The sequence below is a fragment of the Lepisosteus oculatus genome, chromosome 14 (genome assembly GCF_040954835.1).
Source record: "Lepisosteus oculatus isolate fLepOcu1 chromosome 14, fLepOcu1.hap2, whole genome shotgun sequence".
NCBI lineage: Eukaryota > Metazoa > Chordata > Actinopteri > Semionotiformes > Lepisosteidae > Lepisosteus > Lepisosteus oculatus.
Window position 1 is genome coordinate 7372551 of NC_090709.1, and position 72089 is coordinate 7444639.

General features: G+C 41.5%; 1 protein-coding gene and 3 non-coding genes across 4 annotated transcripts; 3 read left to right on the top strand and 1 right to left on the bottom strand.

The window, feature by feature from the left end:
- Positions 1 to 20617: 20617 nt before the first annotated feature.
- Positions 20618 to 26698, top strand: LOC138242793 (uncharacterized). The gene is made up of 2 exons (XM_069198344.1): positions 20618 to 21143; positions 24321 to 26698. The coding sequence occupies exons 1-2, from the start codon at positions 20756 to 20758 to the stop codon at positions 25895 to 25897; spliced, it is 1965 nt and encodes a 654-aa protein (XP_069054445.1). The 5' UTR covers positions 20618 to 20755; the 3' UTR covers positions 25898 to 26698.
- Positions 26699 to 40041: 13343 nt separating this feature from the next.
- Positions 40042 to 40135, bottom strand: trnai-uau (transfer RNA isoleucine (anticodon UAU)). Its single transcript has 2 exons — positions 40098 to 40135; positions 40042 to 40077 (listed from the first exon to the last, which is right to left on the bottom strand). It is a non-coding gene; the product is annotated as a tRNA-Ile (tRNA).
- An 807-nt stretch (positions 40136 to 40942) lies between these two features.
- Positions 40943 to 41015, top strand: trnae-uuc (transfer RNA glutamic acid (anticodon UUC)). Its single transcript has one exon. It is a non-coding gene; the product is annotated as a tRNA-Glu (tRNA).
- Positions 41016 to 68929: 27914 nt separating this feature from the next.
- Positions 68930 to 69002, top strand: trnaf-gaa (transfer RNA phenylalanine (anticodon GAA)). The gene has a single exon. It is a non-coding gene; the product is annotated as a tRNA-Phe (tRNA).
- Positions 69003 to 72089: the final 3087 nt, after the last annotated feature.

A 72089-nucleotide genomic window follows, 5' to 3' on the forward strand; every position in this document is an offset into this window, starting at 1 on the left:
TATAATTATCACTAATATTAACATGAATACTAGCATTAATGCTAAAATCAGTAACACTATCATCATTAATACTCACATAGACACTACACACACTGACAGACATACCCACACATACACTTACAAATATAGAACTACACACTGATAGACACCAAACACTCACAGACACACACCATACACACACTATGACAGGCATGCATTCACAGAAACAAAGAGACACTACACATACTCACAGACACACTTGTAGACACCACACACTCAGAGACCCCACATGCTTACACACTAACAAACACCACACACTTACAGACACACATGCACAGACACCACATACACAGGTATCTACAGATACACGATAACTAACATTAACACAAATAACTCCTCATATTACAACAGTAACACTATCACTAAGACACACACTATCATTATCAATAACATTGACACAAACTACTTATAATAACAGTAAAGCTATCATTAAAACAAACACTACTACTACTGTTAATACTCTAACAGTAACACTGTTGTAAGGTATTATATTATATATAATTACATTATGGAATAGGATGGGGACAGGCCCTCAGAACTGGGCAAAAGAATTTTTGAACACTTTCGCTTACTTAACTTTACTTTACTTAACTTAACTTAAGTAAGTTACTTAACTTAGTAACTCTATAATTATAATTAATATTAACATGAATATGAACATTAAAACTAAAACTATCAGTATCGCTATCATCATTAATACTCACATAAACACTAGCATGAAAACTACCAGTTGTACTCTCTAATATTGACATGAATACACTTGTATTACACTTGTAATACAAACATTGTATTAGAATTTGTTGCTACCCGTGACGTCACATCGCTCTTTGTGACGAAGGCGAGACACCTAGACACGCACAGTGACATGCCGCCTGTCGCCGTGGTTACCATACTTATGATTTATAAACACAGGAAAAAATGCATTTAAACTGATACTTACATACATTTATCAACTTGGAATATAATTTTCTAAGCTCTAGGATACAGTAACCTAAATAATAATATGAATAATCATTGTTTAATTTCAGATTGAACATTATTAACATTAAATGCACTATGGTAACTGATTGATACAGTCTTTATTGACTGTTTTCTAGATATTTAAAACAGGGTCAAGAACGGGAAAAGAATCAGTACTCACCAATCGGTGAAGTTAATCGTTTATTCTACGGTTCTTCAGTTGAATTAATTGGTTGTCGATAGATAAGTGATCAATAACTCTCCTCCGTGTGATCCGCGCGCCTCCCGCGGTTTTGCGCACTGATTCCGGGGCTCTGGCTGGTGTCTGTGACGTCACAGCGCTCTTTCTGACAGAGCAGAGCGCGTCTCCGCTGGAGAAGACTCCTGTCCGGAGCCCGGGGGGCTTTTCTTACAGATATAACATCTCCAAAACACACCGGGCTGTGAAGAGAAGCGATTCATAACAGTTGGAGAAGGAGAGCAACAAACCTAGGAATTAAATTCATTAAACAGAAAAAATATATAGTTTACTTCACAGATTAATGCGTTATAAAGCGTACCCGTGTGGAGTAGCAGAGAGTAGTAGAGAGTAGCAGTAGAGAACGAGCACGAGTCCCTGTAATAAGCGCATTTAAGGGTTTTACACGAATCTTCAGAGTATAGAAGCCAGGAGGATCAGACTCCTGATTCTAGAGGTTAAAATGTGTATCCTGGTTTTATTTCCACCCAGCTCTCAGTTCCATAGGTGGTCTGATAATTTAAATTAACTGTTACAAGTTAAAAATGCCAGTGATTTTTTCTCCTTTTAACGAAAAGTGCAGAAAAACAACAGCAGTGCATTTCCGTCGGCTTGATTTTGCTTAATACAAGTATTCACTCCCTTTTCTGGAAATTACAGCCTGCGAAAGATGAAATCAAGTTCTTGGTTTTTCTTGGTCAGTGCAGAAGAAATACTGCCAACTGGCAGGAAAATGGCAGTATTTTATTTCCTTTTGCTACAAAGATGTGAAATGTGAAACGCAAAGGGAATGTGTCCCTGTGCAGCTGTTAAGCAAAGGGCTGGTGGTTGAAACCCACTCAGGGATACGCTTCAGATTGTTCTGATGTAAACAATCTCTGCTAGAAACTGACTTGAAGGGATTTCTTAGCAAACTCTCTTGACTTTTGCAGGAAATCTTCGTGGTTTACTCGTGTGGAACTACAAGTAAACAATTAAGTACCTAAGTCAATGTCCAAGAAAACTATTTTCACGTCTGGAATTTTATCTTCAACTGGCTGTCGGGAGAATTCATTTATACACCCGTTGTATCCTTAGCAAAAATATTTCAAAATTAGAACACAGATTTGTTGGATAACTTGACAATCGTTGACAATCATTATTAAATGAGCATTATACAAATGTGCGTTGATATTTTCTTATATGTGCCTTAACTGTAATATATACTGTATAAACATAATTGCTCCGATATTAATGTTCATTTGAAGGATTTGAGGAAACTATCAAGGATCTCAGAACAAGATACACTTGGGCATCTGCTATTGGTAAAGATTAAAGAATACCCTAAGTTTGAAGCTTGCACACACGAGAGAAAAAATAGTTTCAAAGCACTTCATTAAAGTGACAGTGCGCTTATCAATCGTGCGTAAACCGTGTATAGCAGAGGATGGTTTCGATCCATCGACCTCTGGGTTATGGGCCCAGCACGCTTCCGCTGCGCCACTCTGCTACAGGAAGCTATTCAACACAACTACTTTTACACCTGAGATGAAAAGTTTCAACGGTAAACGCAGACGTCACTTTGAGCACTTGGTGTTTTGTAGTACGAATCTTCACACGCTGCTCTACATGGGTGCGTCTTCAAGATCGTTGAGAACCAAACCTTCTGCTTTCCGAGGCAACTGATTCTTTCGTCGTTAATTCTCAAATCTTCAATGAGAATCAGTGAAACGAAAACCAAACACATCTACACACTCGCGTCCTAACGTGAAAGAAAAATGATGGAAGCAATTGGGAAATAACAAGAGTAGTCTGAACAGGTTCAGCCTATCAACTGCTCTACAAAGTGATCGCTACCTCCACACCCAGTTTATAACGCTAAAAATGATGCAGGAAGCACAGTAAAGTTCTAAAACCAGCGGTTGAAAAGCGTCTAGATACATAAGATGACAAATTCTCATAAGTAAAATCTTTTGCTTTAAAATATTGTCATCCATATATTTTCGTTTTTCTCTTTTTTATATAACACGATTTCGAGAAATAGACTGTGATGTAATGAAGGCTGCATTAGAAAATGTTTATCTAAATTAAAATCGGGTTTATGACTTTTGAGTTATTCAGCTTTCTAAGCGCTTGGGTCTCGATTCAGATATTGCAATGAAAGCAACAGGGGAGTAAGTTTTCCTTTTCTAAATCAAAGGTGATCTGTTCACAAAGAAGTATAAAAACTTCAGGGTTTACTTTTTGAAGACCGCAAATTGTCGAAACACTGTTGCTTCATAAGCTAATAAGTAACGTTTCTGAGCACGCATTGTATTACTAATGCTGTTATTAATTAAAAAAAAAAACTTAATTTCATATAATGGAACTTGGACGGCTCAAAGTAGTCTATTCCTTGTACAACTTTACTTGCCCGCTGAGTAGAGTTTAAAGCAACGGCAGCAGAAGTAGCAGTAATAGCAACAGCGTGGTTAGAGTGTCACAATACACTCTATGAAAGAATTGCGGCTTCAGATCGTTTTGTTCTGTTGAAGCTACCTACAGGCTCTGAACTGTTGACATTGGCTGTGATCTTTTTTCAGGTTTCATGAAATTCTTCACATATTTGAAATATTTCATTCGGGTTCGCCCAATACACGGTGCAAACCGTACCTGCAGCAGAATGCTGTGGCACATGAAGTCGTTTTGTTTATCTTGTAAGGATTGCGGAGCGTACCACAAATCGAGCAAGCGAAAAGAAAATTAAACAGGAGTCACTTTTTGGATTGCTAATCCATTGTGCTCTGCTCGTCTAGGTTCAAATCCCGTTCTTGGCATGGTAAAGGCGTAAGACGAACATGGTATCACAGGCTGACAGCAGGAACACGTGGCCACAAGCTGCAGTACATTGGTTTGGGGGCAGCAATAACTTTCCTGTGGAGACAGGTGCGTCGGTATTAATACAGCTCTTTCGAGTGGAAAGAGTTACAAGAACTGACTTAAACTTACCAGTTATGTTCAATAGCTAAAACACAAAACCAACCTCTTCAGTGGTTGAATCTAAATTACAGAAGCCAATGCTGCCATCAAGGAAAAAATAAAATAAAATCCTGAGTTATGTAGTTTTAAGACTAAATATCTGACTTCAGTTTGAAGCGGTACAATGGATTCCAAGGCACATTGGTTCTTGATTCAGAGATATATATGAGTGTGCTACTGGTTAAGACTGTGTTTACATGAGCTACAAACGGTAACATTTTCATTGCGAGAAGAAAGTCAGTCCGTGCGCATTTCTCAGCGTGCACATTGTCAGGAACAACAAACCCACAGTGCCAGCAAACCTATCGATAGCCTGTAGGTACTGCCATTGCAAATGTAACAGGTTGTTCATACACACATATGATATCGTTGCTATCTCTTAATTAGGAGATAATTTGGTATTTCTTAATTAAGAGAACTCAGGATTTTTTTCCCTTAGTGGCAACAATGCACTTCCACAATAAATCATAGCCTCTGCTTTTAAAATAGCTACACCAGGCACTCGGACACAGATAAACCCAGGGATTTAAAATTCAGGAATATGATTGGTCAATTGTTTACAGTTGGGTTTTTTTACGTTTCGTATTTAGCGATTTGTGTATCAATCTTTTAACAATTCATTAAAATGCTAACAATATGTAAAATAAAAACAACAGCACTTCCACATTAACGTGTCCTACGCTGTTCAGACTAATTGAAATGGGCTGATTCAGAGCCTGTGCAGTTCGTGCTAATTACAACAACGCCACTAATGAACCCTCAGCACCGTACTGAGCACAAGTTCAGCTGTTCTCCAGCTTTGTTACGCATGGTTTTTCATTGCAATTTAGTTCAGAGCGGGAGCTGATCTCCAGACAGAACAGTGTTAAGTTGTCTGCAGCCTTTCGAATTTCGTCAACTTACCCAAAGTGTTTTCTATAGCTTTCAGGTGCAGCTCATTTATATAAAGGAATGTAAATGGTATAAACGCAACACGAGCCAAATAGGAGTCGAACCTATAATCCTCTGACGCGTTATTCATTACGCAACTGGCCCTGATATTGTGGTGCTCAAAAAACACGTTTTCTACAATTTTGTCTGTTTAAAAATATCTCTAAAAAAGACAAAGGGTTTGTGTGTCGCCCTAAAATTCCGCTTCATTTCAAATGCAAATAAAAACCGTTTTCTTCCAAGAAATCATAAATTTGTCCCATCCTTCATACTATACTTCTCTCTTGTATTAGTAAAGCATGTTGATTTAAACTCAACAATACATTAAAGGTTTCATCTATACACTTACACATAATAAGTATACAAATAAGTACTCGGAAGAAGCCGCAGCTCAGGTGTTAGAGAGATTTGAAATTGGAACGGTGGATTTAGAGTCCAGAGTGCAAACCGACAGCTGACACAGGTCTTTTATAGAACCGTTTTGATTTCCTCTACTTTGTCCCCGTGACGTCATTGTCCTGCTCCCAGCCGAGCCCGACACACGGAACCATCTGGTTTCTGTCGGTGGGCGCTCACCCTGCGGTCCATGTGTGTCCTCATGCCCCAGTATTATGATGGGGACACTAAACTGTAAACAGGTGCCGTCCGTCGGCTGAGAAGTAAAACCGAGGTCCTGACTCTCTGTGTTCATTCAGGAGGATGCTGTACGTTGGTTATGGTGGAGGAGATTCCCCTTACCTGTAAAGCACATTGAGTGCAGTGTCCAGAAAAGCGCTATATAAGTGTAAGCAATAATAATTATTATTATGTAAAATGCAATAAAAATTATATCAAATGTCAAATATCAAAATGTGATTCAAAATCGATTAATGTAAAAACTGATAAAGCTAATGCTTTTTCAGGGCTATATCTACTTTTTATTTTTTTTAAAGAGAAGTCTGTCGCGATTGTGAAAGTTAGAGAAGATGTACAGTACCAGCAGGTGCCTTCACATCTCCAGCTTCAGTCTCGCCTGTAGCTGCGAGAAGGTTAAAAGCACACAAGTGATCCGTCTTTAGTCAAAGTAATTGCTGGAGCAGTAGGACGCAGAGCACCATCCAGCAGCTGCAGACAGTGTTCGGCGAAGAGCTGATTCTGTTTTCAGCACAGGGAGTGAGAATGAGCTCAGTAGGTTCCCAGCAGAATCCATCCTGGTTTGGTTACTGTGCGCCTGAGGCTCTTTGGATCACAATGTGAAAAAAAAAAACAATTGCTCACATCGTGTGACTTCCACGAGAAGAAGGGAAGATATCACTTTAGAAAATCAGAACTGAATATTTGGATCCGGGGCCTCAATTTGATCAAATTATTTAAATAATAATTATTAAAATAACAGATTGTGTTTCTGCAACATTTCGTGCACAGTATGCCATTTTTATCTCAAAATAAAACAACAGTCACAACGAGAACTTTATACGCAGTCTGGGGTATAATCCCCTTTTATATTTTTGCCACTTTATATCGAACCTGTTATACTCCCAAAAGTGAACAGTAGCTTCTACTTAATAAAAATGTACAATTTACCGCTGGTATAAACAGATGTGTGCCGTGTTTGCCTTTGTAAGCATTTGTTTAAAAAATAAGTTAGCAATACGATAAAAACACAGAAAGCACAAACTTTATAATACAACGATACAAAATAAATACCAAATCATAAAGCCAATTAAGTACCTATCCTTTGAAAACAGAGAACACCTTTATATCTACCAAAAACTTGACATTTGTACTGTATGTTTTTTTTTAATTACAAAGCAAACAGAGTATTCCCTTAATTCAAAGATTAGATATTGGCCAAAACAAGACAATCAGACGTGAGCTGAATTCGGAACAGGACCCTCTGCTTCAGCGTTTATTAAGCTTTTGATCAATGTCTGAGTGAAACAGATTTGCTATTTTAACTATTTAATTAAAGAACACAAAAAGCACCTTCCTGCGAGCTGGAAGCGAACCAGAGACCTAAGGATTCCCCACTAATTTCACCACAATCCTCCACATTACCAACCGAGCTATCGAAGGGATGACAGATGATGCTCTCTGGCACGTACTGCCGAATGAAGTGAAATGTTCCGGGTAAATTAAATTCCAGTTCGACATCAAGTTTCCAATTCGTTTCCTTAGTCTTGTTTACCTTGAACTTAAGCCAAGAACCAGGATTCTACTGTATAAACTTCCAGGGATATTACAAAATGTTTGATAGGGCATCAATCATTCCAGGTGGAAATTGACTCCTTTTTTTTCTCGAGGGATCATATTAAACTTTTCATTAGGATGGAGAGGAGGATCACCATGAGACACAAAACAGTTTATTTCTGTCTTTATTAGAAAGTAGCGTTTTTGCTACATTACTAATATTTTCGTGGAAATATAGAAATGATCGATATCGAAATGTGGGTTTCAGTTAAATATTAGCGTGTTCATGTAATTAGTTTGTTTGTCATTACTATATATTTATATTGCCATGTTACAAGAATTTGTAACTGAAGTTTACTAGTTGTGTTTTTATGATGATTAGCCATTTGTTTATTACAATATTGTATATAATGTATAATTTGAACTACATATTTTTAAGGTGTGAATAATTGTATATTTTCAGAATACATTTCTAAAACAAATCATTGGCTTTATTTACTAGTTTCTACACCTATAAAATCTATCTTTGATGTATAACAGACCTTTAACGATAGTCCTCTCAATTTATCCGTATAATAGAACTCCAACCATTTATGTATAATGAACATATAATCATAGACGTCTAATTGACGTATAACGATATTCATATATTAGAATTTCATTCTAGACCAGTTACGGAGCCCATTTATACGTATAAGGTGTGCGTTTAATTGATGTATATTCTACATATTTCGCCCACTGGGATGTGCCGATTTTAATTTAGCAAACCTAGATACACATTTTCTAATGCAGCCTTATTTACAAGACAGTTTATTTCTCGAAAGCGTGTTATGTAAAAAAGAGAAAAACGAAAATATATAGATGACAATCTTTCAAAGCTGAAGATTTTGCCTTTAAAAAATAGACGTTTTAGGTATGCAGATGCATTTGCTGGTTTTAGAACTTTGCTGTGCTTCCTGAATCATTTTCAGTGATATAAACTGGGTGTAGAGGGAGCGATCACTTCTTAGAGCAGTTGATTAGCTGGAGCTGTTCAGACTGCTCTTGTTATTTCTTAAATGCTTCCATCATTTTTCTTTCAAGCTAGGACGTGAGTGTGTATATGTGTTTGGTTTTCGTTTCACTGATTCTCATTGAAGATTTGGGAAATAACGACGAAAGATTCAGTTGCCTTGGAAAGCAGAAGGTTTGGTTCTCAACGATCTTGAAGACACGCCCATGTAGAGCAGCGTGTGATGATTTGTACTATAAAAGACCAAGTGCTCAAAGTGACGTCTGCGTTTACCGTTTAAACTTTCATCTCCGGCGCACTTTTAGAAAGCAAAGATCGAGTAGTTGTGTTGAATCACTATACGACAGCTGTCAGCAGAGTGGTGCAGTGGAACCGTGCTGGGCCCATAACCCAGAGGTCAATGGATTGAAACCATCCTCTGCTATGTGTATCTTATGCACAATTGATAAGCACACCATCCGTTTAATGAAGTGCGTTAAAACTGATTTTTCTCTCGTGTGTCTGCAAGCTTCACACTTACGGTGCTCTTTAATCTTTAAGAGCAGATGCCCAAATAGCAGATGCCTAAATGTATCTTTGGTTGTTCTGCGATCCTTGATAGTTTCCTCAAATCCTTCAAGTTAACATCCATATCAAAGCAATTGTGTTTATATATATTACAATTAAGGTACATATTAAAAATATAAACGCACATTTGTATAATGCTCATTTGATAATGATTGTCAAAGATTGTCCAGTTCTCCAACAAATCTGTTTTCTAATTTTAAAATATTTTTGCTAAGGATACAACGGGTGTCCAGTATAAATGAATTCTCCCGACAGCCAGTTGAGGCTACAATTCCACACGTGAAAATGGTTTTCTTGGACATTGACTTAGGTACTTAATTGTTTACTTGTTGTAGTTCCACACGAGTAAACCACGAAGATTTCCTGCAAAATTCAAGAGAGTTTGCAAAGAAATCCCTTCAAGTCAGTTTTTAGCAGAGATTGTTTACATCAGAACAATCTGAAGCGCGTCCCTGAGTGGGTTTAAACCACCAGCCCTTTGTTTAACAGCTGCACAGGGACACATTCCCTTTGCTTTTCACATTTCACATGTTTGTAGTTAAAGGAAATAAAATACTGCCATTTTCCTGCCAGTTGGCAGTATTTTTTCTGCACTGACCAAGAAAAAACAAGAACTTTATTTCATCTTTCGCAGGCTGTAATTTCCAGAAAAGGGAGTGAATACTTATATTAAGCTAAATCAAGCCGACGGAGATGCACTGCCATTGTTTTTCTGCACTTTTCGTTAAAAGGAGAAAACATTTTCTTGCAATATTTCTTCTGTCCTGATAAGCAAGATTTGTATTTTATCTTTCAAAAGTTATATGAATTTCTTGAAGTTCAGAAACAGCTTGTTCCAGAAAGGAAATTAGCAGTTGCTTCAAAGTAAATCAAGACATATGTCTCTCTCGCTGCGTGTGCTTTTATCTGTCCATCTCTCTCTCCTCTTCTCTCACTCTGGCAGTCTGTGCAGAGTATCTGACTGGGATGTAACATCGTTTGGCAAAGAAGAAAAATTTTCAGAGGCAGAATAAAAAATCATTATTCTCTTCTCAGTCAGATTCACAGCTTAGACTCACATTCAGACAGAAGCTCAACTCCATACTTCTCTCTATCCTCACAATCCAGAACCAGAGGACATTCAGACAATCAGTGCTGCTACATGAATAATATCAGACAGAACAGCCTGGACTCAGGTCACATCTCCCCATTTTCTCCTTCCTCACAGCCTCTTAGAAACACAGAAGAGCTCCTGGTACTCCTCTCTGTGAACAGGGCTCAGGGGTCACTGACCTGGCAGCTGTGGGCTCTGCTCCAGGTCAAGAAGCTTCTATTAACCCTTTCCAGGACTTCCAGCCCTTCCAGTATTACTTTCTTTACTGTATGTCAGCTTCCAAACATGTTTTTTAAGTGCTTTATAACACAAGTGAGTGTGGAATTATCTTAGTATTTATTTTACAAACACCAGTATTGACACTTTGATCAGTATATTTATTATTAGTAGCCAATGGTCCGATGGTCGTGACCACAATAGTGACTAGTTGACCTGTCTCTAGCTCTGAACAGAGGTACTCAGATCACACAGAAGACCTGTCTGTGTGTGATTCCACACCAGACCTGGGATTCAGCTGCTCTCACAAGTGTCTCTCAGAGTCTTATAAATTTACAATTTATATTAAGTCTGGTAACAGTTATACAGTTAATTTAAATCATCAGACCACTAATGGAACTGAGAGCTGGGTGGAAATAAAACCAGGATACACATTTTAACCTCCAGAATCAGGAGTCTGATCCTCCTGGCTTCTTTACTCTGAAGATTCGTGTAAAACTCTTAAAAACGCTTATTTCAGGGACTCGTGCTCGTCCTCTACTGCTCCACATGGGTACGCTTTGTAACGCAATAATCTGCGATGTAAACTTTTTTTTTTCTGTTTAATGAATTTTATTCCTAGGTTCGTCGCTCTCCTTCTCCAACTGTGATGATTCGCTTCTCTTCACAGTCCTGTGTGTTTTTTTTTTTTTTAGATGTTATATTTGTATGAAAAGCCCCCCGGTCTCCGGACAGGAGTCTCCTCCAGCGGAGACGCGCTCTGCTCTGTCAGAAAGAGCGCTCTGACGTCACAGACACCAGCCAGAGCGTCGGGATCAGAGAGCGAGACTGCGGGAGACGCGCGGAGGGAACGGAGGAGAATTATCGATCACTTATGTATCGACAACCAATTTATTCAACTGAAGGACCATAGAATAATCGATTAACTTCACTGATTGGTGAGTACTGATTCTTTTCTTGACCTTGTTTAAATATCTAGAAAACAGTCAATAAAGACTGTATCGATCAATTACCATAGTGCGTTTAGTGTTAATAATGTTCAATCCAAAATTAAACAATGATTATTCATATTATTATTTAGGTAACTCTATCCTAGAGCTAGAAAATTATATTCCAAGTTGATAAATGTATGTAAGTAACAGTTTAAATGCATTTTTTCCAGTGTTTATAAATAACAAGTATGGTAACCACGGCAACAGCCGGCAGGTCACTGTATGTGTCTAGGTGTCTCGCATTCGTCACAGAGAGCGTATGTGACGTCACGGGCAGCAACTAATACTACTACTAGTGTATTCATTTTAACATTAGTGAGAGTACAACTGGTAGTTTTAATGGTAGTGTCATGTGAGCATTAATAACAACGCGCTACTGACAGTTTCAGTTTTAATGTTCATATTAATGTTAATATTAATTATAATTATAGTGTTACTGTTAAAGTATTAAGAGTAGTAGTGTCCACTGGTGTGTCTGACAGAAGTGACCCATCAACAGGTGTTGAGGTCCAGAGCTGCTTGCTAATAAAAACACTTTCAAGAGTCCAGACCGACATCCAGAGAGCTGTGAGTCTTCTGTTTTTATCACTATTACTAGTAATGACAGCAGAAATTCCCACGTCAATCATTATTAACCAAAACAGCCATCAGAAAATATCACATTTGCAATGATGTCACTCCTCTTCTTTATGAATTTTCTTTAATGACAGGACGTTTCTGTGTCTGAGTGCCTGCTGCCAATAGTGTGACAAGCCATTTCTCTCCAATATTTTCCGGTGTGGAAATTTATCACATATAAAACATTGCTCTCATTATGAATACCTGCAAAGTCACAGTGAAACTGCTATTGTGAATTAACTTTTTATTGGTGGAAAATGTTCAGAAGGCTTAATGGCTCCAGGGGAGGCTTGAACTCACAACCTCACCTAGACTCTACCATACACAGCTAAGCAAGTACTACACACTGATCGATTGCACCACTTGACCTCTGCAAGTCAGGCTCCTACTCAGATTGTAAAACTGGCACAAACACAGGGTGAAACGGGGTTTCGGATGTGGATACATCTCCACATGGGGGAAAGGGACAGTAAAATAATAAGGAAAATACAAGAGAAGAAACTGAAATAATTGTGTTCACTGAAAAGTAGGAAGAGGAGATCGGACAAGCAAAATAGCTTTGTGGACAATGTGAAGCAATATTGTTTTGTGTCAAATGCACACATATTTCTCTTCATGTGCCTTAAGCTGTGCAATTTGTATGGTCATTGAATGAGATTGATTTCTTCACAAGCCGGTCAATTGCCAGTGGAGGGCTAGCCAGCACATGCCTTCATGAAGACTCTCGTTAAGATGATCACACCTTTCATTTTCAAGTCGCTTCCTTTGCATACAATAGGAGCACTGACACTAAGAGAAAGGATGAGAAATGGCTTTTATCAAGCGATTGCAGCGTTTGTTTGCCTGAGGATCCTTGTGTGCTGAACTGGCTCCTGCAGAAGTGCAAAGCAGTACCACAGAAGGTTTGTGTCACTCAAGACTGTAACAGAACAGAACTTTCATAATTTCTAACTACGAACATGATTTAAAATGCGACACTTATCATTCAACTAGAGCTCAAAATATCACAAGGATCCTCAAGAGCACAGCAAAGACTGTATTAAAAGATACTTGTATGAGATACATGAGAATCCAGGCTTTTTTTATCGATGCTTTCTTTTCCGTATACCAGATTTTATGGAACCACTTCAGAAGGGTGTCAGCCAGTCAGATTCCAGGAATCGGTACTTTAAAGGAAAAATACACACCGGTATTCCATTTCTCCCTAAACATTTCAAGCATCGAAATATTTAACTAGCATGTGAAATAGCGTGTGAAAAAGTGGTAGTTTTAAGCTTTTCTGCTAATATAATATGGAATCGCGTATCTAAAGAATTTAATAACGATATGATTATATTCGTGTACTGCGACAGGGCTGTGTAGGGCTGTTTCGCCTCTCTCTTCATGCGACTGTACCAGGAAGAGGATTTCTTTCTATTTGAAACGTGTATTTTAAAAGTTTAAGAAGTAAAAACCTTACAGCGTACACAGATTTCTAAACTGATCAGGATCGTTATCTTTGTCTTATGCATAATAATGTTCACCGCTCTGTCCAGCAAATTAATAATAAACTTTATTTTATATAGCGTTTTAAACGAATAAGTAATTAGATTGCTCATAAACCTAATCACTTGCTTTTTCTTTTTATACCAACCAAAAACATAGATAACGACCACAATACAAATATATCAAACCATTATACTCTCGCAAATTCCTCCAATTATCATAATCCCACCCCTTATGCAAAACCAAACCCTCCTCCCATCCCAGTTTATCCTCTTTATCATAAACAAAATCCACATCAATTTTCAAAATAAGGCAGTACTGCTTACTGGGTTTTTGAGGGGTGGGGGAGGTGTCTTTCGCTGGAAATCTTGCCTGCTTCTACTTTACGAGTACAACCCCCTCTCTGCAGGAGTGCTGGCTGTGACGAATTAAACCGGTTTCACAGGAATTTTCAAAGTAGGAAGTACAGTGTTAACTGGTAGCTGGGCTCCTCAATGAAATCGCTTCAACATGCTAATGCGTTGGTGTAACAGTCCGGGAGTGGCAAGCTTCTAATGTCAACTCGACTCGATTGGAAGACAATGAACGTATTTTAGCCCTAAATGAATTAATAGCAAACATGGTTTACATAAAATACATTTTTCCAAGAAAGTTTATAATAATGTGATCTATAGTTGAAATCTTAGCCTAAATATAAAGGAAAAGCATTTTCAGAGAGCAATCACGCTGTGTTTATGTAGAAAAAGCGATTAGGTTTATGAGCAATCTAATTACCTATTCGCCTAAAACGCTATATAAAATAAAGTTTATTTAGAGATGAATGATCAGTGTCGCAGTTTAAATAATTTTCGTAGGAGGGCTTGGACAGATTCCAAGTGCATTTTTGCAATTTACGTTGTAATACAGTTTAGAATACAGTTAGTCTAAGCTTTATCAGCTTTATTTATGGGTTGCAATTTAGAAAAAGTCAAAAACCGCACTCAAAATGCAATTTAGAGCTTTCTGGCAAGGGGAGACACCCAAATTATAATGTAACATGCCACTGTTTGTGCATGAACAAAGTTATACTGCAATTTTCCTTAGATACGTGATTAAAAAAAATAAATTTTTTGAATCCCCGGCGGAACACACTCCATAAGAATCAGCGCTTTTATACAGTATATCGCCTTTAAACACATATATTTAAATAACGCTATAAAAACGCTATAAAATAATGTGACTAGGCACAGAAAAAGTTTACAGCACAGTACAATAATAAATGCTGACCATGACTTTAGAAGCATAAATTACCTTACACTCAATTTAAACACAAGCTGTCTTTAGCCCTCTAAGCTGGTTCATACAGAAATGTAGAGATCCAGGCTCAGAACACACAGCTTCATTAGCGAATACATATGCAGGACAACTAGAGAAGACGTTTTACAGAGGATGGATTTTTAGAAACATCCCATCAGTGACATCACTGAAGTCAACTCCTATTGTAGGTAACTGTCGTGTGGATAGTTTCACAAGAATCAGACAAAGGTTTAAGCATCGCTTGTTCTAGATAAAACTGCAAAAAAAAACAACAACCCATAATACCGCTAGCAAAATAATAGTATCCGGAATTTCCGCAAGGTGGAGCTAATAAAGCTCAACCTCTCATGTTTGAGCTGTAGCCATCAAAGACTTTAACACAGATATTACTAATAGTATTAATAATGAATGACCTTGGACAAGCTGTAAACTCAAAGTATTGCCCTGGTCCACATTCCTTTTTTCATTGACCGTCTTTGTAAAAGTAACACCACAGCATTTCGAAATCTCGCATTTGTTACCAATCATGCAAAGTACAGTAATTTTTGAGAATCGATTCACCATGCCTTTCACATGCTCATAAAAGAGATTGATTTAGGAACATAAACATATTACGTATGCAAACTGTACTGTATACAGTAGGTATATGTATATTTAATGTCTTAACTGTGCCCCTTTAAGTATTGAATATCTATATGGAATTTTACCACTGAAGGGAAATCTTAGTACCTGAGCATAAAAAGAATAGGAGCATACTGTAACGCGTGTGAAGGCCATAAACGATATTAATTTTGGAACTTAAACATACAGTATATGGCTGGTCTCAGTACTTTAAAGAAAACTGAAAATCTGATCATGTTTCTCTATAACAATAATAAAAAACATTATTTTACATATCACCTTTATGTGATATCAACTTAAGGACAGCACATACAAGGGTTAATTGCACAATGGACCGCGCAAAGAAATTTAAAATAGTCTTCTTTAGGTGTGAGGGCAGGAGTGGATCGCAGAAGGCATAATCAGCAAATTAGGAAACAAAGAACAGGACAGGTGAGACGTTTATCCAGAGAGCGAGTGATCAGAAAAAGGAACAGCTGTTACGCCCAGGTTTTACGCTCTCTCTCTGCTGAATGAATAAAAGCATTTTATTAAAAACGTGTTTGCGTTTGTCTGGGTATTTACTTTGTAATCTTTGGTTTACATCTACTGTATTGCTTTGAGATGCCACTTTTAAAGGTGATATGTAAAATAAAGTTTTTTATTATTGTTATAGAGAAACATGATCAGATTTTCTCTGGTTCAGAAAAAAGATGATTAAAATCTGTAATTTTTCCACTTGTATGTCATCGGAAAATACAAGAAGTTTCTGCTTTGTGTAAGGATGGTATCAAAAAGTAATCTAAGTGGTGAGAAAGCTGTGCTCCTCAAAGCACTTTACAGGATAAAAACAATAACAACAATAGTGTTAGGCTGGGCAAACGATTTTTTAATAGAAATACAAAATGAGATATAATGATGTGTTCCGGCTACATTAACGAGTACAACCCCCCTCTCTGCGGGAGTGCTGGCTGTGATGAATTAAAACCGGTTTCACAGGCATTTTCAAAGTAGAAGGGAGCGAGATTTCCAGTGAAAGACACCTCCTCCCTCCAAAACCAAGGAAGTACAGTACTTACTAGTTAAGAAAGCTAGGCTCCTCAATGAAATCGCTTTAACGTGCTAATGCGTTGGTGTAACAGTCCGGGCGTGGCAAGCTACTAATATCAAGTCGACTCGATTGGAAGACAATGAACATATTCTAGCCCTAAATGAATTAATAGCAAACATGGTTTATGTAAAAGACATTTTTTTCCAAGAAAGTTTATAATAATACGATCTGTAGTTGAAATCTGAGCCTAAATAAAAAGAAAAGGCATTTTCAGAGAACAATTACACTGTGTTTATGTAGAAAAAGTGATTAGGTTTATGAGCAATCTAATTACTTATTCATTTAAAACGCTATATAAAATAAAGTTTATTATTAATTTGCTGGACAGAGCGGTGAACATTATTATGGATAAGACAAAGATAATGATCCTGATCAGTTTAGAAATCTGTGTACGCTTTAAGGTTTTTACTTCTTAAACTTTTAAAATACACGTTTCGAATAGAAAGAAATCATCTTCCTGGTACAGTATGTATAGCAAACCGGCACGTCTTTTTTCTCCAATCAGAGGGGTTATACGCTCGGTTAAAAGCGAAGGAGATTGTCTGTTATAGTTGACATAAAAACAAGGGTTCGCTGGCATTATATCCTAGAAGACACAGACCGGCGCCAGGCCGGGAGAATGCCGGCCAGCGTAAAAGAAAATGCCTGATGAACTAGGGATTGGACAGTTTCCAAGTGCTTGTACAATCGATGGAAATCTTCAAATAAATGTGCAAAAGAAATAAACAAAATAATAATTTATTTCTTTATCATATTGGCTAGCTAATGTCCTCTCTTTGCTAGTTAGTGGCTATGTTTCTGCGTTGGGTAGCGACGGGTGACTGTTCTCAGGCGGAAGATGTAAACAGCTTAATTTTCGTGTTAAATCATTTTTTTAAATTAAAATTCATTCTATACAGCAATCGCATATTTGGGTACCGTTTCATAAAACTTTCATACTTAAAATGTTTAGGGAGAAATGGAAGACTGGTGTGTATTTTTTCTTTAAACTACCAAGACCAGCCATACACAGTACAGTTTACGTACATACAGTAATGTTTATGTTCCTAAATGAATATCGTTTATGACCTTCAGATGCATTATGCTCCTCTTCTTTTTATGCTCAGCTACTAAAATTTCCCTTTAGTGGTAAAATTCCATATAAATATTCAAAACTAAGCGGATTAAAATGTGCACAGTAAAGACATTAAATGATTAAATCTTTTCACTACCAACCAATGCACCACGAGTGCCCCTGTCGGTCATTTTGGCCAGCCAATCACTTGTGGGTAGATTACCGTACCGCGGGTCTGTACCGCGCATTTTTAATGGATGCATCTGTACATATGAGTACAAAATTGCCTACAAACCGGGCAAAGACCACAGCAATGCAGATTTACTTAGTAGACTTCCAGTTCTACAGAAAAAGGTGAGGACGAAGAGTTACAAGGCTAAGATCTAATGTTGGACATGATGTTGGACCAGTAAACATGGCACAAATCAACGTCACACTGTCACAAGTGCATGAATACATCTAACGAGGATGGCCTCGTGTAACAGGTCCCCAACTCACACTGTACTACTCACGACGACTGGCTCTGAGTGTACATGATGCATGTATTCTGTGGGGAGCGAGAGTAGTCATCCCTCCGCAGGGACAGTCTTTTAAAAATGTTACATCAGTCGCATCCAGGGATGTCTAAGATGAAAGGCTTAGCCCGTTCTTACTTGTGGTGGCCACGGATGGATCAAGATATAGAGAGAGAAGTTAATAGATGTAGCAAATGTCAGCAAAATAGGAAAGTGCCACCGAACACACCATTACACCCCTGAGAATGGCCTGAACAGTCATGGTCTCAGATTCATGTGGACTACGCAGGATTATTCCTTGGACATATGTTTCTTGTGATCATCGATGCCCATTCAAAGTGGATGGACGTCTACCCCATGAAGACTTCCACCTCACAGGCAACGATCGAAAAGCTGAGATGAAGCTTCAGTACCCATGGATTACCGCAGATGTTGTGTCAGACAATGGCACATGTTTCACATCATTCAGAGTTTACTACATTCATGAAGCAAAATGGAATCCACCATGTAACATCTACACCCTTCCATCCTTTTTCTAATGGGTTGGCAGAACGAACTGTCCAGACCTTCAAGGAGGGGATGAGAAAAATGCAAGGAGATAGTATGGAGACAAGAGTTTCGAGGTTCTTGTTCAGTTACCGTATCACGCCTCAAGTAACAACAGGATTATCACCTGCAGAAATGCTGATGTCCAGAAGACTAAGATCTGCATTTGATTTACTCAAACCAGACCTTAAGACTAAAATAGAATGGAAGCAAATATAACAAAGATTGAATCATGACAAAACAGCTAAAAAGAGAAGTTTCTCACCAGGAGATCCTGTGTTCGTGCAAAACTTTGCTGAAATGGTTTGGGGCCAAAATGGATACCTGCTTCCATAGAGATGTGCTCAGGCCCTGTGTCATATACAATGATTCTAGGAAATGGACAGAAAATGTGGTGACATGTTGATCAAATAAGAAAATGTTATTTAGATCCCAGTCCATCACCGGATAGATCCTCAGAGCGAGATAGAGAATGCCAAGAAGAGCTGGAGCCTCTCCCAGAAGAACTCGTTGGGTCTCAGGAGAGTTCTGATACAGAATGTGGTCCTGCTGGGGCACCGCAGGAACCAGAGAAGGCATTCCCAGAGAGTGGAGACTTACCGGCTGCACTGAATGAGATGTTCTCCCACCTCCTTGAAAGACTATGTTACATTGGAGTGAGATTGTGTTCCGGAAAGGGCAAGAATGTGTTCTGATCTCACGAAGTCAGGCAGTCTACCCTGAACTTCCTAGACTATGGAATTTGCCGTTGTGTAAAAAAAAAAATCTGCTATTCCATACTCTGAACATTTATTGAGAAACAAGAGTTGTTAGCTTTAGAAGGAGGGAGTGTAGTAAAGTGATATATATATATATAAATTAATGTAAAAGTAATATTGGAATTACAAGTAATAGTTCATCAGATGGCTTTACACCATTTTCCTAAGTTGTAACCTGGCTGTTATAGTTCTGGCGCCAGTTGAAAGTTGAAGTTGAAGAGAACTAGTGTGAGAACTAGTGTGAGAGTAAGATGTCGGATCGGTAGTGTAATGTTCTCTACAACCAAACTTTACTTTAATATATAGTTCATTGTTCCACACCCACCTCTGTCATTCTTTGCTTCATGTGAAGATACAAAAATGTGAACTCTTGCTCTTCAGATGGAAAGAGATTGCATTTGGAATTGCATGTAATTAGATGGTAATAAGAATATGCTCAGTAGAAGGGGTGTAATTTTTTGTCTGTTAATCATAAAACATAATCAGCAATTATGGACCACAATTTTTATATGCCGAGGTTGTGAATATTATAATACCTCTGAAGTCACATTAAAACTTCCTGTAAAATAAAAAACACAGAAATACAAGAGGGCATTGAACTGTGTCCAGGATACTCTAAGGTAACAAATCCTGCCCCAGAAAGTGCCCCTTCTCCCTTTTGAGCTACTGCCCACCAAAAGGTCTCTGCGCGTCTCTGGGAGATATCAAGAAGCTAAGCTTGTGCTATGCTTCAGTGGCGGGTGTAGAAGACATGCTGCTGTACACAGAGAGCACATTGAGCTCCTTGGACATGAAAACTGCCAGATGGTTAAAACTTCTCTCAGTGAACAGGATATCCTGTGTCCGAAATCCTGAGGTGCCTTTCTTCCTCTCTTGTCATACAGAATTTATCATTAAGGACAATCACATATGGCTTGATTTTGTTAAATGCAAGTATTTATTTCCTTTCTGGAACAACTTGTTTTTTGAGGAATTCATACAATTTGCAAAATATGAAATACAAATCTTGCTTAACGGTGCAGAAGAAATACTGCCAGCTAGCAAGAAAAGGACTTTTTATTTTTCTTTAACCAAAAACCTGCATAGGGAGATGTAGAACAAAAATCCACTTGAGACGTTTTCTCAAAAGGAGGGGAGGAGGGTTGTGGAAGGGCAAAAAAATGAATCTGTTTCGTTACGAAAGGCGCATGTCGCAGGTGATTCACTCCTCTTCACTAGGTGGCGATAGGAGGTGCAGTGAAGTTTATATCCGGCTGAAGAAACTCCTCTTTCTCAGCTCCGCTTCTCGATTGTCTTGAAGCCGCGGCCGCGCTAACGAATGACGTCATCATACTGCGCGACACTGCGTGTATTTCACCCACGTGTGGGTGAGTGAATCATTTTCTTTAGATAATTTGTTAAATGACTTCAGGTTCTGCATACGTAACGTCTCGTCGGCTGTGTTTATGCTTGAACAGAGCACAGCTCTGACAACAGAGTCTGTGAAGAGTAAAAATAAAGAAGCTGTTCTGTTTAAACTTCGGAAGTCAGCCTTTGTTTCTGACCGACTCTGAAGAAGGATGGCGGAGTGCTTGTTAAATCTGCAAACCCAGCTTGACTCTTTCATGCAGGTTTTGCTCAAATCGATCGTGTATGAAGTTTCAGAAGTTTTCCGAAACAGGATTTCTGACTCTGAGGACGAGTTTCAAGACAAACTCCTCAGCGTCTCCCAGATCCTGGTGAGACGGGCCGTGTTTAAAATCACACAGTGTGTGGAGGACAGTGTCGGGAGTGAAATGGCGCAGCTGAAGAAGGAAAACGAGAGCCTGAAGTGGAGACTGCAGCTGTGGGAGAAGGAGACGGGAACAAGAGGAGATCAGGGACAGACAGATCGTGTTGGACACACGCTTCCCTGTGAAGTCACTGCAGAAATAAAAGAAGAAATGGACACAGAACTGCAGCTCTCAGGTCAGTGTGGTGACTTGTATGAAGTCAGAGTGTGTGTGTGTTAAAAACCAGTGTCTATAACTAACTCACTGGTGAGATTTTTTAAATAACAAACTTTATTTTAAAGAAAACATCTCACAATAGTGAACATTCTCATTATCAGTACGCATTCTAACAAAGTATCAAACTGCCATCAAATAAACTTTCCGAAAGAGGTGAGAATATAGTGGAGAGATGCAGAGTGACGTGGGAAAGACGTGTGATGTAGCAACGGGATTCTTTACTGGAAACTGAACTGTTTTGTCCGGTTACGATGCTGAAAACACCTCGTTCACATTCAACAATTGTTCCACTGAATCAATTTGTAATCCAACGTCATTAGAAAACAACATGTATAAATATTGTTTTCACGTTGTATCGGTCTAGATTTTATATGTATACTAATGATTGTGTAAATAAAAAAAAATTTGATTGGTTTAGATTTTACCGTCCTCCAGGGTCTGTGTCTGTATTAACTCCTCTGGAATATTAATTCAGTGTGTCTGTATTAACCCCTCTCTCTCTCTAAGTGCATTGTTTATGCACTGCACTGGCCAGTCAGTGTGTCTGTATTAACTCCTGTCTCTTTCAGTGCTGTGTTAATTTACTGTAGTGTCCAGTCAGTGTCTGTATTAACTCCTCTCTCTCAGTGCAGTTTTAATGTACTGTTATACCCAATCAGTGTCTGTATTTACCCCTCTGTCTTAGTGTAGTGTTAATGTACTGTAGTGTGCAAGCAGTTTGTCTGTTAACCCACCTCTCTCTCTCAGTGCATTGTTAATGTGCTGTAGTGTCCAGTCAGTGTCTGTATTAACCCCTCTCTTTCAGTATAGTGTTAATACATGGTAGTGTCCAGTCAGTCTGTCTGTATTCACCCCTCTCTCTCAGTGCAGTGTTCATGTGCTGTAGTGTTCAGTCAGCATGTCTCTATTAACCCCTCTCTCTTAGTGCAGTGTTAATTTGCTGTAGTGTCCACTCAGCCTGTCTGTATTAACCTCTCTTTCGGTGCAGTGTTAATGTACTGTAGTGTCCAGAAAGTGTCTGTATTAACCTCTCACTTAGTGCAGTGTTAATGTGCTGTAGTGTCCAGTCAGTGTGTCTGTATTAACCCCCCTCTCTCTGAGCATTGTTAATGTACTGTCATTTCAGGTTTGTCCGTGTCTGTATAAATGCCTCTTTCTCAGTGCAGTGTTAAAGTACTGTAGTGTCCAGGTAGTCTGTCTGTATTCACCCCTCTCTCTCAGTGCAGTGTTAATATTCTGGAGTGTCCAGTCAATGTGTCTGTATTAACCCGTCTCTCATTGCAGTGTTTGTGTGCTGTAGTGTCCAGGTAGTCTGTCTGTATCCACCCCTCTCTCTCAGTGCAGTGTTAATATACTGGAGTGTCCAGTCAGCATGTCTGTATTAACCCCTTTCAGTGCAGTGCTAATATGCTGCAGTGTCCAGTCAGTATGTATCTATTAACACCTCTCTCTCAGTGTAGTGTTAATGTACTGTAGTGTGCAGTCATTTTGTCTGTTAACCCACCTCTATCTCTCAGTGCATTGTTAATGTGCGTGTTCATGTGCTGTAGTGTTCAGTCAGCATGTCTCTATTAACCCCTCTTTCTTAGTGCAGTGTTAATTTGCTGTAGTGTCCACTAAGCCTGCCTGTATTAACCTCTCTTTCGGTGCAGTGTTAATGTACTGTAGTGTCCAGAAAGTGTCTGTATTAACCTCTCACTTAGTGCAGTGTTAATGTGCTGTAGTGTCCAGTCAGTGTCTGTATTAACCTCTCTCTCTCAGTATAGTGTTAATGCACTGTAGTGTCCAGTTAGTCAATTTGTCTGTATTAACCCCTTTCTCTGATTGCATTGTTAATGTTCTGTAGTGTCCAGTCAGTCTGTTTGTATTCACCCCTCTCTCTCAGTGCAGTGTTGATGTACTGTTATGTCCAGTGTCTGTATTTACCCCCCTCTGTCAATGCAGTGTTAATATGCTTTTATTTCCAGTTTGTCAGTGTCTGTATAAAGCCCTCTCTCTCTCTCAGTGCACTGTTAATGTAAATGTAATGTGATTGTGATATTATTACAGTAGACTTACTTTTTACATGGTAGTTAGGTTTCTGACAAAGCTAAATCAGAACACCCCCTTATACCCACATATTCCGCTATGTGTAAACAACCCAAATTGATTGTGAGTGTACTTGTATGCATGTGTGTAGTTTAAAGCTTTTTAGATAACATGGCCTCAGCTATCACTACTATGCTGATGATACTCAAATATACATCCATACCAAACCTGACGCTAATGTGTCTGTCTCTATTCTATTTAGTTGCATCTCCCATATAAAATCTTGGATGACTCAAAATGTCCTTCATCTTAACTATGACAAGACTGAAGTCATGCTTATTGGCACCACCCATCAACTTTGTAAAACCAATGCTGTAACTCTATCTGTAGATAATCTTATACTTGAGCTTCAGTCTATATTGAAAAACTTAGGGATGATATTTGACGTTTGACCCATATGTGCAGCAAAAATATTGCTCCACTACGCCCTATGTTATCACTAACTGTGGCTGAAAAGTGTTGTCTAATCTTGAATCGACTACTGTAATGCTCTACTCTCTCCACATTGATCAAACTTCAGTATGTCTAAAATTCGGCAGCCAGAATCCTGACCAGGTCTAGAAGAAGTGTTCACATTACTCCTATCCTGGAGTCCTTGCACTGGCTTCCTGTCAAGTTGCATGTCTCAGTACCTGTCTGGTTTATCACCCTACTCCCCACGTCACAACCTTCGCTCTTCTAATTGTGTTCTCCTATCTGTCCCCCAGTCTGTCTACAATCAATGTGTGACATGGCCTTCTCCTGTTATGCCCCCAAGCTCTGGAACTCTCTCCCCAAGGATATCACAGAGTCACCTTCTCTAAACTCCTTCAAATCCAGACTCAAAACCTTCTTCTTTAGAAGACCCTTCATTGAACTGTTCTTTACCCCTCTGCTCCTACTGTATTTAGTACCGCCATCTACTGTCTCCTCTAACTATGTGTTCTCATCGTGCTTATTTTGTGTTGGCATTCTGTAAAATGCTTTCAGAAGCCACCTTTAAAGGCACTATATAAAATAAAGTTTTTTATTATTATTATAAAGATTTTGTCTTGTTCTGTGTTTACAGGCTCAGAGGCCCGTGCTCTCTCTGAGGCTGGGGAAAGGGCTCCTCTTGAACAGAAGCACAGTGCGGAGGAGTGGGGCTCCAGTCTGATGCAGGAGACAGCGCTCACTGCTCCAGAAGGGAAAAAGACTCTCAGTGAGCAGCACACAGAGAGCAGACAGATTGTTGAGGTTCTGGACTCTGTGCCCATGATGCAGATGAAGTCTGAGAGTGAGACACCTGGACTCTTAGTATGTGATGATTTTACAGAGAAGATGAATAATCTGGACACAAACAATACTACACAAGGTTGTAATGAACTGGGCTGTATCTCTGTACAAGAGCACAAAGAAGAACTGGGTGAGTTTAATCTTACAGAGCAGGACATGGGTCCCCAGTTGATTGACCCTGCAGAGCAGCAGACTGATGTCCCTGGTGAAGAGAACAGTACTGAGATACAGCACCGAGAGGAGAGTCAGTACAGGGAGGAGCAACAGCAGCTCCTACAGGGCTTGATAATTAGGCCTTGTTCTGTTCAAGTGGAGAGACTGTCATTGCAGAGTCTCAAACAACCATATGATCCCTTAGTATCTGATGACTTTACACACAGGTTTAATAATCTGGTTACTGAGAAACTTGTTGAAAGTTTTAATGAACTGGAGAGTATGTCTGTTCTTGGGCAAAGAGAGGAACAACTGAATGAACTGGACGGTTTTAGTTTCAGAGAGCTGGAGAAGGAGCCCCAGATGATTCACACTGCTGAGCAGCACACTGAAGGTCACGGTGGAGAAAACACAGCTCAGTTTCAGCACACAGAGCAAGGCCATTCCATGGAGCATTTGCAGAATAAGAGACCCCAGCACGATCAGAGGATGAGGAAGAATCACTCAAGGCCTTGCTCAGATGGAGTGGACAAACTGCCATTATGGCACAGGGAGAAGCAGCGTTTCTGTCAGTCTAGAATTTCACAACCCTACCAGCACCTTCACACAGGAGAGAGACCGTTCAGCTGCAGTCAGTGTGGGAAGAGTTTTAGTCATTCAAGTAGCTTAATAGCCCACCAGCACATTCACACAGGAGAGAGACCATTCAGCTGCAGTCAGTGTGGGAAAAGTTTTATTCGGTCAGGTGACTTAAAAACCCACCAGCGCATTCACACAGGAGAGAGACCATTCAGCTGCAGTCAGTGTGGGAAAAGTTTTAGTTGGTCAGGTGACTTAAAAAGGCACCAGCGCATTCACACAGGAGAGAGACCATTCAGCTGCTGTCAGTGTGGGAAGAGTTTTATTCGGTCAGGTGACTTAAAAACCCACCAGCGCATTCACACAGGAGAGAGACCATTCAGCTGCAGTCAGTGTGGGAAGAGTTTTAGTTACTTGCATCTCTTAAAACGACATCAGCACATTCACACAGGAGAGAGACCATTCAGCTGCAATCAGTGTGGAAAGAGTTTTAGAGAATCACATGATTTAAAAAGGCACCAGCACATTCACAGAGGAGAGAAACCAGTCAGGTGCAGTCAGTGTGGGAGGAGATTTAGTCGGTCAGGTGACTTAAAATCCCATCAGCGCATCCACACAGGAGAGAGACCGTTCAGCTGAAGTCAGCGAGGGAATGGTTTTAGTCAGATAAGCCACTTGCAATCACACCAGCACATTCACATAGGAGAGTAACCATTCAGCTGCAGTTAGAATGTTTTTTCCAGTCAGGTGACTTAAAAACACCAATCTAGTCACCAGGTCAGTTATCAGTCAACTAAAATGTCTTTCAGTGCAAGTAGGCATGTGACATCCGAAGAAGGCTCCACAGCCGAAACGTTTATTTTCTTCTCTTTTCAGCATGGAACAAACCTTTACTTGTTCCTAAAATATCTATTAGTCACAGTCACTTTGTACTCACCCACTTTTGAGTTCGTCTGGTCAATTAAATTATGACTATACTATTATTTACGGTTGACTAAAATAGAAATAGCTCTTGTCACAGAGTTTAATTTATGTGTATAATAAAATGTTTTTAGTTTTATTCAATTTTAAAATGAATTAGGTCTAAACTGAATAAATTTCATTGTCAATTGAATTTAATTCCTTATAGTCTTGGAATGTTAATTTTAGTCTTGTTTAATTTTACAATTAAGACTGTTCTCATTGGATAGGCTTGTAATTGTGTAATAGCTTTTAACTTACCATGTTATACACAGAATGTGTATAAAACAGATTAAGATCCTTAACTGTCACTCTTAAGGAAAAAAAAAAAGTCACACATCTGATTAAATTCTACAAACAAAAGCTCAAAGTCTTTGTTGCACAATCTAAAGTGTATTTTCCCCAGAGAGGATATATATCAAATACAATAAATATTTATACAATAAAGGGTAAATAATAAAGAACAAGATATTGTATGAATCTCTTTTAATAAGAAAATTTATTTTGGCACCATTAGTAATAATTCCATAATAGTAATTCCATATTTTTATGTTCTTTTTTCAATGCAAACTATTTTTTAAACAAGACAAGCAACATATACAGTGCCTTCAGAAAGTATTCATGCCCCATTGTTTATAATGTTAAAATGAAATTAAATATAGTTCTGAAGTCATCTATTAAATAAAAATGGAAAATTACTTAATTGATAAGTATTCACTCCCTTTTTTTTAACAACCTAATTTGGGTCAATTATTTTGAGGTCAAACTAAATTATGTTAACAAGGTACACCTGTGTTCCTTTCAAATTCACTGGTGTTCACTTGCTCGATAAATTGCACAATAAATATCACTAACTGTAAGGTCTCACAACTAAAACAGCAGATCAGATCAGTCCTGCTGTCATGAGGACCAAGGAGCTGCCTGTGAAGCTTTGAGATAAAGTTGTTTGGAGGAGAAAAGCTGGAGAAGGTTATAAAAAGATTGGCAAAGCTTTGAACCTTCCTAAGAGCCCCGTGAAGTCCATTGTAACTGAAGTGGGACGTGTTTATATCTCACTTATCCAGCATCACAGTATCACCACTTAAGCACACTGTGAGAGGTGTTGATGGGGTCTGTTAATCAAGCCTCAAACAAAAGTTAAACTAAGATGCCATAAAGCTGACCTGCTTTAGCAGCCCCAGTGGCTTAATGCTACATAATAAAAGACAGGAACAACACCCACAAACAGGATAAACCAGACCAATGTCTGCTGCATATCAAAGGACAGAACCTAGAGCAAGACAGAGTAGGACAGAGTAGTACAAGAAGTAATTACAAATTAAGTAATTATCAAATAACAGGACAAGCACTCAGATTGTGAAACTTTCTTTTGATTGTATATATAAGAGCTTGGAAACCCTTGCAGTTTGTCTGTTCTGTGGAGCAGACCCAGTGTGCGTTTGTTGGACTTATTGAGCTCAATAAAACTGAATCTGTACAAGACTGTGTCCTGCTTCTCTGATGAAGAATTTCTCACAACAGTTGGCATAGTCGACAGGATTCTCCAGGTCTCCGGTAATTCCCAGACGGCACACAGGGTGAGTATATTAGGTTGCCGTAAGGGAAGGACCGGAAACGGAGAATATAAAGAATCATTTATAGGGAAAAGAGTAAGGACACGTCTCTGTGAGATTCAGGGCAAAATCCCTAAACCAAGACAAGACTCGATTCCTCTGAGCTTGATTTCGAAACCAAGACAAGACGTGGTTCCTCTGAGCTCGGGGCAGGGCTCTAAACCAGGGCGCATTCCCCCTGGGGCGAGGCAAAGTCCCTAAACAGAACAAGGTGAGCTGAGAGACGATATTGTGCCAGCAAGATTCCCTCTGAGTCCGGGTGGGCACCCCTAAGGAAGCTAAGGTTAATGATATTATTAAGATTATATTATTAATAATATGAGTATAGACCAGTTGTGCTAGCAGTTAAATCACCAGTGACTGCTGAGCTGAGTGTTAAGCGAGGAGTTGGCCCTGTATGCTAACACCAGACTCATATTCACTGACTTCTTCACAAGGGTACTTGTAAGTGTGCTGGCAGCACTGATAGATCTGGAGATGGTATCTAGTCCAGATAAAACAGGGTCGGTTCTAGACCACTTAAGGAAGACTATTATAAGGACTAAAGAAAAGATGGTAAAGGGAACATGAAAACAAAAGTTTTGTATTAAGATTGAAATAAAGCAGAATAATAATAATTGCTTACACTTTCTGGACACTCCACTCAAAGTGCTTTACAGGTAATGGGGACTCCCCTCCACCACCACCAATGTGCAACATCCACCTGGATGATGCAACAGCAGCCCTAGTGCACCAGAACACTCACCCCACACTCACTCAGCTATCTGTGGGGAGAAGAGCAAGGACACCAATTCATAGATGGGAATTATTAGGAGGCCATGATTGGTAAGGGCCAATGGGAAATTTGGCCACCCCTACTCTTTTTCAAGAAAGGCCCTGGGATTTTTAATGACCACAGAGAGTCAGGACCTCGCTTTTACATCTCATCTGAAGGACGGCGCCTGTTTACAGTATAGTGTCCCCGTCACTATCCTGGGGCATTAGGACCCACATGGACTGCAGGGTGAGCGCCCCCTGCTGGTCCCACTAACACCACTTCCAGCAGCAACCTTAGTTTTCCCCCAGGAGGTCTCCCATCCAGGTACTGGCCAGACTCACACCTGCTGAGCTTCAGTGGGTTGCCAGTTGTGAGTTGCAGGGTGACATGGCTACTGCTAAATAAATGGCAGTAGGTTATGAGAATATGGAAACGGAATTCATACCAATGTCGTTTAGCAATGCTAAGTCAAGAAAAGAAGTCAAACAACTTAATAACCTTCTGCCTTCCACCTCATAACCCTGGTGAGGCGAGAAAGAACAGTACAGCACACAATGCCACAGAACATGTGCTCAAAAGTACGATAAGTAAAAAAAATGCATTCTAACCTGATTGAAAGTAACAGACATTGCTTGTGGATAATGGAATACGCGATACTGTGTTTATTAAAAGTTACACAGCTGTTAAAATAGGTACACTTAAAAGTAAAATGCATACCGCGTTCATGTAATGGGTTGTAATGGACACTGTTATTTCGTATAGTTTTCACTGGGATGTTATTTCGTTCAATCTTTTTATCTGTTATCTACCCGTAGAGTCTACAGTTTTAACCGATAATTTTCTACTTATGTCTGTGAAACAGTGAGAGGGAGCTCCGTTGCCTTTCCTCATTCACACTAAAAGCCACTGATGAGCAAACAATGAGTGGAGTGACTGATTATTAAATCATTTCCCTCTTCAGGTAAAAAGTGTATAAAACACGATTATTTGCAGAAACATTATCAATGATTTCTTATTATGACAAAAGTATTTTCCGGTCTTAGTTGAGTGTATTTGTTAAGTTATATAGAGTTATTAGAACAAAGTTAGTAGCGCGAATCGTCGTGGTTAGCATAAAGGCCATGTATTTGGTATGTTAAATGTGAATGTTTTAGTGATTAGCAATTTAGTTCATGTTCAGTAATAGCCTTAGTTTATTTCACTGTTCCTGGTTTTCTATATTTATTAGTGTTTTTTTATATTAATAACCAAAGTGCAATCACATTTATATTGCTAGTGAACGTTACATTTTTAAAGAAATACTAACGTGGTCTCGCGATATTGATATGGACCTGATCGTACTGTCACTGTTAACTGTTAACCCAGCGCAATTAGATGAACATCCAGTAGAACATGCCAAATTAAATGCCAAATTAAACAGACAAAACAAGACATGTGGTCACAACTGAAAAACCTTGGGGAAGACATTGCACAGATCAAAGAGACTATTACAACACAGCAGTCTGGGTCAGCGCCTCAAAAATGCTGTATAGTTTAAAGTAAAGTGAAAAACATACAATTGCAGCAGCCCAGCAGCAGTCACAATATCCAGAACCTGGTTACCAGCCAATGCAGGAACAGTTGTGGAGTCCATACACAGAGAGATATGAGTAGCAAAGGGAGTATGGAACAAGAGCAGCAATCAGGGCTGCAAGGTCACATAATTGACAGAGGTTTGCATCAACAAATACAATCGTAGTCGTATTTATGCTCACCACCGTGTTCAGTACAGCTCCAGCAGTGTCCGGCACCACTGTACTTCCCGGGGAAACCACAGCAATACACAGTAGAGCAGCCATACCTGGCAAAAACTCAAATATAGCAGCGCTCAGCAACGATATACGGTGCCATCTCAGTAGTACACACCACCACCATAGTATGCAGTTCAACCATCACACTATGCTGAACCACGGAATTATTTAGCCCTGCCAAGACAGCTCCACCCAGTACGAGCAAGACAGTGCTTCCATTGTCAACAGACAAGGGCAGTGGATCCTTGTTCAAACTGTTACAGCTGCGGCAGTAGTGAACACTTTTCATCAGGTTGTAGGGTCAGAGGAACTAAACCATACAGAGGCTCCTTTAAACGAGAACAGGCTACCCCCGCGGGACAAGGAGTAACTAATGCTGTAGAAGTGTCAAACCAATATGCTAGCTGCAGTAGAGAGAAAACGACTACCAGATGTTCCAGATGTAAAGTTGTGTACTATTGCTCAAAGAATGCCAGACAGATCACTGGAAAGAGCACCGGAACAGTTGTAAAGCTCAGCTACGAACAGACTTGGGTCCTTCCAGTACAGTTGCAGTTGCTCAATGTCGAGTTAATCAGCATTCCTCTGTGACCTCACTGGTTGGCAGACTGTGCCTCGTGAAGTGCTATTTACAAGGACACGAGAGCGAAGCATTATGGGACACAGGTTCCCAAGTATGTATTATAGATGAGCAGTGGAAAAATAAATACCTGTCTGAGATTTCTTTGAGAGATGTTTCTGACATAATGGAGTCCCCTGACACACTTGACACCAACTGGTGGCTGCTAGTGGGATGAATATGCCATATCTGGGATGGGTTGAGATTTCATTCAAGTTGGCGTCACTTGGTAATAACGCAAGAGAACTAGTCATTATTCTTCTTGTTCTACAAGGTAGCCTTTTTGTCCCATCCAGTTATCGGGTTCAACGTTATTGAGCACATTATAAAGCAGACTGACAAGGGAAGATCTTACGATAGAAGTAAGGGACACCTATACAATGTAGTAAGGTTGGCATTTCCAAGCATCAAGAAAAATCAAATTCAAGCTTTCATTCATCTGGTTATTTCTGAGAATCCCTGTGAGTACTGGGTGAGGATGACAAAAGCGAGCCTGAACGTTCCGAAGCGTACCATTATGCAGATCCAGTGCCATGTACAGATTCCATCACTGAGGGAAGACTAAGAGAGGTACCCGTCCCTACATCACTATAGATGTGCAGAACAGAACTGACCATGACATCATTCTGGCAAGAAAAACCACTCTTGGGACAGTACAGCCAGTTAAGTCTGTGTTCCTGGTCACTGCACAAGAAGGCACTAGGCCAGCCTGCGTAGCACAGCTTCAAACCAGGGAAGGTAGAGAAGAAAACAACACTGATGACGCATGGGACCCTACTGTTGATGTGAGCCACCTAGACATACACCAGCAACAAATAGTCAAACAGATGCTGCAAGAAGAGTGCCATGCATTTTCGAAAACAGATGATGATATTGGGTGTATCACAAACCTGCAGCTGAGCATAACTTCAGAAGACAGTGAACCTGTTGCTCGCACTTACATCTCAGTCCCAAAACCATTGTATCAAGAAATGAAAGATTACTTGCATGATTTATTAGATCAGGGTTGGATGGAGAAGTCCACTTCTCCTTACACCTCGCCAATAGTGTGTGTCAGAAAAAAAGATGGTAGCTTGTGGCTATGCGTTGACTATTGGAACCTAAATAGAAAGACACTGCCTGACCATCAACCGAGCCCAAGAGTGCAGGACATTATGGACAGCCTGGGAGGTAATGCCTGGTTCTCATTGCTCGATCAAGGAAAGGCCAACCACCAGGGTTTTATGGCCAATGTCAGCAGGCCGCTGACAGCTTTCATAACTCCCTGGGGCTTGCATGAATGCACCTGCTGCATGGAGGAATGCCTTGAAGGGTTGCGAGACAAAGTGTATGTGCCTTACCTAGATGACATCCTTGTCTTTACAAAGACCTTTGATGAGCATGTTGACACTTTGAGAAAAGTGCTTCGGCGGCTGCAGACTCATGGAGTGAAGCTCAAACCCCACAAGTGTGAGTTGTTTAAAGCAGAAGTTTGCTATTTGGGAAAAATTTTATCTGCACTGGGAAGCCGAATGGACCCGGCAGACACGGTAGCAGTAACCGCTCTGAAAGAGAAAAGACCTGGTACAGTTGGCAAGTTAAGAAAGATTATGGGCCTACTCAGCTACTATTGGCAGTATATTAAATATTTCTCTCGTATTCCCAGTTCTCTGTATGACCTGTTGAAGCATACACCTGACAGTGAGACAAGTCAACCCAGTAGAGATCGCAGAAGGAAGACATGCAAGAACAGAGACAGTGTGCCCTTCCATCAACCCATCACCTGGACGGAGGGGCATCAACAAGTACTACAGAGGTTAATAAATTGTCTGGTTCAGCCACCTGTATTGGGATTCCCTGATTTCTCTCAGCCATTCATTCTCCACACTGACGCCTCTAACCAAGGTTTAGGAGCTGTATTATACCAAAAGCAAAATGGTAAGTTGCGAGTGATAGCCTATGGCTTGAGAACGTTGACCGCTTCAGAGAAGAATTATCATCTTCACAGTGGAAAACTGGAGTTTCTCGCCTTAAAATGGGCGATCACTGAAAAATGTAGGGATTATCTTTACTATGCTCCAACTTTTACAGTCTTCAGTGACAATAACCCCTTGACCTATGTTTTGTCATCTGCGAAGCTTAACGCCACTGGGTGCCGATGGGTTGCTGAATTGTCAGACTTCCATTTCACCATCTGCTACCGCCCAGGTAAAGAAAATGTTGATGCTGACTCCCTATCTAGGATGCCAGTGGACATAGAGACAGCCATGAGAGAGTTTAAAGAAAAGTTATCTTCCAATTCTGTGGGAGCAACAGTACAAGCCATTGAAGTACAACAGACTTCAGAAATACCTTGGTCTATGACAGTACCTGTTCAGTGTGCAGCAGGAGATTTCACTCTGGGGAACACATCCATTACACCACTGTCGAAATCAAAGATACAGCAAGCTCAGAAAGAAGACAGCAACATAAATATGGTTATTGACTACATCAGTTTCGGATCAAAGCCTTTGTTCCAAGAGTTGCAGACAGCAAGTCTCTTAACCAAGTGCCTCTTCAGAGAATGGGATAAGCTGATATTGGATGAGGATGGTATCCTTTGTAGACAAAACACTCAGAGAACACATTTGGTGTTGGCCGAGAAGTTTAAGAGCATAGTTCTGAAAGAGCTACTTGATGAAATGGGGCACCAAGGTGTTGACTGAACAGCAAACCTGATAAGAGATTGCTTTTTCTGGCCTTATATGCAGAGAGATATTGAACACCATGTGCTGAGAACTTGCAGCTGTCTTCAACAGAAGAAGCCGAGTCATGAGACAAGAGCACCACTTAAGAGCTTTGTAACAACACAGCCATTTGAACTTGTTTCAGTTGACTTCTTCCATGTAGACAAATGCAAAGGTGGATACAAATACATTCTTGTAGTTGTTGACCATTTTACAAGGTTTGCTCAGGCTTATGCTACAATCTCTAAGTCAGGAAAAACTGTCGCTGACCGTCTCTTCAATGACTTTGCTATGAAGTTTGGACTTCCATCTCGAATTCACCACAACCAAGGGGGTGAATTTGAAAACCAGCTCTTTATGCAGCTTAGGATATATAGTCGCACAGCAGGATCAAGAACCACACTCTACCACCCACAAGGGAAAGGGCAGGTGGAAAGGTTTAATTGGACATTGCTGCAAATGTTGACAACAGAAAAGCAGAAATCGAACTGGAAAGAGTCTCTCAACAAACTGATCTATGCTTACAATTGCACGAGGTGTGAAGTGACAGGATATTCTCCCTTTTATCTCGTTTAGCAGGTCTCCCAGACTGCCCATCGACATACTCTTTGCTCTTGACACTGACAAGTGCATACATTGGCTCTGCCAATCCAAGTGAATATTTGGGAAGGTGGAAATAAAGAATGCAAGAGGCTTATCTCACCACATACCTGCTGCAAACGGTTGAGAAGATTGAAAGTGTGAAGCAGCAGTGAGAAATATACTATGTGATCAAAGACTGCTGGTCACTACTAGAGGGGCCAAGACACCAGCAAATTACAGGATTTGTTTTCTTTCCCTGAAGATTCCAAATCCAGACGCTTAATCTTTCTCTCGCAGACAATAAGAAGAGGTTAGCTTTCTTTCCTCTAAATTGGGTTGACCACTCAACCTTACCTGAGGATTAGAAAGGTTCCTGTAACTCCCAATGTGGGGTTTGATCCCACCACCTTGAGATTAAGAATCACATGCTCCACCGCCTGAGCAAGGGGGACGCCTAATACTGGGGGTCACTAATCCTTGCTGACGTCAATTTGAAAAGATACTTGCTTGCTTTTAATCATGTGGTGACCGGAGTCTAGTGAAGCACACTGTGTTCTTTGTTGATTACTTAAAGTAGAACAACCGTCAGTAATCACAGCTGATGGTAATTTAAGTAGGTAGCTGCGTCAACGTGCATGGGCTACAAAGGAACAAGTAAAGGTTTATTTCATGCTGAAATGAGAAGGAAACACAACATGTGATACGGAATAAACTTTTACTTGTTTCTTTCATGTTAATTTAGACCTGATCTCCACCTAAACTCAGTTGCTTTCAGTAGGTAAAAACAGAGGCCACACTGCTCCAGGTGAGGTTCAAGCTCACAACCTTGGCATGACTCCGCTGTGCACTGCTGTATAAGTACGGCGCGCTGACCCATTGTGCCGCTGGAGCTCTGTAACCACCTCTCCTCAAACATACTGACGCTGCAGAAACACAGGGTGAAAACAGGGTTTGGGTTGTGGATCCATCTCCACAAGGGGGAAAGGAACAGTAAAAAACGAAGGAAAATACAAGAGACAAAACTGAAAGAACTGTTTTCACTGCAATATAAGAAGGAAAGAGGTGGTCGGACATGTAAAAACAGCCGGTGGATAATTTGTAACGACATTCTTTGGAGTGAATCAGCAGACAGATTTCTTTTCATGTTGTGCTCTGTAGTTTGAACGTTCGTTCTCCCCAACTGGTTGGTTATATGAGGTCAGCTGATATTAAATATTAAATAGGACTAATGAGAATCAAAACAGAGCTGTTGGACTCCCCCCTCTGGCCGTTTTCCACCAGTTGATTATTTCATCAACCAATGCCCTAATCAAGCTCCCAAGGCACTCTCTATACCCAGTAAACATAGGTCTAACCTCACCCAAGGAGAAAATCAGGCGCTCCAGTCTCTCCAAAACAGGGATGATATCGTCATCAAACCAGCGAACAAAAGAGGCGCTGTTGTGGTGTGACATAAGGATGTATATATCTTTGAAGCCTCTAGACAACTAACTGACACTTCTGCCTACCTCCCTCTCCAACAAGACCCTACCACTGACTACCAAAAGGAAGTGGTATCCACCATTCCTCTTCTTATCAGCAGTAATGAGCTCCCCCAGGAGGCGAACCGGCTCATCATGGAACATCCACAGGTATCTCAATTTTACCTCCTCCCCAAAATCCACAAACCGGACACCCCTGGACGCCCCATCGTATCAGCATGTAACTGTCCAACTACTTACATCTCAGCCTTTCTTGACAGCCTCATGAGACCGCTGGTTGAATATCTTCCCTCATACATCAAAGACACCAACCACACGATCCAACTTTTTAATGATTTCCAATTTCAGGGTACTGAATGCTACATTTTTACCATGGACATCACATCTCTGTACACCGTCATTCCCCATAATGACGGCCTTACAGCCCTCAAGCACACGCTGGACAAACGCACAGTGCTTGATCCACCCACCCACACCCTGGTACGCCTTGCAGAATTGGTTCTCACACTGAACGCATTCTCTTTCAATAATCTTTTTTGCCAACAGGTCAGTGGAGTTGCCATGGGCACCAGAATGGGACCCAGCTATGCCAATATTTTTCGCGGCTGGGAAGAAGAACGCTTCTTCGCTTCCTACACTAGCTATGTCCCTGACCTCTACAAATGATATATTGATGACTGCGTCGGTGCCACCACATGCTCCAACGATCAGCTTGAGTTCTTCCTGCACCATTTCACCAACTTCCACCCGTCCCTTAAATATACGGTTATAACATATCTTCCACTACTCTTCCGTTTCTAGACATCAACTTCTCCATCAACTACCCCCGACTGTCCACTTCAGTTTATTACAAACCCATGGATTCATACAGCTACCTCCTGTACAGCTCATTTCACCCCAACCACACTAAAAACTCTCTTCCTTTTTCACAGTTCCTTAGGCTACGACGATTATGCAGCAACGACATTGATTTCGAGAACCAAGCCCTCGAAATGTACTCCTTTTTCATCAACAGAGGATACCCCAGCAGTGTGATTGACAGGGCCCTTGCCCGAGCCAAAAACACCCCCTGGACCATCAACCCAATCAGGAACTCCCGCCGTAGCAACCGCATTCCTTTGGTGCTTCCTTACCACCCTAACACACTTCCTATCCCCAGGACCATTAACCACAACTTTTCCATCCTACAGGATGATCCCTCTGTTGGGGCCCTCTTTTCTGATCGCCCTGTCATCTCATATCGCCGACCACCTAATCTGCGTAACCTCCTTGTTCACAGCTCCCTTGATCGTCCCCAACAACCATCCACACCAGGCACTTTCCCTTGCAACAGAGCTCGCTGTATCACCTGTAAGTACACATCCACCACCACACTCATTCAAGGCCCCTCAGGACAATTCCGGATCACCCAGACAGCATCTTGTACCTCCAGCAACCTTATTTACTGTATCTCCTGCAGTGAATGCCCAGCCATCTACATTGGAGAAACAGGAAGGAGACTCGGAGACCGCTTCAGAGAACATGTCAGGGCTGTGAAAATTAAAGATCTCTCCAAGCCCGTTGTTTCTCATTTCACCTCTGATGGCCACGACCACTCTAATCTCTCCGTCTGTGTTCTCAAAGACGGTTTTCCGAACTCATACATCAGAAAGACCACCGAAACCAAAATTATTCTGCAGCTAGGATCACACATTCTCCCTTCTCTTAACGACAGACTACTGTTATTTTTAATTTTCTCGATTCATTGGAAGTTTCATTTCACACCTCTCTGCACCCATTCTGACTTCACACCTCTTGATTGGGCTCTCTTTCTGTCCCCTGCTCCCGCCTCTCACTCCTCTGTTCTCCCGCTACTTTACCTTTGCCTACTGCACTGTCTCTCTCACACCTGAAGAAGGCTCCACGGCCGAAACGTTGTGTTCTCTTTCTTCTTTTTTTCAGCATGGAATAAACCTATTACTTGTTCCTTTGCAGCCTAGGCATGCTGACGCAGCTACCCAACTGAACTAATCAGAATCAATACAATTGATCAAGTAATATGTTTATTCCATGCTGAAAAAAAGAAAAAAACACAGCGTTTTGTTCCAGATCCTGGATAGCTTGATTGGTAGCACATCAGGCTTTTAATCTGAACGTCCAGGACTCAAGTCCCTGTTTGGCAGGTTGTGCTTCTTTAAATCTATTGTGAATGTCATTATAAATCTGTACTGTGGTTATTTTAAATGTTCTTTTATTTTCTTTAGCGTTTCCTTTCACAAACCGAAAATGTTCAAGGTGATCTTTCTACTGCACTCCATGTAGATAATCTAAATGAAATCACAGTCGAGAAAAGTACACGCAGTGAGGAGCTCATGAATACGCCAAGAAGAAAGGAACACTGCACATATGCTGAACATCATGTTCGAGTTTACAATGTCATCAGAAATTGGAAGCTAAGGCGTGTTTTTATTAAAGGTTCAAGGAAACCTGAATACCTTTGGTAGTACGATGATGCACAGATCTGCAGTCTGCAATTAGAATACTGTTTGTACGTTGTGTAAAATACGCCGTTCAAAATTTTTCTAAAACAGGAGATATGTTTTAGAATGCGTCTTCCTGTAAAAATAAAATAACTATAAGGGTGCTATAAGCAGAGTCTGAAGCCTGCTCCACAGAAGAACTATATTCAGAGGGCCAAAGAAGTGAATATTTCACCAAGTGAGAGGAAGCATCTTAGAAAAAGGAGGTGCAGTCACTTCCATGTGTCATAACACCACAAAGTCAGACTACAAGTGCTAAAAAGCTGCTCTAAAGGGTAACCCGGCCAAGTGCTCTAAGGAGCTGAATTAAAGCTCTGTCTCTACGGGGCCGTAAGTTGGAATCCCACTGCTGCCAAATATCTCCTTGTTAAGAATTACGGATTTGTTGTTGTTGCCTCCGTGCGATTTAATCAGTTTCAATAGAATTCATTTGAACAACAATAATAATCATTTTTTTATTCCTCTTCTCATTGCAATGTGTACACAAACATATATATTTTTTTATATATTAAAAACGTGTTATCCTTGATGTTATCCTTATAAACTGGTGATTGAGGGTTCGAGCCCTCTCTGTGCCTGTTTTGTTTTATCATAACTTTGCTTTACCTAAGTTGTCAATTGTCTTGCAATGTAGAAATCTCTGTAATAAGAAGAAAAGAACTATCGGTAGTGGTTAATAATCCTGTTGTTCTAGTACAATCTGCCGTGCTTTTGAGTCGATAAAGCATCAGGTGCATTCAACACACCAACCTCCACTGCTCATCAGGATGGCTGAGTGCTCTAAGGTGCCACACTCATGTGGACTCAATCATGTGTAGTGACAGTTTTATGTGATTCACTACACGGATTTCCCTTCATGTTTATTAGGATGTGTCATTAGTATGTTGGTTGTATGAGAACAGTTTCTTCAAATGTCCTGTCAATTAACAGTGGAGAGGTAGCCGACGTAAGCCTTCATGAAAACTCTCTACAAGTGATTACAAGTGTCTTGAACAAATCTACGTCATATTTTTAAAATAGTTTAGCTCAAGATGCAACGGGAGTATAAATTAATTCTTCCGCCCTCCATTCCAAGATAAAACTCCGTGTGTGAATCTTATTTTCCTGGAAGTTGCTGATGTTGGTCATTATTGGAAATGCCCAGTGATATCGACTCAGGTACTCAGTTGTTACGTGCTGTAATTCGATACATGCGAAGCATTTGCATTCCCTCCAATTATCAATAAAGTCAATAATGTATTAAACATTACATGCCACTTCTTCCCTAGATGATGTTCATGTTGGATCAGTGAGAAAGGCATGCCAGGTTGTGCTTGAACCAGCAACTTACTATCATTTTAGTCCCAACCTGACCACACTAAGCGATTGTACCACAGAGACTCAAACGGGTCGGTTTTCTCCATTTACGGTTTTTGGGAAAAAATAATCTACATTTTTAAGCAAGATTGTATTTCAAATTTCACAAATTGTAAGTATTTCTGGAAAAACGGTGTTTCAGAAAGAAACTGAGTAGATGGGAATAGCCCAGTCAGTAGAATATCGAACTTTTCATCTCAGGGTCCCTATTCAGGCGGCTGATTTTCTTGCAACTACTTATTCCATGCTGAAACGAGCAGGAAACAATGTTTCAGCAGTGGAGCCTTCTTTGGGTGTGATATAGAATAAACCTTTACTTGTTTCTTTCAAATTAATTTAAACCTCATCTCCAGCACCTAAACTCGTCAGTTGCTTTCAGTAGCTAAAGACACAGGCCATACTGCTCCAGGTGAGGTTTGAACTCACAACCTCGGCATAGCTCTGCTGTGTACTGCCGTATAAGTACCACACGCTGACCAATTGCACCACTGGAGCTGTGGAACACCCACTCCTCATACAGACTGACCCTGCAGAAACACAGGGTGAAAACAGGGTTTCGGTTGTGAATCCATCTCCACATGGGGGAAAGGGACAGTACAATAGAAAAGAACATACAAGAGAAGAAACGGAAAGAATTGTGCTCACTGCAAAGTAGGAAGGAAAGAGGTGGCCGGATACATAAAACAGCTCGGTGGATAATTTGTAACAACATTCTTTGCTGACAACCAGCAGTCGGATTTCTTTTCATGTTCCGCTGTGCAGTTTGAACGTTTGTTCTCCCAGATCGGTTGGTTATATGAGATCAGCTGATATAAATGAGAACTAATCAGAATCAATACAATTGATGTCTGGCAAAGGCAAATAACCTTTGTACATGATCTGGAATGTGACTGGTTAAATTTCAGCACAGTTGCAACCCCCTTTATAAAGGGTGTGCACACGTATACAACCAAGGCATTGAAAGTTTTTTGTTGTTTATTGTTCCAAAAAATGTTCCATTTGTTTTCTTTCTTAAATGTTGTTGATTAAAAGATCTTATTAAATGTGAAAAAATCTGATTGTGAAAAGGTCAAAATGTTAGTGAAAAAATGTGTAATGTGAGGAAAGATGAATTGTGGGAGCCCCTTTACTCCTCATGTCGTACTGTATTTCTCTCTCATTCTACTGGGAGTGGTGCCGTCGCTTCTGGATAAAGTCTGTCAGTAGACATTCCAGACGGGTCAGGTACTGTATGACTGCGCTTCGGCACAAGAAGAGACATGTGACTTGTGAGGATCCCGATAGTGTCGACTATCTTCTGGAGCCCGGATAGCTCAGTCGGTAGGGCCTCAGACTTTCAATCTGAGAGTCCAGGGTTCAAGTCCCTGTTCAGGCATTTGTGCTTTAATTAAATATGTTGTGAATGTCATTAGAAATCATCTTTTATCTTTCTTCTTCTAGCTGTACTGTGGTTATTTTAAATGTTTATCACTTGTATTTTCTTTAGTTTTTCCTTTCACAAACCAAAAATGTTCAAGGCGATCTTGTCACTGCACTCCACGTAGATAATCTAAATGAAATCACAGTAGAGTACAGAACACGCAGTGAGGAGAGAAAAGCACACTGCACATCTGCGGAACATCACGTCCGAGTTTACAGCGACATCGGAGATTGGAAGCGAAGTCTTTTTTAATTAAAGGTTCAAGGAAACCTGAATATCTTTACTAGAAGTATTTCAGAATCACAGTTAAATCGAGTACGATTGCTGCACAGATCTGCAGTCTGCAATTAGAATACTGTTTGCGTTGTATAAAATATGGCATTCAAGCTTTTCTTAAACTGGAGAGTTACATTTCGGAATGCGTCTTCCTGTAAAAATAAAATCTCTACGCGGACACTATAGGCAGAGTCTGAAGCCTGCTTAACAGAAGAACTATATTCAGAGGGCCAAAGATGTGAATATTTCACCAAGTGAGAGGAAGCATCTCAGAAAAAGGAGGTGCAGTTGCTTCCACGCGTCACAAAGTCGGACTACAAGTGCTGAAAAGCTGCTCTCAAGGATAACCCGGCCGAGCGCTCTAGTAAAAGGCGTGGAACCGACTGCACCCGATTTTTCTGAGATGCTTCCCCTCTCATGGCGAGATCTCGACTTCTTTAACACCTCTTGATTTAGTTCTTCTGTGGAGCAGGCTTCACACCTCTACGTATAGCGCCCGCGTAGAGATTTTATTTTTACTACGTAGCACCTCTACGTATAGTGCCCTTGATGTCATTTTATTTTTACGGAAGCACACACATGGAACGTTTTTGTGTTTTACTTTTTATTTGTACAACAAAATAGATTCAATATAAACAAGATTCAGTAGAATCGTCAGGGACACATAAAATAATAGTTACACTTTCTAAAAAACAATTAAAATAGGTAAATAAAGACAAGGTCCACACAGCTTTAATGTTCTTACATTTCGAAAGAGTCTGTAATTACCTCTTTTCGTCTATTGTGAACTGTTCAAACTTAGGACTCAGACCATTTCACTCTACCTATATCTCATTTCAAAACGAAAATGTATATCCTGTTTTAGAAATGCTCTGGGCGGTCTTACACGACGCACCTAAAGTATTCTAATCGTGGACTGCAGATCTGTGCTATAGCTCAGCTGAATTCTAAGATCCAGCAATCGTACTGGATGTGACTGGGATTCTGAAATGTCTTTTGCAAAGGTATTCAGGTTTTCTTGAACCTTTAATAAAAAAGTGATCTGAGACTTGCTAGCTTCCAGTCTTCCAGTGCCACTGTCACTAAACTAGGATGTGATGTTCCGCAGATGTGCAGTGTGCCTTTACTCTTGTCATGTATTCGTTGCATGAGCTCTTCACTGCGTGTCCTGTACTGTATTGTGATTTCGTCTTATCTACGAGGAGTACAGCGACTAGAATGCCTTGAACTTTTTTTCGGTATATAAAAGAAAACGCTAAAGCATATACAAAGTGACTAACATTTCCTATATGTAGGTTTTCTGATTATGTCTCTACTTCACTTTATTTCCTTAGTGACTGGCCATTTCTTTCTGATATTTGTTCTGGCGCGGTTATTGATCCCATACGAAAGATTATTTTTATAAAGAACATGTCACCTGCAAACTCACAGTAAAACTGGTATTGGGAAAAGTTTTATAATAGTACTTTTTATTAGAAAAAAATGTTTAAATTTATCATTACCTATAGGGTTTCTTACCAGCGTGGAGCTCAAATTCACAACCCCCAGATTAAGAGTTCGGTACTAGTTGCGCCACAGAAAGTTGAAATCTGTTATTTATATTAAATACTGTGGCTCCTGTCCTTTTCTTCTCGTCAGAGAAGAGGTTGGTCTGGTCTCCAGTTTACCAACGATAAGCTCAGACTGTGCTCTTCTATAAAGCAGTGTTTTCTTCACATTGCTTGTATGGGGCAACACATCAATTCGATGACCATTTGCTGTACACATATGTCCCCTCTTCCCTTCACTGAAGTGACAGACGAAGGACACCAAAAGGTAAGAGACACATTTCTATGTTATTAGGAAATCAGGAATCCTAACCGTAAGAGCCCATAGAAAAAAAACCTGAGATAATATGGGACTATAAACACAGTTTTTTCTTTTTCGTAGCGCTTGAGCAAATTTTATAAAGAAATATATTTTATATATCTGACACATGACTTAAAAGGCTGGTAGAGTATAGTTCATACAAGAGTGCTGACCAACAATTTTCATCAACCGTACTGTAATGTTTTTTATAAAAGTAAGTTAAATGCATACATAGTAAATGTTTTTTTTTATATATAAAAAAACTAATTCACGAATTTTAACTTTTTTACAATAACGTGTTTTATTGTGATCTTGTGCAGCAATATCACCAGACAGTTTAAGGGTCTGTCGTTCTTTTACTGTTCCGGGTTTTATTCCGTCTTCAGATGCACAAGATGTATTTTAAAAATACGTAAATAACAATTCTGGTGCAGTGAGGTATTCTGATTAATTCAGATTCACTCTTCACGTGTGTTATAGATATCATATAATGTTTTTGCATCCACGCAAAACCTCGCTTGAATATGAAGTTGCTAAACTTTACTTGTAACATATTTAACAAGATACAATGCCAAACTATTCAAGTACATCAGAAACATACCCGAACTCTTCTAATTGATGCATTTGAAACGAACAGATGGGGGACTTTAACATGGCTTTCAGGAATCTAGAAATTCACTTTTAGGAGTTTTCGGAAGTCTGGACCCAGATGTGCTCGCTGTCACGACCACCAACCCGCTCAGACCACCCCCTAAGAGAACTAATCAGTACCAGCAGCAGGGCGATAATTACAAGCGCCGCTGCACGTGTTAAACTCAACATCAGACGCCCTACCGTGGGGCAGGGTGCAGTATTTAAGCCCCTCCAGCCTGCATCTGTTTTCTGGGTTAAGAGGGAAGAATAAATGTAGTAAATGTTATTGCCGCTGGGGAGTATGGAGGCGGTGGTGTGTGGAAGGAGGAGACGCACATTCCGCACGGGCAGTGCAGAGCAATGAGTCGCACCTGCTGCGCCCTGAGTCCTGTCCTATTTAACCTCTGAGTCCAGATACACAGAGTCTCTACCCAGTGTTGGAGATGTGAAGGGTTAAACCCAGAAGTTGAGATACATTTGAGTTTGATACATTTGTAATACATTTGTAATGCTGTTATACAGCAAGAGTGGTGAGGGCTCGGCTCACTCGGGTGATATTTCACGGTTGGACTTTTAAAAGGAAGGTGTTAGGGATTAAGGCGTTGGATGTTAACTGTTTAATCACTTTGCAGAAGGGAATTGGTTTTGACATTGGTTTCAAGTTGGTTAAGTTACTGGAAGAGTTTTGGATAAAAGTATAGGAGAAAAAAGATGTGGGTCTGATTGGAATGTTTGAATGGCAGAAGCTGATGGATCTTTCTAATAGGACTGTGATTGTTTGCATGTTTAATGAGATGTTGATGAAGGAAGATATTGTGACATGGTTGTCTAAGTATTGTTTAGTGAAAGGTGAACCTCAGAAAGTCTGGGATGATGATGGCATCTGGAACTGTGCATGGAGAGTAAACTATGGCAGTTTTAAATGCATTCCTTCTTTGATTGGATTAGGTGGAAAATAGAGGTTTTGTGTTCTACCAAGCACAGACAAAACTGTGCAGGAGTTGTGGGGAGCTGGGTCTCTTTGTGGATGCCTGCACAAATGTAGTGTGTGGTAAGCGCAAGGAAATTGGACATGCATATACTGAATGTACAAGCGTGAGGAAATGCAATCTATGTGAGTGTGAAGGTCATGTGTTTAAAGACTGTCCAAATTCCTTTGCAAATAGAACAAAACTGGGAAGACCGATGCAAAAACAGGAAGAGTTTGAAGAGGTATTTAGGGCTGGAGCAGTGGTTCTGGATCAGGAACTGGATGTGGTTGAGGTTTAAGAAATTAGTGAAAAGGAGAGTGAGGGTTCAGAATGGAGTGAAGGGGATAAGGGTGGGGTAGAAGAGAATGATAATGTTGCAAAAAGTGAGGTGGAATCTGAATTGATTGGTAGCATCTCTCCAAATCGCCTGCCACCTGTGGAGACTGAAAGCACTCAAATGGAATGTACAGAACAGAGGGTGCAGTCTAAAGGTCTGCTGAGACATTGGATTTAGAAAATGATTTAACTCTGAGTGGAAAAGTGAGGGAAGAATTTTCTGAGTCCTCAGGTAGGTTCTCCCAGGGGTTTAGATATCTCAGATATGTGATCCTACTGACCAAACTTTAGAACCAGAGACTCAAGAAGGGCAGGTGGAGAACCATCCTATGGAGTGTGGGGGTGGTGGAGGAGGAGACAAGAAAGCAAATGGTGGGGGGAAAGCAGGTGTCACCGACTGAATGATAATAGCCAGAGCTTTGTCTACCCTGGTCCTACTATAAGTATGGCTCTTAATATCGTGTCCATAAAAGTGAGAAGCATTCGCTCCAAGTTAAGGGCAAGGAATATACTATCATTTGTGAGTAAGGTAAATTATATAAATGATATTGTGTTGTTACAGAAACGTGGGTTAACCTTTTAAAAACAGCTATAAGGATATGGAGGAACTGTGGACATTGTGCCTATCAATCTGGAGTAGGTCCAATGAGAATAAATCTGATGGTATAGCTGTTTTAATTTAAAATAAGATGGTAGAAGTACGTCCGCACCTTGTAGTGAAACCAGGGAGAGCACTGGTGGTGTATCTGGGTTTCATGAATGTCAAATTTCAACTTTTAAATGTGTATTGTCTGAGTTGCCCACATTACAAATATGTTCTAATTCAGGAATTGAGAGATTATTTTTTGGGATGGGAAACAGTGGGTTTTAGCTGGGGATTTTAATTGCCTTTTAGAAAGAGGGCAGAATGAGGGGCAAGAGATGGGTCCAATTTGATAGATCATTAATATTATTGTAAACGGTATGAAAAGATTTTAAACTGAAAGATGCCCTCAAACTTCATAGTCAGGGGAGGGCAGGTTTCACATGGCACAAGTCTAATGGGACCCAAGCCTCAAGCATAGATTTTGTTTTGATACGTGATTTTACTTGCACAACCGCAGACTTAACTCCTGTTTTTTTTCCTCTGACCATTGTTTACTGTCATGTACACTTTCTATTCCAACAGCTGTTACTGTGGGGAAGGGTGTGTGGAAGCTGAATATTTCACTTCTGGAAGATGAGAAAGTGACGGGCAGGTTCAGGGAAAGATATAAGGAATGGCAGTCTTTGTACAACCTGTTTGGCACAAGAGCACAGTGGTGAGAGGAGGTGAAGGAGCGTACATGTTACGTCCCAGTGTGTGGTCTGTGTGTTTTGTTGTTTGTTCCACACTTCTGACTTTGATTGTTCTCCAGAAGGAGACTAGGAGAATGCTTCAGAGAACATCTTTAACCTTCACAGCCCTAAGATATTTCCAAGTCTGTAGTTTCTCATTTCACCTCAAATGGCCATGATCACACTAAGCTCTCGGTCTCTGTTCTCAAAGAATGGTTTCTCAACTCCATAGCAGAAAGACAACAGAAACTAAACTCATCGTAAAACTAGGTTCACCCTTCTCTCAATGACCGACATATTTTCATGTAATCTACACTAACCTCTTGCAGGTTTCGACTTCACACCTTTCTTCACCCTCTCCACTTTGCACTTCCTGAGTGGCATCTCTGCCCCTCCTGCCTCCTTCCCTCTCCCAGCTTTTGTTCTTCTGTGCTGTTTAGTCTTTGCTTTCTTCCTCGTCTTTCTCGCACCTGAAAAAAAGTTGTATTTTCTATCTTCTCTTTTTAGCATGGAATAAACCTATTATTACTTGTTCCATTTCAGATTACACATGCTGATGCAGCTCCCCACCTGAATCAAACTACTTCAATATACATTTGTATGTTAATGTATGTTGTATGTTAATTTAAAACTGTAAAAATAGTAAGATTGTAATTTCAGTTTAAAACTTTGCAAGCAGTAGACGCATGGCAGGATGCACCCAGGAAAGGACACCAGTCCATCACAGGGCAACGACACAAACACACTAACTCGAGGTCCAGATTTACCTGAAGCCAACTAATCTACCAGTATGTTTTTGGACTGTGGGAGGAAACTGGAGCTCCCAGATGAAACCCACTTGAACACAGGGAGAACAAAACTAAGTACTAAGAACTCAGACAGCTTCCTAAGACTCCTCTAAACAGACACAAAATTCCAGATAAAATCTTCTTCAAATGAAGAGCCACAGCATATATACGAGAGTCCCAGGCATCTGTGATCAGTCTTCAGCTGATGCCTCAAATTGAACCCAGGGCCCCAAGGCTGAGGCAGCAATACTGACCACTGCACCACTGTGCAAGAGTGCTGCCAATAACCATATAGGCAGCACATATCAAGATCACAAATTGCACTTTTCAAGAAATCATTAACGCCCACAACACACAACAGGTCCATTAAATTCAAATACACCAAGCATGACAGCCAGATAGGCTTCCTAGACACCACCACACAAGGGTTTCTCCTTCAACAACAGACAAACAGGATTTTTATATAATGTTTTATAATATATATATATTATTATTTTATATTTTATTTTTTTTACAAAGTATTTTTAAAAGATACAGACACACATGGCTTACTGCACAAGGATAGCTTCCACCCAAAGCATACTTTCAAAGGACTGGTAAAATCACAACTCCTACACTTCCACAAAATCTGTACACAACAACAAGACTTTGAGGAAGCCAAATACACACTCTTCCAAGCTCTACACCCGAGCGGATACACACAAAGTTTCCTCAAAAATGTGGCCCAAATATTTCTAAACAGAAAAACTCCAGATGACAGAAAAATCCCCCTCATCACATCATATTCCCAACTCAGCATAAACACCAACCAAAAACTAAAGTCTACAATCACCATGATCTTAGAAAACACAAAAGGGAGCACAAAATCATATCTGCATACAAAAAATACCAAAAAACTTCAGCTTTATTTAGTCCAAAGCAAGCTAAAACCTGTACAAAACAAATCATATACACCAAGAGCTGAACATTTCATAAACAGAAAACAATGATCCAAAACAACAAAACTAAAGAAATTTAAGTTTTGCAAGTTGCAACAGCATCCAGTGCAAAAAGTGCAGGGTGACCTATATGGGGGAAACGGGTAACTCCATCTGAACCCGACTGGCACAACACAGGTACATCAGGAACCACGGGACTGGAAAGCAACCCCAACTGGATGGAGACAGAAAGAAAGAAAAAGGAAAGGATATTTAGAAGAAAAACAGTAAGAATGTTGCCAAGAGATTACTAGAAATAGGTCATTTTCATTTTAATACTTCTTTCAGTTGTACTTTTAATTTGAATACAAAAAAAAGTTTATGAGCATTAATCTCTCCCACAGATATAGACAGTTGCAGAGTCCAGAACTAAGTACGAAAGATTGCTGGAAGGCGTTGATGGTTGCAAAGAGAGATGTGTTGCACAGACTGGGCAAGACATCACCTTGCCTGAGCAGCTTCTTGTACTGTATTACCTGCAGGCCTTTCTCCAGCTGAAGCACCTGTAGCACCCAGGGGTGGTAAAGAACATGACAGTAAGGATACTTTCATACAACAAAAGTAATAAATTACATATATGGGATTTTTACAGTTTGGTGTATTCATTTTTATTTTCTCGCTATTACAGGTCTAGGAATGAATGTAAAGAAAGTGTCGTTTCAACAAGTGGGCACAAAAATGGTCATAATTGCTGTTAAAGAGCACAAAACCTCAAACAGCAGCTGGCTTCCTTTGCATTGAGTGAAGAAGAGGAACATGCAAGTTGATGGGTACATTAATATACCCCTCCACTCGATTTAGGGTTGTGGTAGAACTGAAACCATCCTGGCAAGCAGTGGGTGCAAAGCACTGTATCACCCATAATGTGACACCAGTTCATCACAGGACTCACTCACACCACAGCCAATTTCATAGAAGCCCATTAAAATCCATGTCAATACAGAGCAAAAGACCTCCACCTCCATAGCTTCCATCATGAACAGTATTTAAGAAAATCTGGAATGCACCTTAATTGCATTTTATTTGTGTTTTATCGGATGTTTCATCTTTACTTCACTAAACTGCGCTGTAATGCCCAGGTCAGCAGACGGAGAAGTTTTTCATTTCATCTGCGGGAGGGCCAATTCACAGTCCTTCCAACGACTTGAGAAGACTGCATGAGAAGTAAGCAGAATAATATATTACTTCAATTTCTGTGGGTTGGAAACAATCACAGATGCTTGCTTGTTTATTTTGTAGATGCCACCTGCCATTCATTACCAGCCCTGAGGTAGAGATGGCAGCAAAAAACGTGGGATGGATAGCCGCAAGATAGTGCATCCCTGGAGAAAACGGGCAGACCTTCATTCACAAGGAAAGGCACTGCAACAGCTCAAAGCAGATGAGCCTTGGGACATGGTGGCCTCATCAGAGGAAGAAGAATGCTGTGAAGAGCTGGGAGCTCAACCTAGAGTCACCTCTCAATAAGTAACAGGTGTAAGACATGCGTCCAAGACAGAACGTCAAGGGGAGATGGTGAGCCTGCTCCAAGACTTTCAGTCTGGGCAAAAAAGAGAGAGGAGGGATTGTTTGAAGACTATGTGGACTTAAAACCTCCCTTCAAGAGATCTAAATTGTACCGGCATCGCAGGCTCAGGGAGCATCGCCAGGAAGCATGGAGACGGCAGAAAGTCCACGGCTTGCTCTTCCTACACCGGCACCACGACAACGCACTACAGTGACATCAGGTCAGGACCAAGCTCCGCCAAGTTCAATACCCATGTCTGCTACACGTGCTTCAACAGAGGGCATGTTCCAGAAAGAGCCTAAGATGCCCCCCTACCAGCAAGGTGAGGACATCTCCTGCGATTTGAGCGCATGGCCAGAACCTGGAAGTGGCCAGAGGAGGAGGAGCGGTCCTGTCGGCTAGTGCCTCTGTTTACAGGCAAGGCCTTGGAGGCTTACAGTGCCATGGATGAAGACCGATCTAACATATGCAGTGACCTGAAGGAGGCGCTACTTACTAAATTTGACATATCCCCAGAAACATACAGACAGCTCTTCAGGATGACCAGTTTTTCCAGGAGAAATGCCAATGGAAACCTACTACCGCCTGAGAGGTCTGTACAGAAGATGAATTCGCCCAGAACAGTGTTCCAAAGAGGAGATTGGCAAGGCCATAATTTTGGAGCAGCTGCTAGGTGTCCTCCCTTATGACACCAGGACTTCAGTAAAAAAACATGAGCCAGCCAATGGGTTGACAGCTTAGTCTCGCTATAGCTGCAGTGTGGAGCTGATAGGACCTAAGTGTGGTAGGACTCCTGGTCTTCTTAGAGACTTCTTCTTAGAGAAAGGGTTTGTTTTTTGTGCGTGTGTACTAGTTCTATTTTGTTGGGGGTTTTTTTGTTTTGCTATATATATATAATTGTTTGTGGGGAGCAATTTCATAATATACCATCACTTTTGCACCTAAGTGCAATTGCAGCTGAGCCATCATTCTGTTTTGAAAGGACTCACTTGGGCACCCCTCCTGCCCTCCCGGTGACATCCCCACCGCTGCCACCAATGCACAGAAGAACATTGTGGTGGATTATTTAGCCCATTCCAATGTGACCGTGGAGAACTATTATAGAATGCCGACACATCCCAACATCTGCTCAGCAATTGAAGTAATTGAAGGCTTCAAAGAAGAAGGTGTTTAGTAAGCATCAACACGATCTCAAAATCAATACCTCACAAAACAACAATTATTCCTTTTTTTAAGTTCAGGGGAGCAATCAGACCCTGCACAAGAATGCACACCTGCTATAGAATAAGTTTGAATACAATGCAACCTTTCAGTTATGTGTTGACATTGTGTTACAGAGACCTGTGATATTTTAAGTTTTTACAACAGTGAATCAAGGCCAAGATCCACTACAGCCACTGCAGGATTTACATGTCTGCAGACCATTAATGGCAAGTTTACAAATCAATTATCTTCACCGACAAACACTAAGTTTGGAACATATTCTGAGGATTTATATTGTAGTTTTCCTTCCAGATCTTAACACTAGATACAGTGCCTTGCGAAAGTATTCGGCCCCCTTGAACTTTTCAACCTTTTGCCACATTTCAGGCTTCAAACATAAAGATATAAATTTTTTATTTTATGTGAAGAATCACCAACAAGTGGGGACACAATTGTGAAGTGGAACGAAATCTATTGGATTTTTGAAACTTTTTTAACTAATAAAAAAAATGAAAAGTGGGGCGTGCAAAATTATTCGGCCCCCTTGCGTTAATACTTTGTAGAGCCACCTTTTGCTGCGATTACAGCTGCAAGTCGCTTGGGGTATGTCTCTATCAGTTTTGCACATCGAGAGACTGAAATTCTTGCCCATTCTTCCTTGCAAAACAGCTCGAGCTCAGTGAGGTTGGATGGAGAGCGTTTGTGAACAGCAGTTTTCAGCTCTTTCCACAGATTCTCGATTGGATTCAGGTCTGGACTTTGACTTGGCCATTCAAACACCTGGATACGTTTATTTGTGAACCATTCCTTTGTAGATTTTGCTGTATGTTTGGGATCATTGTCTTGTTGGAAGATAAATCTCCGTCCCAGTTTCAGGTCTTTTGCAGACTCCAACAGGTTTTCATCCAGAATGGTCCTGTATTTGGCTGCATCCATCTTCCCCTCAATTTTAACCATCTTCCCTGTCCCTGCTGAAGAAAAGCAGGCCCAAACCATGATGCTGCCACCACCATGTTTGACAGTGGGGATGGTGTGTTGAGGGTGATGAGCTGTGTTGCTTTTACGCCAAACATATCGTTTTGCATTGTGGCCAAAAAGTTCGATTTTGGTTTCATCTGACCAGAGCACCTTCTTCCACATGTTTGGGGTGTCTCCCAGGTGGCTTGTGGCAAACTTTAGACGAGACTTTTTATGGATATCTTTGAGAAATGGCTTTCTTCTTGCCACTCTTCCATAAAGGCCAGATTTGTGCAGTGTAAGACTGATTGTTGTCCTATGGACAGACTCTCCCACCTCAGCTGTAGTTCTCTGCAGTTCATCCAGAGTGATCATGGGCCTCTTGGCTGCATCTCTGATCAGTCTTCTCCTTGTCTGAGCTGAAAGTTTAGAGGGACGGCCAGGTCTTGGTAGATTTGCAGTGGTCTGATACTCCTTCCATTTCAAGATGATCGCTTGCACAGTGCTCCTTGGGATGTTTGAAGCTTGGGAAATCTTTTTGTATCCAAATCCGGCTTTAAACTTCTCCACAACAGTATTACGGACCTGCCTGGTGTGTTCCTTGGTCTTCATGATGCTCTCTGCGCTTTCAACAGAACCTTGAGACTATCACAGAGCAGGTGCATTTATACAGAGACTTGATTACACACAGGTGGATTCTATTTATCACCATCAGTCATTTAGGACAACATTGGATCATTCAGAGATCCTCGCTGAACTTCTGGAGTGAGTTTGCTGCACTGAAAGTAAAGGGGCCGAATAATTTTGCACGCCCCACTTTTCATTTTTTTATTAGTTAAAAAAGTTTCAAAAATCCAATAGATTTCGTTCCACTTCACAATTGTGTCCCACTTGTTGGTGATTCTTCACATAAAATAAAAAATTTATATCTTTATGTTTGAAGCCTGAAATGTGGCAAAAGGTTGAAAAGTTCAAGGGAGCCGAATGCAAGGCACAGTATAATCACACTTTATTATGAACACTACCATTAAAACTACAAGTTGTACTCTCACTAATGTTAAAATGAATACACTAGTAGTAGTATTAGTTGCTGCCCGTGACGTCACATACGCTCTCTGTGACGAATGCGAGACACCTAGACACATACAGTGAAACACTGGAAAAAATGCATTTAAACTGTTACTTACATACATTTATCAACTTGGAATATAATTTTCTAGCTCTAGGATAGAGTTACCTAAATAATAATATGAATAATCATTGTTTAATTTCGGATTGAACATTATTAACACTAAACGCACTATGGTAATTGATCGATACAGTCTTTATTAACTGTTTTCTAGATATTTAAACAGGGTCAAGAAAAGAATCAGTACTCACCAATCAGTGAAGTTAATCAATTATTCTATGGTCCTTCAGTTGAATAAATTGGTTGTCGATACATAAGTGATTAATAATTCTCCTCCGTTCCCTCCGCGTGTCTCCCGCGGTCTCGCTCTCTGGCGGCGCTCTGGCTGGTGTCTGTGACGTCACAGCGCTCTTTCTGACAGAGCAGAGCGCGTCTCCGCTGGAGGAGACTCCTGTCCGGAGACCGGGGGGCTTTTCATACAAATATAAAATCTCCCCCCCCAAAAAAAAACACACCGGACTGTGAAGAGAAGCGAATCATCACAGTTGGAGAAGGAGAGCGACAAACCTAGGAATAAAATTCATTAAACAGAAAAAAAAAAGTTTACATCGCAGATTATTGCGTTACAAAGCGTACCCGTGTGGAGCAGTAGAGGACAAGCACGAGTCCCTGAAATAAGCGCTTTTAAGAGTTCTACACAAATCTTCAGAGTAAAGAAGCCGGGAGGATCAGACTCCTGATCCTGGAGGTTAAAATGTGTATCCTGGTTTTATTTCCACCCAGCTCTCAGTTCCATTAGTGGTCTGAATTTAAATTAACTGTATAACTGTTACCAGACTTAATCTAAATTGTAAATTTATAAGACTGGCTACTAATAATAAATATACTGATCAAAGTGTCAATACTGGTGTTTATAAAATAAATACTGTAGCATTTGCAGGTTCTTTTCAGATCAAAGGAAGAGTGAAGACGCGATTAACAAACAAGCATTAACACAAAACCAAACACAGGATATACACACACATGAGGAGACTGACGGAACACGTACACATAGTTAGGGTGGTAATTACCTAACAACACACTATACTTTTACAAGACTACACAAGGCACTAGAACTACTAGGACATTATTTACACAGGTAGGGTCAGCCGCTGGTCATCGTGCTGACTCTCAGACTCTCCCCGGCTACCACTCCCAGCATGCCCAGCGGTACTACGAGCGCCTAGGGGCGCTTTCTCCTCACCACCAGGCGAGGGCTTTACACTGCAGGACCACCACTCTCCCCCGTGTTCGCAACCAACCAACTCCTGCCGGCTCAAGTCCAAACTGGCCCCCACTCGCTGCAGTACATCCAGCCCCAGAATGCAGTCCTCCTGGATGGGTGCAAGGTAGCAGGGGTGGCGCACCGTCGCTGCACCTAGACGGAAGGCAAGCACCCGTTTCCCCCGGACTGCGGCGAGCTGTCCCGTCACGGTCCTTAGCCACAGGCCAGAGGCCTCCCATCCTGGGGGGTTGGTCCCCTCGGTGTCGGGGAGGACGCCCGGCCGGAGTAAGGTTACCGATGAACCGGCGTCGAGTAGGGCCAGGCAGGCTTGGTCCTCGATTTTGTAGTGGAGGTACAGGCCCCGGCTACAGCCGACTCGCCCCACGGTGGCGTGAGGGGCGCCGGTCTTAACAGCGCTCTCCGGAGCGGGGGTTGAGGTGTTCGAGGGGCGGCCTTCCCCACGCTGAGTCGCCCCGTTCCCGTTTCCCGACGCCGATCGAGGAGTATGAGGTTCGGGTGCCCGGCAGAACCGGGCTCGGTGTCCCCTCTTCCCGCAGCGGTTGCAAATCAGCGTGCGGGGCTGTTCCGCGGGGGTCGCTGCCCGGGCTGGCTCCTCTTCCCCCTCGCTGGATCCCTCCGTCGCCGTCTCGGTCAGCCGGCAGGGCGCACTGCGTCTGCTGGCGCTTCCAGTCACCCCGAACACGGCCTCAGCCCGTGTAGCAAGGGCCAAGGCCTGCTCCAGTGATGTTGGTGCGGCCAGCTGCACGTGGCGCCGCAGCTCCTCGGGTGAGAGGGCCTTGAGAAAAGCCTGGAGAGCCATTTCCCGCTGCGCCTCCCGGGGGAAAGTTGGGTATCCTCGGCGGGCGAGGAACGCGACATCAGCGGCAACCAGGCCCAGTCGCTCTCCTGGTTGGCGCCGCCGCAGGGCCAGCCTCTCCCGCATCAAGTCCGGCGCCTCCTCCACACCGAAGCACAGCTGGAGAGCCGCCGCCAGCGCCGTGTATTCGCCTCTGTCCTCCTCCGGGACGTCCAGGAGTGCCTGGCAGGCCGCTCCTTCTAGCGCCGCCGCCAGGTGGCCGACCATCTCCGCCCGGCTCCAGCCATTCGTCCGGGCCGCGAGCTGGAACTGCGCCTCGTAGATTTCCCACGGCGCTTCCCCATTGTAGCGACCTGGTCTCACCCGCGCCGATGGGTGTGGGAATCGCTGATCGGCTCCGGCAGGGAGAGTATCCTCTCTCTGGGGTGCTCGCTGACCAGGAGTAGCGGCCGGTCGCCCCACTTCTACCGGCGGAACCACTATTGAATAGCCCTGGTAAGGGCTGTGACTACCTGTCGCACCCAGGAGTTGCTCAGGCTCCCTATGTGCGCTGCCGATGGGTTTTGTTTCTTCCAGCGTCAGCCGGCGCTTAATAGAATCGGGTACTGTCTGCCATGAGTTGTCCATTCTGCCCGCTTTTGACACTAATGTAGCGTTTTGCAGGTTCTTTTCAGAACAAGGACGAGTGGAGACGCAACTAACAAACAAACATTAGCTTTATTCGTTTACAACCACACAAAACCAAACACAGGATCTACACACACATGAGGAGACTGACGGAACACGTACACATATTTAGGGTGGTAATTACCTAACAACACACTATACTTTTACAGGACTACACAGGGCACTAGAATCACTAGGACATTATTTACACAGGTAGGGTCAGCCGCTGGTCATCGTGCTGACCCTCAGACTCTCCCCGGCTACCACTCCCAGCATGCCCAGCGGTACTACGAGCGCCTAGGGGCGCTTCCTCCTCACCACCAGGCGAGGGCGTTACAATATCATTTTATGCTTTAAATTAAATAAATTTTATTTATTATGAATGTGCCTGAAATTTATCAGTACTTTAGAGGGTTCTACCATTTTAGACGTTATGCTGTTCCTGTCTGATTTATCAAATGTGTCACTTAAATCTCCAGTCATTTCTATATCAGTCTGAAGGCCTTGCAGTAAGGATTGCAATTCATCCAAAAATGCCAAGTTTTCCACTGGTGATACATACAAGGAAATGAATGTACATTTTCCCCCAAAATCAAAACATTTAAAATCAAATACCTCATCTGCAGGTGGAGAGAATAATGTCAGAATAAATACAGGTTTAAAAGTCAAGAGCATTGATAGTCCTATTTTAAAATGACACTAAAATGCTCACAATATATTGGAAAAAAGCTCTGTAAAATGCAAAAATAATAAAAAATCCACTTACAATATGCTAAAAATGGCAAGAATACTTAAAACAGGTGTGTAAAATTAAAATAAATAAAACAAATTAAAAATACATTCTAAATGGGTTTAAAATTCAGGAATGTGATTGGTCAGATGCTTACGATGAGTGCTCTTGGTGTTTCGTGTGATTTACCGAATTGAAAAAAAAAATCAATTTATAAACGGCAAGATCTCGTATGAAAAAAAAGTTCTTAAGTATCTTTGTTGTAACAGCTGCGCCAGAACTATTCAGATACATCAGAAAAGTACCTGAACTTGACTGGTTTATATTCAGTTATGTGCATTGGGAACGAAAGGGAGACTTAGATGGATTTTATTAGGTTTTAGGAATCAGAAATTTTATTTTTACACGTTTATGCCTACGAGCAGAAATAACTTCCTGCTTTCAGCGCCGTTTTTGTTTTTGCTTGTAACCTCGAAAAGAGAAACCCAGTACTGACTCACAGAAACCCCCCGGAGTTTCTGTGTTTCTGGGATTTAAGAGGGATGTACAGTATGCACCGGTGTTAGGAGTCTGGAAGGAGGAGACGCGCATTCCGCACGGGGAGCGTAGAGCAATGAGCCGCACCTGCAGCTCGCCGAGTCCTGTCCTATATAACCGCAGAGCCCGGACACACACAGCTTTTCCAGCCAGTGTTGGAGACTTACAGGGTTAAAGCCCGGAGGTTGAGAGTAGAGTTTGTGTGCGAGTAAAAGACTAAGGGAATAGGGTTTGGTGCACAGAAGAGGTTTAGGTTTGGTTTTTGTTTGCTTTTGACACATTTGTAACGGCCATGGCGGCCTGTAGGGTCGGCATGCGCCGTTACTTTTGCGCGCGTTTGGTGTATAAGAGAGGTGAGGGCTCGGCTCACTCGGGTGATATTTCACGGTTGGACTTCTCAAGGAAGGTGTTACAGAAAGAGTTAAAGGTTAAGGCATTAGATGTTAATTGTTTAATTACTTTGCCGAAGGGAATTGGTTTTGACATTAGTTTCAAATCGGCAAAGTTATTGGAAGAATTTTGGAGAAAAATAGAAGAGAAAAAAGATGTGGGTCTGATTAGAATGTTTGAATGGCAGAAGCTGACGGATCTTTCTAATAGGACTGTGATTGTTCGTATGTTTAATGAGATGGTGATGATGGAAGATATTGTGACATGGTTGTCTAAGTATTGTTTAGTGAAAGGTGAGCCTCAGAAAGTCTTGGATGATGATGGCATCTGGAACTGTGCATGGAGAGTACCTGTTTCGTTGCATGAAGACAAAAATGGTTATGGTGGATTTAAACACATTCCTTCTTTGATTGGATTAGGTGAAAATAGAGGCCTTGTGTTCTACCAAGGGCAGCCAAAACTGTGCAGGAGGTGTAGGGAGCTGGGTCACTTTGTGGATGCCTGTACAAAGGTGGTGTGTAGTAAGTGAAAGGAAATTGGACATGCATATACTGAATGTACAAGCATGAGGAAATGTAATCTCTGTGAGTGTGAAGGTCATGTGTTTAAAGACTGTCCAAATTCCTTTGCAAATAGAACAAAACTGGGAAGACCGATGCAAAAACAGGAAGAGTTTGAAGAGGTATTTAGGGCTGGAGCAGTGGTTCTGGATCAGGAACTGGATGTGGTTGACGTTGAAGAAAGTAGTGGAAAAGAGAGTGAGGGTTCAGAATGGAGTGAAGGAGATGAGGCTGAGGTAGAAGAGAATGATAATGATGTGGAAAGTGAGGTGGACTCTGAATTGATCGGTAGCATCTCTCCTGATCGTCTGCCACCCGTGGAGACTGAAAGTGCTCAAATGGAATGTACAGAACAGAGGGTGCAGTCTAAAAGGTCCGCTGAGACATCTGATTTAGAAAGTGATCTAACTCCGAGTGGAAAAGTGAGGGAAGATCATTTTCAGAGTCCTCAGATGGCAGGTTCTCCCATGGGATTAGTTCTCTCCAATCCTATTGATCCAGCTTTAGAACTAGAGACTCAAGAAGGGCAGGTGGAGAACCATCCTATTGATGGTGGAGGAGGAGGCAAGGAGAGCAAATGGAAAAAGAAAAAGGCCTGTATAGTAGGTGTCACAGACTGAATGATTCTAGCCAGAGCTTTTAGTCTCTCCTGGTCTAACTTTAAGTATGGCTCTGAACATTGTGTCCATAAATGTGAGAAGCATTCGATCCAAGTTAAGGGCAAGGACTATATTATCATTTGTGAGTAAGGTAAATGCTGATATTATGTTGTTACAGGAGTGTGGATTACCTTTTAAAAACAGCTATAAGGATATGGAAGAACTGTGGACATTGGGCACATCAATTTGGAGTGGGTCCAATGAGAATAAATCTGATGGTATAGCTGTTTTAATTAAAAATAAGATGGTAGAGGTACGTCAGTACCTTGTAGTGAAACCAGGGAGAGCACTGGTGGTGTATCTGGGTTTCATGAATGTCAAATTTAAACTTTTAAATGTGTATTGTCCGAGTCGCCCACATGACAGATATGTCCTAATTCAGGAATTGAGAGAATATTTATTGGGATGGGAACCACTGGTTTTAGCTGGGGATTTTAATTGCCTTTTAGAAAGAGAAGGCAGAATGAGGGGTGAGAGACGGGTCCAATTTGATAAATCATCAATATTATTACAAATGGTATGTAAAGATTTTAAACTGAAAGATGCCCTCAAACTTCATAGTCAGGGGAGGGCAGGCTTCACATGGCACAAGTCTAATGGGACCCAAGCATCACGGATAGATTTTGTTTTGATACGTGATTTTACTTGCACAACTGCAGGCTTAACCCCTGTTTTTTTCTCTGACCATTGTTTACTATCATGTACACTTGCTATTCCAAAGGCTGTTACTGTGGGGAAGGGTGTGTGGAAGCTGAATATTTCACTTCTGGAGGATGAGGAAGTGAGGAGCAGGTTCAGGGAAAGATATAAGGAATGGCAGTCTTTGTATGACCTGTTTGGCTCAAGAGCACAGTGGTGGGAGGAGGTGAAGGAGCGTACAAAAGCATTCTTCATAGAGATGGGGAGGAGAAAACAGGCTAGGATACGAAGGGTTGAAAACGGATTACAAAAGAGATTGCAGAGGTATGTTAAGTTATTAGAAGAGGGGTGGGACTTCAGTGAGGAAATCAAAGAATTAAAGAATGAGCTTTTAAATCTCTCTAGAGAAAAGATTTAAAAAAATCATGTTTCAAAGCAAAGTGAAAGAGCTTGAAGAAGGTGAAAAATGTACAAGATTCTTTTTTAAGAAAAGGGTTGCAGGGAGGGGACTAATGTCAGCATTGAAGGGACGAGAGGGGCTTTTGCAAACTTGTATGGAAGACATGTTGACTGTAGCTGAGGATTTCTATGGGGAGTTGTTTGGAAAGAAACAAGTGTCTAAGGATTTGTTAGAAAAATTTGTGCAAGTCATTCCAAAGAGTGTAAAAGACTATACTGTGTTATCAAAAGACCTTTCTGTAGAAGAGTTAATAGAAAGTTTGAAGACCTTCAAAATGGGCAAGACTCCAGGGTTGGATGGTCTACCCATCGAGTTTTATAGAGCCTTTTGGGATATTTTAGCATTGGATCTTTTAACCATTTTTAAAGAATTTGAGTTTTTAGAAGAACTGCCGGACAGCTTTAAGACGGGAGTTGTGATCTTACTCTTCAAAAAGAATGATCGCACAGACCTGGCAAATTGGCGACCGATAACTTTATTGAATTGTGATCTTAAACTGTTTTCCAAGTGTTTAACGCTTCGATTAAAATCTGTCCTGAGTGAAGTCATTCATCCAGATCAAGCTTGTGGTGTGGCAGGGAGGAGGATTACGGACAGCCTGATACTGATTAGAGATACCATAGGTTATGTGAGAGAGAGGAATATTGGATTAGCGGTCTTAAACTTGGATTTTGAGAAAGCTTACGATCGTATCTCTCATGAGTATATGTTTAGAGTACTACAAAAGATGGGGCTTTCAACCAGGTTCCTCACTTGGGTAAGGTTATTATATAAGGGTATAGGAAGTAGAATAATGATTAATGGAAGCATGTCAAATGTGGTTAATGTGAATTGCGGTGTTCGCCAAGGCTGTCCGTTATCCCCACTCCTTTTTGTTTGCTGCATAGAACCACTGGCACAAGCCTTAAGAATGGAGAATGGGATTGAAGGCATTAAAATCCCTGGGAGTGGCGCCCAAGAGGTGAGAACTGTACTATACATGGACGATGTAAATGTCTTTTGTACAGAGTATAAGGGAGTCAGAAATAGCTTGGAGGTGACAACCCAGTTTTGCAGAGCATCAGGGGCCAAGCTGAATAAAAACAAATGTGTGCTGATGCAATATGGAAACTGGAGTGAAGAGGAAAATGTGGGAATCACAATTCGTAGAGATGAAATAAAGATCTTGGGAATAAACTTTGATAGAAATGGGATGGGGAGTAGGAATTGGGAGAGGGTGGTAGGGGAAGTCAAAAGCAAGATCGGCCTGTGGAGTTTACGGGAATTAACAATGGACGGCAAGGTTTTAGTTGTCAAGACTGTAATTTTACCATTACTGTTGTTTGTCAGTGCTGTTTTTATGCCATCAAGGTCTGTTTTATTGGTTTTAAAGAGGGCTATTTTTTATTTTTTCTGGAGGTCAAAATGGGAGAGAGTAAAGAGGGTGGTTATAGAAAAAAAGGTGGAAATGGGTGGAAAAGGCATGCCTGAACTGTTCACTTTCCTAATGTACAAATATGTATCATTACATTTGTCTTTAGCAGTAGGGAACAGGGGGAAAGTATCCTTTATGTCTCGCTTTTTGTGTGGTTTTTATTTAAGGACATTGAAAGTTTTAGAGGTCCCTTTAACAGCACCTGTTGCTTTTAACCTCCCATATTCATATTTTATCATAAAGAAATTTTTAAGGAAATTGAATTTGGAAAATGAGGCACTGGATGTGTTGACAAGTGCAAGAAGGTTGGAACTTGTTGTGTGGGGTAGAGGTGCAGTATGTAGTATGTCAAATTCGTGGCCTCGTGGCTGGAGATCCCAGCCATGTTTGGAAAAGGGTTGGCCACACGGTTTTGTTGAATAGACACAGAGACATGTGCTGGTTGATTGCACATGAAGTTTTACCAACAAGGGCTGTGATGCATTCGAGAGGCATGGGGAAGACATCAAGGTGTCCAGTGGAAGGATGCGGACAAGAAGAATCCATCCGACACGTCCTGTGGGACTGTGGCATCGCAAAAGAGGTGTGGACATTGGCTAACAGCTGGATAAGGTGCTTTCTGGCTTGCGGTATAAGTGACCCCCAGGTAGTGCTTTATGGATATGGACTTGAGAAGCTATCAAAATCGGAAGAAAGCAAAGCCTGGCAGGTCATCTGTTGCCTAAGGGAAGCTTTATGGAAGACTAGAACTACATTGGTATATAGAATGGAAAAAACTCTGCCTCTGTCAGTGATACAGAAGGCTGTGTCTTATTTGAGAGACTACATTTTGATCCACCGGAGAAGATTTGGGGAGAAAGAGACTGAGAGGGTCTGGAAGTTGACATTATGGCCCAAGCATGTTGCAATCAAATGGTGATGGAGCACAAGTCATGTTTCTGCAGGTCATGTTGGAAATTTTTTTTTGTGATACCACTTGCCTTGCATAAAAACTGTCTAGTGTTTTTATTCTTTGCTTTTGTATCTTATTTAATTTTATGTAGAAATTAATAGTGAAAGTTGTTATTGCTTGTGTATCAATAAAAACTTTAAAATTCATTTTCCTTTTGAGCAGAAGCTGGGTTTCTTCCTCTAATTAAAGTTATAGGAGTTGTGGTTACTGTGCTAGACTGTTGGGAATAGTGCTTTTATTTATTTTTTCTGCCAAACAGTCTGCTGTATACGTGAAATAAAGATGAGTGCTTTCTTGATACTTCACAAGAGTGTACATAATTCACGAGCTGTATTAAAAAAAAAATGAACTGGAAGAAAAGCAATAGGGCTGGAGTTTATAGACTGTGATGCAAATATAAGAGTAGGAAAGGTGGGGACTAGTTCAGGAGCACAACCGCCCCTCCCCTGCCCATTCTCCCAGTAGGGTCTGTTGTAACCCAGTGTGAAATTCAGCTCCTTGCAGTTCAGCTTTTGATCACTCAGCTGAGAAGCCCTGAGAATATGGGGCAAATACAGGAGATACCAACCAGCCTGGAGGGAGAGTTTTTATTCCCAAGGGCTGACTTGTTTTACAACAAACAAAAACTTCTGTTCTGCTGCTCAAGACTTGCTCCACTGTTTTATCTTGTCTCTTGTTCAGCCAGAATGTGACAAATTGTGATCCCTTTATGGAGGAAACTTTAGCTTTTGTAGGTAATTATACCACTTGACAGTGTTACAGTTGTTGGCGGGGGGGAACCCAGTGATCTCAGTCTTACATAGACAATGGCCAGTCTGCACAAACCTCCAGTCAGCACAGCTCTGACCCCTGTAGTGTCACCCAGGTCTTCACTGTGGGACAATGATTATTCAGGATAACTGAGGAATGTATTCCAAAGCAGTCAATGGAAGTATGTAATTAAAGTCAAGTCTTGATAAGTAGAGTATATTATCTATTTACTATACTTTTACATCGTGACAAACAAATTTCAAATCCACCACCAACACATGTAGCATATTAAAGATGGGTCTCTGCAGTGCACAGGAATCTCAGTTCACTTATAAAAACTTTAGCTAATAAACTGCCTGAAATGTCTTTTTTTTTTTTTTTACTGCTTGTTCTTTAAGGTACTAACTCATTGACATTATGTAAATCAAAATAAGACTATTCACAAAGAAAATGTTATCTAAAAATAAGTTATATGAAAAATTAATCACAAATGTATCATGCCAAATAATCTCTAGTAATCAAGAGCAATTAAGAAAAGAAAACAAAACCATCTTTTGAGAATGACAGATAGAAATGTAAACACACACACTTACACCTGGGGCCAATTTTACCAGAAACCAATTAACCCACCAATGATCTTGGACTGATGTTTGAAAACCAGAGCAAACAGTACAATATTAAAGTACTACAGCTATTAGTAGAACGGATCTAGCTTCTCAATATAATACTTCATAGAATGGTGACACTTCAATCTTTCAGATTCAATGTTTTTCACAACATCAACAACTGAGAATAGACCGTCATATACCTTTATCCAGTGGTTTTCAGAGCAGAGACATCCATGTGAGCAAGAGTTCTTTCCCTGCGGTCTGCCGCACTTCAGTTAGCCATGTTTTGGCTGGGTCATGTGTACTCCTCGGAACGTGGGTTGTATTGAATATCGGGCACTTTGTACAAATGTACATAATGTGAGCATATTAATATAACTTGTGTTGAAGCCAAACAGAGAATCACTGTTAAAACTTGAATTCAACCTCCAGTGTCAGCTTTTGAAGTGCTGATCATCACCCATCTTCTGGCTTCCAGATGCAGGTGTTAATGGATATTTCTTGTCGTCTTTTTTTCCCCCCCCATATGCTCTTCTCTGCATCATTAAGTACTTCTGGGTCATTTCATGTACCTCGTGGCATCCTGGCTGGTGGTGAATGGCAGGCGGCTGCTATAAAAATAACATGCCTATTAGTATGATGTTGAAGACAAAACCAAAACAATACAACTTTGTTTTGCACTTTAAAATTTATCACAATTTATCACAAGCTTGTCATCTGATTTAGGCTGCTATTCCTGTGAAAAATGTCCTTTGTTTAAGAAAAATTTAATTTGAAATATTTAGATTTTAAATATAAACCACTGACAATATGGTAATCACATAAACTTTTAAGAAGTTGCAAGATAGCTTTACAACTATGTTGTCCTTAATCTATTCAGAAACTACCACTAAAATTGTAAGAAATTGTTCTCTAGACTCATCTTGTGGACTCTGTTCTCAATTAATTGGATAGGTGTCGTTCATGAAGTCCAGTACTCGGTCGATCTCTCTCTTACCAAGAGACTACCCATCTAACGCTGCTGAGAAACTCCGGTGCCTGGTCTGGGAATGCTGTGCTACTCAGATTCTGTCAATAAATTTCAAAAATGAGGTTCACCTCTCAAAACTTTTTTTTTTGTTTACACTATTTGGCATTTCTTTGCAGTAGCAATTGAGTGGGATAGTTATTTGCCTTCTATGCTCTTCTGAAAATCATGTATCTTTTTGCCAGTCCCATATCCCTTCCTTATAGCCTTGCTAATGAGAATGAGAAATGCAATTTTTAAGACAATAACACAAACATAATTCTAACATTAATTTCAAGCTACAAGAAAATGAATATCTTCAGAATATGCCCTTTAATATACTTACTAAGTTTCTTTTTTGGAAATGGTCAGTGATCCAACCACTCCTGAGCTTGTGCTTCACCTTGAAATGTTGAGGGAGAAGAGCTCCTCTTTGATTACAACAATGTCACTTTCTGTCACGGACAGAATTATGACAGGCTGTTCATTTATTATAAATGACCCTCTTAAAGCCTTGATGTTGTCTTTTCTCTTTGGATTTATCCACCTTCTGATAGTCTCCATATCCGTGAGGCAGGCACAGTGTTCTTCACGGGCATCAATGCACAGTTTTTGTGCAGGTCCATCAAAAAAAAAAAAAATATATATATCTCCCTCTGCCATCTGTGTCGTTAGGGCTTTAGCGGCTGGATGACCTTGCCAGAATAATCACACACCACATCTCCTTTCTGGAAACCTGGAAGTCACAACCTTCTTGCCCTTCACAGGATTCTCGGTGATGCTCAGGCCTCTCTTGGTTTGACGCTTTACTATCTTTTTAAGTTGCTGGTCATTTGGTGGTAGCCCTGTGTTAGGCTTCCACTTCTCAAAAACTTCAGACACTGTTGATGCATTGGCTGACCAGTCCATCTTTTGAATATAGTAGGTTACCTGGCAACTACAGTGCGTTGCGAAAGTATTCGGCCCCCTTGAACTTTTCAACCTTTTGCCACATTTCAGGCTTCAAACATAAAGATATAAATTTTTTATTTTATGTGAAGAATCACCAACAAGTGGGACACAATTGTGAAGTGGAACGAAATCTATTGGATTTTTGAAACTTTTTTAACTAATAAAAAAATGAAAAGTGGGGCGTGCAAAATTATTCGGCCCCTTTACTTTCAGTGCAGCAAACTCACTCCAGAAGTTCAGCGAGGATCTCTGAATGATCCAATGTTGTCCTAAATGACTGATGGTGATAAATAGAATCCACCTGTGTGTAATCAAGTCTCTGTATAAATGCACCTGCTCTGTGATAGTCTCAAGGTTCTGTTGAAAGCGCAGAGAGCATCATGAAGACCAAGGAACACACCAGGCAGGTCCATAATACTGTTGTGGAGAAGTTTAAAGCCGGATTTGGATACAAAAAGATTTCCCAAGCTTCAAACATCCCAAGGAGCACTGTGCAAGCGATCATCTTGAAATGGAAGGAGTATCAGACCACTGCAAATCTACCAAGACCTGGCCGTCCCTCTAAACTTTCAGCTCAGACAAGGAGAAGACTGATCAGAGAGGCAGCCAAGAGGCCCATGATCACTCTGGATGAACTGCAGAGAACTACAGCTGAGGTGGGAGAGTCTGTCCATAGGACAACAATCAGTCTTACACTGCACAAATCTGGCCTTTATGGAAGAGTGGCAAGAAGAAAGCCATTTCTCAAAGATATCCATAAAAAGTCTCGTCTAAAGTTTGCCACAAGCCACCTGGGAGACACCCCAAACATGTGGAAGAAGGTGCTCTGGTCAGATGAAACCAAAATCGAACTTTTTGGCCACAATGCAAAATGATATGTTTGGCGTAAAAGCAACACAGCTCATCACCCTCAACACACCATCCCCACTGTCAAACATGGTGGTGGCAGCATCATGGTTTGGGCCTGCTTTTCTTCAGCAGGGACAGGGAAGATGGTTAAAATTGAGGGGAAGATGGATGCAGCCAAATACAGGACCATTCTGGATGAAAACCTGTTGGAGTCTGCAAAAGACCTGAAACTGGGACGGAGATTTATCTTCCAACAAGACAATGATCCCAAACATACAGCAAAATCTACAAAGGGATGGTTCACAAATAAACGTATCCAGGTGTTTGAATGGCCAAGTCAAAGTCCAGACCTGAATCCAATCGAGAATCTGTGGAAAGAGCTGAAAACTGCTGTTCACAAACGCTCTCCATCCAACCTCACTGAGCTCGAGCTGTTTTGCAAGGAAGAATGGGCAAGAATTTCAGTCTCTCGATGTGCAAAACTGATTGAGACATACCCCAAGCGACTTGCAGCTGTAATCGCAGCAAAAGGTGGCTCTACAAAGTATTAACGCAAGGGGGCCGAATAATTTTGCACGCCCCACTTTTCATTTTTTTATTAGTTAAAAAAGTTTCAAAAATCCAATAGATTTCGTTCCACTTCACAATTGTGTCCCACTTGTTGGTGATTCTTCACATAAAATAAAAAATTTATATCTTTATGTTTGAAGCCTGAAATGTGGCAAAAGGTTGAAAAGTTCAAGGGGGCCGAATACTTTCGCAAGGCACTGTAAATAACAAAGCGCTTGTTTGTTAATCGCGTCTCCACTCGTCCTTTGTTCTGAAAAGAACCTGTAAATGCTACAATATTCTTTACTCAGCAGCTTATTAAAAACAGCTCCCGTGATGTTCAAACCGATTTTTTACACAGAACACTGACACAGCTTTGTGTTCTGAATCTCTTTTTCTCGTGCGTTTATTTAATGTGGCACAATGCACTGGGATAAGGGTATTCTGTTCACAAACCAATAGCATTTAAACCACAGCACCCACAATGCTGCAAGTAAGTGTTTTGCACACTAAGCAGAGAGCGATGTCTTCCTTGTTAGTATAGTGGCGAGTATCCCCACCTGTCACGCGGGAGACCGGGGTACATCAGGACGGCCACAACGCAAAGTACTGACCCCTATACGATCACGGCGAGTTACCGATACACATGTGACAGGGCGGAAAAGGCTGTGCTCTCTTCGTGTGACATAATTCGGAAAAGTCCTGATGTTGCATTTCAACTGAGCCCCAGTATACATCGACCCTTCGACACTCTGAGTGACAACTCTCTTGCGTGTTTTCTCATATTTATGTAGTTTGCTTGCATGATGCCCGGAACAGCGGGGTTGTGTGCTCCCATATCGTCTAGCGGATAGGATTCCTGGTTTTCACCCAGGCGGCCCGGGTTGAAAACTCCATACTCCCGGTATGGGAATGTGTCAGTTTTGCCTCCTGCTTTCCAAAAGATCAGCACCATACGAAGGAGCCGCATTAAATGTGCAAAACGCGCGAGAAGAGGGGAAGCTTGTTTCCAACTGAAGACTTCTCGCATGTGAGACGAGCTGATCATCGCTGCAGGAGGAGGGAGGGTTACTCTGGTAGACAGGGCTGACCTTCGGCAATAGGATTTATACTCTCCAAGATGATATTTGCACTTTCTGGAGAGGCGATTTTCTCCACTTCAGTAGCCCGATTTTGTCGATTGCGTGGAGAGGGCTGTAGAATGTGGCGCCGCCTTTCCTGCTCCATCCATGACAGGCGTGCTGGTCTCTGGAGAGAGAGCACAGTCAATCAGCGCACTCCAATAAAGGCACTGGAAGCAGCTGAATCGCATTGACTAAGCTCAGCACTGGGCCGCTGGGCTGGACGGCGACGCGTGCTGTGATTCCTTTACGGAGCAGAAATAACAACCGAGGAGCTGTGAGATCATTTCAGCATTTAGCAGCAATTCAGCATTTCGAAAACACAAACGACCAACTCGGAATGACTTGCTTTTGACGCTTTTCAAAGCGTTCTTTGTGCACGACAACTGTGCCGCCTAGCATATACAAATGGGTTGTACAACTTTGAACTAGCAAATGGAAGAGGGCTAAGGCCCCTCTCTTTTAGCCCAGGTTCAATCTGTCTCCCAGAATCACCAGGGCGCACGCACACACACACACCCGTGCCGTTGAAGTGCTCTGCTTCATTTCTAAGGGCAACTCAACATTCACTCCTACCCCGAGTGCAGAAAAGACAGCGTCCGCAGCAACAACAGCTCAGGGCTCTGCACATGAAGCGGAAGCCTGGGGCGGCGGAGAGCTGTGATCGTTCAGACCTTGAGGTGTCACCTCTTTGTCTGCTTTCCCGCCCCCCCTCCGCCCAAGCTCTGCTCCAAAGTAGCCCGGCAACCCCTCACACCTGCACGTGTCACAACCTAAGGTGTGGTCATGAGACACCCATGGGGTGTCGTTCTGTTCTTGCTAATTGTTTCATGCCCGTCGCAGGCAGGAGTCCACGCGAGCAAGATGCGCTGGACAGAGCTCAGAGGGCGCACCTGGGTGGCTTTCCTTCTGAGTGACGTTCCTGCAACACTCTCCCGCTACTCTTGGTGCGCTCATGCCGCAACACAGGAAGGCTGGAGCAGGTGGCTGTGGGCTCTGCGCACTGCCGAAATAGCTCATTTGGGAGAGCGTTAGACTGAAGATCTAAAGGTCCTTGGTTTGATCCTGGGTTTCGGCATTGTGTTTCATCGCGCCCTTTGTTCCTCTCTCCAGCGCCCCCTGCCTAAAGTGACACGTCCCTTTCTCAGCCCGAAACGCAAGCGAGACACCAGCAGCGGTCCCTGCAGGTGTCCGTAGTGTAGCAGCTATCACGTTCGCCTAACACGCGAAAGGTCCCCGGTTCGAGACCGGGCGGAAACAGCCATTTTGCACGCTCCTGTACTTCACAGAGGTCTTGAGCGACCGGTCATTTGTTCCCAATGTATTTCCAGTGCCTTCGTGCACTCTTGTACCAAACGCATGTTCCTTCTGTACGCGGAGCCGATCATTTGTAATTGGGCTGTGCCGACAGACCAGCACGAGCTCTGTCGGCTCAAAAGCAGCGCAGGACCTGCAAGAACAACAGAAAGATTAGCATCCAGCGGGGGCCTCTTAGTGAGCCCAAGATCTCATCAAGAATCGGCTCCAGCAACAGGGCTGGGCGCATTGTTCCATTCTCCGACCACTCTCGGTGTAAACAAGTCCCTCCTGGTCTCTGCTTGAAATGCACTTTCCTGCGTTTGCTTTGGTGTAACTGGCTTCCCCTGCATGGGCGAATGTGAAGAAGATCCTTAGTAAGTCATTGAAGAAAACCGAGAAGAGGTCGGAGTGGCCTCTGTCGTTCATCAACGATCCAGTCAGGCAGTACTCCTCTGTAAAGCGCCGTTCGTTCACATCGATTGGCTTTTTTTTGCCTTCATTCGTGCAAGTAGTAAGAGCAGACGCCCCTATTCTGCCGTGACCCGGATTCGAACTGGGGTTGTTGCGGCCACAACGCAAAGTACTGACCACTATACAATCACAGCGAGTTATCGATACACACGTGGCAGGGCGGAAAAGGCTGTGCTCTCTTCGTGTGACATAATTCGGAAAAGTCCTGACGTTGCCCCAGTATACATCGACCCTTCGACACTCTGAGTGACAACTCTCTTGCGTGTTTTCTCATATTTATGTAGTTTTCTTGCATGATGCCGGGAACAGCGTGGTTGTTCGCTGCCATATTGTCTAGGGGTTAGGATTCCTGGTTTTCACCCAGGTGGCCCGGGTTCGACTCCCGGTATGAGAACGTGTCGGTTTTGCCTCCTTCTTTCCAAAAGATCAGCACCGTGTCCGAAGGAGCCGCATTAAAACTACTTGAACGTGCAAAACGTGACCAGGGTAAAGTTAGCTTGAAGTTAGAGAATGATTTTGGCACGCCTGTAGGGCTTTCGCGAAATCTCTTAGAATTACAAAAACACATGCTTTGTGTACAAAATACATTGTGAATGCTTTCTCAGCCTTCACTTTGTCGTTTTTATGACGTTTTTTTGACCACACTCGAATATTCTTTTGTCCATATTTTCGCAATGGAAGCACAGAACGCCTTCAAACCAAATGCATTTTAAAGACCACGACTTGTGGATATTTCCAAAGCCTCTACACCAAACTATCAGTGTGCTAATTATCTTTTTTTAAACCTCCGGTTTTTCATCGATGCGTGATTACGCACGAACTGGAACACGGGGATCGCTGTGTGCACACGTTCACAACGCGAGAAATACTGTTCAATACGGCTTCATGCGAAAAACCCGTATATGACCATAGGAAGCAGAACAGCGCAGTCTCCCATTACCCAGACTGTAAGCACGGGAATAAAGCTATGTTTGATTTCTGAAACCCCTCCTATACGTCCTGTTTTCATTCAGGTAAGGGTCAACTATATTCACAATACTACTGACAGCAGGAAGATTAAAATATTCTTTACTCAGCGGCTTATTAAAAACAGCTCCCATGATGTTCCAAGAGACTTTTTATACAGAACACTGACACAGCTTTGCGTTCTGAATCTCTTTTTCTCGTGCTTTTATTTAATGTGGCACAATGCACTGGGATAGGGGTATTATGTTCACAAACCAATACCATTTAAATCACAGCACCCACAATGCTGCATGTAAGTGTTTTGCACACTAAGCAGGTCCTCTGACTTTTCCCAGCTTTGTTTTGGGTTGTGGCCCCTTTATTTTTTTTCCGAAGATAACACTAAAGGTAACACACTGGGATAGGTGGGTCTTTTTCATGGCTCAATAGCAATTCAAATACAACAGCCACACTGCTGAAACCAAGTGTTTTACACACCAGACAGGCCCCCGAACCTCATACAACCTTGCTGTGGCTGTGGCCCCTTTCTTTATTTTTTATGATTTTCTGAAGATAATACTACAGGTAATACACTGGGACAGGTGGGTCTTCTTCATGGCTTCATGATTTTTTGACTGTAATCAAGTGTTGTGCACACAAGGCAGGCCTCCTGACCTTTCACAGTCATGCTTTGTTGTGTGAAACTTTAATTCTCTTTTTAGGATTTTTTGAACATCAAAACTTCCATCTTCCACCAAGATGAATGGGGTGCTCATCAATAGCTTTTTCGTCTATACACACAAGTGTATATAACCAAGACACTCAGAACCAACAGAATCAACCTGAAGTCATAGAAAATCAAGAATGCCCCCGAGACACCTGCACCCCCCTCCTGGACCACTCTGGTATTAACACCCCCAAACCCATCCATACCAGCTAACAAGACTCAGAATCGGTGCAACCCTCCAACTTGGACCAAGAGCAGGATGGGACAAGAACCTGCACCACACTACGCACCCCTCAGACCTGTGGTCAAGGGCTGGTGGAGTAGGGAATATGATCAACGAATTTCTGAAGTTTTCTAAACTCGAAAAAAAATAGTTGGAATGACAATATGTGGTCAACACTGTCAAACAGAGTCCTTGGAGAGGATTGCCCCAGCAACAAGAAATGGTTATCAGTGATTTGGCATGAAGATAGAAAAAAAGTAAGAACCCAAGTGCTTAGGGTGCAGAAAGAGGAGAGTATTGGTAGGGATTCCAAACCAGATGACAGTACACAATCTATAGTCAGTATTTCAAGTCAAAGTGAGGGACATAGTTTGGAAGGCAACACAGAGCTCAGAAGTTCATCAGAAGATACAAAAGATGCATGGGCAGCACACGGCAGCACAGACAGTGGTGACATGTTAGAGGGAGAAAAAATCTGTGTAGAATCAGGAAAAAAAGCC

Excerpts from the sequence above, each read along its gene's own strand:
- LOC138242793 (XM_069198344.1), top strand. The coding sequence starts at position 20,756 with ATGGCGGAGTGCTTGTTAAATCTGCAAACCCAGCTTGACTCTTTCATG. Across the intron at positions 21,144-24,320 it reads CACAGAACTGCAGCTCTCAG|GCTCAGAGGCCCGTGCTCTC; the intron begins GTCAGTGTGGTG and ends CTGTGTTTACAG.